Source organism: Bombina bombina, chromosome 4 (genome assembly GCF_027579735.1).
Source record: "Bombina bombina isolate aBomBom1 chromosome 4, aBomBom1.pri, whole genome shotgun sequence".
Lineage (NCBI taxonomy): Eukaryota > Metazoa > Chordata > Amphibia > Anura > Bombinatoridae > Bombina > Bombina bombina.
Genome location: NC_069502.1, coordinates 914259900 through 914331988, shown reverse-complemented (window position 1 = coordinate 914331988; position 72089 = coordinate 914259900). Strand labels below are relative to the sequence as shown.

The window sequence follows — 72089 nt, the reverse complement described above, 5'->3', positions numbered from 1 at the left end:
CAGTCACAGTGGTTACCTTATAAATGACAGTCGCAGTGGTTACTTTATAAATGACAGACACAGTGATTACTTTATAAGTGACAGTCACAGTGGTTACCATATAAATGACAGTCGCAATGGTTACCTTATAAATGACAGACACAGTGATTACCTTATAAGGACAGTCACAGTGGTTAACTTATAAATGACACTCACAGTGGTTACCTTATAAATGATACTCACAGTGTTTACCTTATAAATGACAGTCACAGTGATTACCTTATAAATGACAGTCACAGTGATTACCTTATAAATGACAGTCGCAGTGGTTACTTATAAATGACAGGCACAGTGATTACTTTATAAATGACAGTCACAGTGATTACTTTATAAGTGACAGTCACAGTGGTTACCTAATAAATGACAGACATAGTGATTACCTTATGTCACAGTGATTACCTTATAAATGACAGTCACAGTGGTTACCATATAAATGACAATCACAGTGGTTACCTTATAAATGACAGTCACAGTGATTACTTTAAAAGTGACAGTGACAGTGGTTACCTTATAAATGACAGAAACAGTGATTACCTTATAAATAACAGTCACAGTGGTTACCTTATAAATGACAGTCACAGTGATTACTTTATAAGTGACAGTCACAGTGGTTACCTTATAAATGACAGTCGCAGTGGTTACTTATAAATGACAGACACAGTGATTACTTTATAAGTGACAGTCACAGTGGTTACCTTATAAATGACAGTCGCAGTGGTTACCTTATAAATGACACAGTGATTACCTTATAAGTGACAGTCACAGTGATTACCTTATAAATGACAGTGACAGTGATTACCTTATAAATGACAGTCACCTTATCGGAACAGCCAATAGAATGCGAGCTCAATCTGATTGGCTGATTGGATCAGCCAATCGGATTGAACTTGATTCTGATTGGCTGATTCCATCAGCCAATCAGAAAATTCCTACCTTAATTCCGATTGGCTGATAGAATCCTATCAGCCAATCGGAATTCGAGGGACGCCATCTTGGATGACGTCCCTTAAAGGAACCGTCATTAGTCGGGAGACAACGGAAGAAGAGGATGGATCCGCGTCGTCTGCTTCAAGATGGACCCGCTCCTCACCGGATGGAAGAAGATCGAAGATGCCGCTTGGAGAAGATGTTTGCCGGTCCGGATGTCCTCTTCTTGCCGGATAGGAGGAAGACTTTGGAGCCTCTTCTGGACCTCTTCAGCACCGGATGATGGATCGCCAACCCCCGCTTGGGTTGGATGAAGATGTTGGAGCCAGGACGGATCGGTGATACTTGGATGGTGAAGACAAGGTAGGAAGATCTTCAGGGGCTTAGTGTTAGGTTTATTTAAGGGGGGTTTGGGTTAGATTAGGGGTATGTGGGTGGTGGGTTGTAATGTTGGGGGGGGGGTATTGTATTTATTCTTTTACAGGCAAAAGAGCTGAAATTCTTGGGGCATGCCCCGCAAAGGGCCCTGTTCAGGGCTGGTAAGGTAAAAGAGCTTGTAACTTTTTAAATTTAGAATAGGGTAGGGAATTTTTTATTTTGGGGGGCTTTGTTATTTTATTAGGGGGCTTAGAGTAGGTGTAATTAGTTTAAAATTGTTGTAATATTTTTCTTATGTTTGTAAATATTTTTTTATTTTTGTAACTTAGTTCTTTTTTATTTTTTGTACTTTAGCTAGTTTATTTAATTGTATTTATTTGTAGGAATTGTGTTTAATTAATTTATTGATAGTGTAGTGTTAGGTTAATTGTAGGTAATTGTAGGTAGTTTATTTAATTATTTTATTGATAACGTAGTGTTAGGTTTAATTATATCTTAGGTTAGGATTTATTTTACAGGTAAATTTGTTATTATTTTAACTAGGTAACTATTAAATAGTTCTTAACTATTTAATAGCTATTGTACCTGGTTAAAATAATTACAAAGTTGCCTGTAAAATAAATATTAATCCTAAAATAGCTATAATATAATTATAATTTATATTGTACCTATATTAGGATTTATTTTACAGGTAAGTATTTAGCTTTAAATAGGAATCATTTATTTAATAAGAGTTAATTTATTTCGTTAGATGTAAATTATATTTAAGTTAGGGGGGTGTTAGTGTTAGGGTTAGACTTAGCTTTAGGGGTTAATACATTTATTAGAATAGCGGTGAGCTCCGCTCGGCAGATTAGGGGTTAATAAGTGTAGGCAGGTGTCGGCGACATTGAGGGGGGCAGATTAGGGGTTAATAAATATAATATAGGGGTCGGCGATGTTAGGGCAGCAGATTAGGGGTACATAGGGATAACGTAGGTTGCGGCGGTTTACGGAGCGGCAGATTAGGGGTTAAAAAAAATATGCAGGGGTCAGCGATAGCGGGGGCGGCAGATTAGGGGTTAATAAGTGTAAGGTTAGGGGTGTTTAGACTCGGGGTACATGTTAGAGTGTTAGGTGCAGACGTAGGAAGTGTTTCCCCATAGGAAACAATGGGGCTGCGTTAGGAGCTGAACGCTGTTTTTTTTCAGCTCAAACAGTCCCATTGTTTCCTATGGGAGAATCGTGCACGAGCACGTTTTTGAGGCTGGCCGCGTCCGTAAGCAACTCTGGTATCGAAAGTTGCATTTGCGGTACAAATGCTCTACGCTCCTTTTTTGGAGCCTAACGCAGCATTTGTTTGAACTCTCGATACCAGAGTTAAATTTATGGTGCGGCCAGAAAAAAGCCTGCGGAGCGTTAACAGCCCTTTTACCGCCAAACTCCAAATCTAGGCCACAGTGATTACCTTATAAATGACAGTGACAGTGATTAATTTATAAATGACAGTCACAGTGGTTACCTTATAAGTGACAGTCACAGTGATTACCTTATAAATGACAGTCACAGTGGTTACCTTATAAGTGACAGTCACAGTGATTACCTTATAAATGACAGTCACAGTGATTACCTTATAAGTGACAGTCACAGTGATTACTTTATAAATGACAACCACAGTGATTACCTTATAAATGACAGTAACAGTGCTTACCTTATAAGTGACAGTCACAGTTGTTACCTTATAAATGACACTCACAGTGATTACCTTATAAATGACACTCACAGTGATTCATTTATAAGTGACAGTCACAGTGGTTATCTTATAAATGACAGTCACAGTGATTACCTTATAAATGACAGTCACAGTGGTTACCATATAAATGACAGTCGCAATGGTTACCTTATAAATGACAGACACAGTGATTACTTTATAAATGACAGTCACAGTGATTACCTTATAAATGACAGTCACAGTGGTTACCTTATAAGTGACAGTCACAGTGATTACCTTATAAATGACAGTCACAGTGATTACCTTATAAGTGACAGTCACAGTGATTACTTTATAAATGACAGTAACAGTGCTTACCTTATAAGTGACAGTCACAGTTGTTACCTTATAAATGACACTCACAGTGATTACCTTATAAATGACACTCACAGTGATTCATTTATAAGTGACAGTCACAGTGGTTATCTTATAAATGACAGTCACAGTGATTACTTTATAAATGACAGTCACAGTGATTACCTTATAAATGACAGTCACAGTGGTTACCATATAAATGACAGTCGCAGTGGTTACATTATAAATGACAGACACAGTGATTACTTTATAAATGACAGTCACAGTGGTTACCTTATAAATGACAGTCGCAGTGATTACCTTATAAATGACAGACACAGTGATTACTTTATAAATGACAGTCACAGTGATTACCTTATAAATGACAGTCACAGTGGTTACCTTATAAGTGACAGTCACAGTGATTACCTTATAAATGACATTCACAATGATTACCTTATAAATGACACTCACAGTGATTACTTTATAAATGACACTCACAGTGATTACCTTATAAATGACAGTCACAGTGGTTACCTTATAAATGACAGTCACAGTGATTACCTTATAAATGACAGTCACAGTGGTTACCTTATAAGTGACAGTCACAGTGGTTACCTTATAAATGACACTCACAATGATTACCTTATAAATGACACTCACAGTGACTACTTTATAAATGACACTCACAGTGTTTACCTTATAAATGACAGTCGCAGTGGTTACCTTATAAATGACAGTTACATTGGTTACCATATAAATGACAATCACAGTGGTTACCTTATAAATGACAGTCACAGTGATTACTTTATAAGTGACAGTCACAGTGGTTACCTTATAAATGACAGTCGCAGTGGTTACTTTATAAATGACAGACACAGTGATTACTTTATAAGGACAGTCACAGTGATTACCTTATAAATGACAGTCACAGTGGTTAACTTATAAATGACACTCACAGTGGTTACCTTATAAATGATACTCACAGTGTTTACCTTATAAATGACAGTCACAGTGATTACCTTATAAATGACAGTCACAGTGATTACCTTATAAATGACAGTCACAGTGGTTACCATATAAATGACAGTCGCAATGGTTACCTTATAAATGACAGACACAGTGATTACCTTATAAGGACAGTCACAGTGATTACCTTATAAATGACAGTCACAGTGGTTAACTTATAAATGACACTCACAGTGGTTACCTTATAAATGATACTCACAGTGTTTACCTTATAAATGACAATCACAGTGATTACCTTATAAATGACAGTCACAGTGATTACCTTATAAATGACAGTCGCAGTGGTTACTTATAAATGACAGGCACAGTGATTACTTTATAAATGACAGTCACAGTGATTACTTTATAAGTGACAGTCACAGTGGTTACCTAATAAATGACAGACATAGTGATTACCTTATGTCACAGTGATTACCTTATAAATGACAGTCACAGTGGTTACCATATAAATGACAATCACAGTGGTTACCTTATAAATGACAGTCACAGTGATTACTTTAAAAGTGACAGTGACAGTGGTTACCTTATAAATGACAGAAACAGTGATTACCTTATAAATAACAGTCACAGTGGTTACCTTATAAATGACAGTCACAGTGATTACTTTATAAGTGACAGTCACAGTGGTTACCTTATAAATGACAGTCGCAGTGGTTACTTATAAATGACAGACACAGTGATTACTTTATAAGTGACAGTCACAGTGGTTACCTTATAAATGACAGTCGCAGTGGTTACCTTATAAATGACACAGTGATTACCTTATAAGTGACAGTCACAGTGATTACCTTATAAATGACAGTGACAGTGATTACCTTATAAATGACAGTCACAGTGGTTACCTTATAAGTGACAGTCACAGTGATTACCTTATAAATGACAGTCACAGTGGTTACCTTATAAGTGACAGTCACAGTGATTACCTTATAAATGACAGTCACAGTGATTACCTTATAAGTGACAGTCACAGTGATTACTTTATAAATGACAACCACAGTGATTACCTTATAAATGACAGTAACAGTGCTTACCTTATAAGTGACAGTCACAGTTGTTACCTTATAAATGACACTCACAGTGATTACCTTATAAATGACACTCACAGTGATTCATTTATAAGTGACAGTCACAGTGGTTATCTTATAAATGACAGTCACAGTGATTACCTTATAAATGACAGTCACAGTGGTTACCATGTTACCATATAAATGACAGTCGCAATGGTTACCTTATAAATGACAGACACAGTGATTACTTTATAAATGACAGTCACAGTGGTTACCTTATAAATGACAGACACAGTGATTACTTTATAAATGACAGTCACAGTGATTACCTTATAAATGACAGTCACAGTGATTACCTTATAAGTGACAGTCACAGTGGTTACCTTATAAATGACATTCACAATGATTACCTTATAAATGACACTCACAGTGATTACTTTATAAATGACACTCACGGTGATTACCTTATAAATGACAGTCACAGTGGTTACCTTATAAATGACAGTCACAGTGATTACCTTATAAATGACAGTCACAGTGGTTACCTTATAAGTGACAGTCACAGTGGTTACCTTATAAATGACACTCACAATGATTACCTTATAAATGACACTCACAGTGACTACTTTATAAATGACAATCACAGTGTTTACCTTATAAATGACAGTCACAGTGATTACCTTATAAATGACAGTTACATTGGTTACCATATAAATGACAATCACAGTGGTTACCTTATAAATGACAGTCACAGTGGTTACCTTATAAATGACAGTCACAGTGATTACTTTATAAGTGACAGTCACAGTGGTTACCTTATAAATGACAGTCGCAGTGGTTACTTTATAAATGACAGATACAGTGATTACTTTATAAGTGACAGTCACAGTGGTTACCATATAAATGACAGTCGCAATGGTTACCTTATAAATGACAGACACAGTGATTACCTTATAAGGACAGTCACAGTGATTACCTTATAAATGACAGTCACAGTGGTTAACTTATAAATGACACTCACAGTGGTTACCTTATAAATGATACTCACAGTGTTTACCTTATAAATGACAGTCACAGTGATTACCTTATAAATGACAGTCACAGTGGTTACCTTATAAGTGACAGTCACAGTGATTACTTTATAAATGACACTCACAGTGATTACCTTATAAATGACAGTCACAGTGGTTACCTTATAAGTGACAGTCACAGTGGTTACCTTATAAATGACAGTCACAGTGATTACTTTATAAATGGCACAGTCACAGGGGTTACTTTATAAATGACAGTCACAGTGATTACCTTATAAATGACAGTCACAGTGGTTACTTTATAAATGACAGTCACAGAGGTTACCTTATAAATGACAATCAGCATAAACCACTGTGAATAAACATTAAGAACAAGAAAGCTGCAAAATGTTTCGTTTTCAGAATGATTGTCTATAGGTTGTTTGTTACATTAAAGTTGATTTAAAAAAAAAAAAAAGCTTTGAGTGGAGGTCACGTGTTTCCTGTCTAGAGTGGAACTCCTGTCTGCAGCTAGACTACTTTGACAAATTTTGGAGAACCTTGAGCATCCCACTAATATTTACACAGACCTCTGTGGCTGTATGAATGTTTGGAAGAATGTATGGTTTATTTTTTTTTAGGCAGACATTTACATAGAAGTGGTTATTTTATTTCTAGCAATTTAGATACTGGTATAATTTGCATATATATTTTTATGTATGCTATCTAGCGATTTAAAATTGTATTAAATAATTTTGGAATAACATTTATATAACCAGTCTTTGTCTTAAAGGGACACTGAACCCATTTTTTTCTTTTGTGATTCAGATAGAGCATGCAATTTTAAGCTACTTTCTAATTTATTCCTATTATCAATTTTTCTTCGTTCTCTAGCTTTCTTTATTTGAAAAGGAAGGCATCTAAGCTATTTTTTTGGTTCAGACCATGGAAAGCACTTGTTTATTGGTGGGTGAATTTATCCACCAATCAGCAAGAACAACCCAGGTTGTTCACCAAAAATGGGTCGGCATCTAAACTTACATTCTTGCATTTCAAATAAAGATACCAAGAGAATTAAGAAAATTTGATAATAGGAGTAAATTAGAAAGTTGCTTAAAATGTCATGATCTATCTGAATCACGAAAGAAAAAATTTGGGTTCAGTGTCCCTTTAAAGTCTTTTAATATTTAACATCCAAACCTGCATATTGTTTGCATACCTCCCAACATTTCAAAATTCTAAATGCTAAATATTTTTATCCTAATTGGACATTTAATAATAAATTCTTTAAAACTGCTCTCTGCATTCCCCATTAATATTCTAGATTCTGGCCTTTAAAGCCAGCAAAAATGCACAGTAGCACGCTACATAGCATACACTTACACATGCAGATACACACACTACATAGCATATAATTATACATGCAGATACACACACACACTACATAGCATACACTTATACATGCAGATACACACACACTACATAGCATACACTTATACATGCAGATACACACACACTACATAGCATACACTTAATACACGCAGATACACACACACTACATAGCATACACTTAATACACGCAGATACACACACACACACTACATAGCATACACTTACACATGCAGATACACACACACTACATAGCATACACTTATACAGGCAGATACACAGACACTACATAGTATACACTTATACATGCAGATACACACACATTACATAGCATACACTTATACATGCAGCATACACTTATACATGCAGATACACAGACACTACATAGTATACACTTATACATGCAGACAAACACACACTACATAGCATACACTTATACATGCAGATACACAGACACTACATAGTATACACTTATACATGCAGCATACACTTATACATGCAGACAAACACACACTACATAGCATACACTTATACATGCAGATACACACACACACTACATAGCTTACATTTATACATGCATACACACACACACTACATAGCATAAACTTATACATACAGATAGACACACACACTACATCATATATGGGTATCTGTAATTTATTGTATAGGGTCCTGGGGTTGGCAAGCACATTAGCTGGCAGTCTGTGGCTGCCACTGTTTGTTACCCTGGTATTAGCACTGCTCATTATATAAAACTGAAGGCATGCTAGTATTATCACCAGGGGTTAGACATCATCACTACCAGAGGTAGGTTAGAGAGGTCACCATTACCCGTGGTCAGAGTGTATACAGCCTTCTTACTCCTGCTTAACCCACACACCATTCCTTTTCCACATGGAATCTAACAGGTATCTAACCCTGTGAGAGCAAAGCCTGCTGCTTTTGAGTATGGGCTCAATAGAATTTAAAAAAAAAAAACAGTTGGGGGGTATGTGTTTGCGCAACCTTATATTGTTTTGAGCTATATTCTGTTTTACAAATGTATTTATAAGGTTAGCTGTGTTTGAAAAAAAATGTTTATCAGAAAGACACCACACCTGTTAATGCTTGGATAAACTACGATGTGGAAGACCCAAAAAAGACATTAAAACTGTAATTCTAGTTGTGCTTTCCTTACACCTCACTCAGAAAGTAAATTATGCCTACCAATCCCCCCTTTAAAGGACAATTTACTAAGGCAAGTAGCTGTAGGACAAAAAAGTTTAATTGGGTAGGGTTTTTTCCCTCTGTGTCTCCACCTCCACTCTGTGGTCATTTCTGCTTTTGAATATTGTTTACGCAGCTTTTCTTATATAATACTGCAATTGTCATGCTTTTTTTTTATATAGGTTGAGGTTTCAACAGGCAAACACTGCTATTTTAAACAACAAAATAAAGGTAAACAAGTTATTTGTAGACAATTTAAAACACTCCAGCTGGAACATAGATAACTGTGAGCACAATAAATGGTTAATGATTTTCAGTACAAAGTGCCATTAATCTAGCGTTTATCATCTTTAGGTTTAGAAATGAAGGTAAAATATGCTTTTGATGTAAAACAAGCAATGTTTTAATTCTAGCCCTTTAAAAAAAAAAAAAAAAAAGTCTATATGTCTATGAGCAATGAACTCTCTTATGTACTATTTTAGTTAAAGGGTCAGTGCCCCTACATGCTACAATAAGCTAATCCAAATAATAATATTAAAACTTAAAAGATAATAAAACAATAAAATAGTATGTTTATTTTCATACCCAAAAGTATCCCACTCCAGTGTGTTGGCCGTCCAATGCTTGGATACCCTCAGAAAAGACTGAGCATAGACACTCCCTCTCTCCAATTGGATTCACTATCCAAGTGGACACCTACATATATAAAGAGAGCACGTGCGCTATTGCAGAAAGCTTGTGCCGGTCCCACAAGTATGTGTACACAAGTGCATACTTCTTCCTGTGATCATGGTCAAGTGAGCATACATTATGAGCTTTATGTATTAAAAGCTTATATTAAAAATAAATATATACATTTCCATAAGTGTTTGTTTAGGATACTGGTTTTCAAACCTCCCCAACAGATTTTCAGGATTACCTAGGATAAGAGCAAGTAAAAAAACTATGTATACTAATCAGCTGATTATTTAACCTGTGCTCGAGTTCAGATATCCTCAAAATATGGCCTGTTAGGGAGGTCTGAGGACAGGTTTGAAAACCAGTGGCTTAGGCTGAGGAGTAGTTGCAATGGTGTGTGCTGATTACAATAAGGATAGGTAATTGCATGGCCCAGATGACACACACTGAAGGCACATGACTGATAAGCAACTCCTTATCTCCCTATCAAACTCACCCATCTGGCACTCTCCTTTCAGAGGAAAAGAAACCTGCAGGTCATGTGCTGCAGAATTGATTTTCAAGACAAAGCTGCCATGATTTACCTATGATATAATCTTGACCCCCCGCACACACACACGGAGCATGCCAAATGCTGAAACAAACACAGGGAACAAAAGGAGAATGTATACTTCTCACAATATGGGGGCTTTGCTGGATGGTTTAAAATGGATTCAAAATAATTAAAATAAAACATATATGTACTATGCAAGAATTATCCGGATAGAATATATTATTAATGGAGTGGAATGGATTAAAAATTAAATAATTTTAGTGTACACTGTCCCTTTAATTACTTAAGCTAAACAAATCTCGCTTAAGCGTATTTACAGAAAGTTTGTCCAGTCAACATTTGAAAATGCATTTTTTTTTCCGAACAAAATAACCATTCACAGAGGATGTAGGTGATTCTTTTTTCATTATTAACTTCCATTTACGTCGCTCCAATTTCGGTCGTGGTCTCCACTCCAGATCAATGCACTGAGAGACAAACAAACTAACTAACACAGCGTGTTAGAATGCTGAGACACTGTAGCGTCGTGCGTGCCTATTGGCAGAGCAAACCGTAAACCAAACAGCTGTTATACAGATAACATTGTGCCCACTCCCGTGTAGTTACTTTTGAGTCAGCACTGATTGGCTAACATATAAGTCTGTCAAAAGAACTGAAATAAGGGGGCAGTCTGCAAAGGCTTAGATACAAGGTGATCACAGAGGTAAAATTTATAATAATATAACTGTGTTGGTTATGCAAAACTGGGGAATGGGTAATAAAGGGATTATCTATCTTTTTATGCAATAAAAATTCTGGAGTAGACTGTCCCTTTAAATTTGTTCCTTGTCTGAAGAAGGTGTTCAACCTTGACTACTGGTACTGGTCAACACCCCTCTCTGGAACTAAAGCAGCAGGAATAGGTTTAGTAGATTTGCTTATATTTTGCAGTGACACTAGCAACCTACAACATTGCAATAACAATTGGTTTCCCTGCTGGTTATAATAATAATTTGCTTCTTGCTGCAATAATTATACATCAAGCCCCTTTGTCAAAATATATTTGTTTTGTGGTGGTAGAAGGTCAAATACAGTAACACAAAAACATTTGTGAGAGTTTTTCTGAATTGAGTCATACAAGTTTGTACAAATTGTATACATCTTTGCTACACCTCTGAGTATCAATCTTGCCACCTACCAGCATTTGTTCGATACTAAGCTAAATTTGCTATTCTTTGTTTAAATAAAATATAACCATTTGTTTGCACCAGCAAGATCACCAAGAATGCCTATTAGTGCTGAAAAGGGGAGAACACCAGAATGCTATGAAATCAGATTTTATTGAAAACATAAACTGAAACAAATCAATGAGTATACATTAGGCCAGTGATTCTCAACTCGTTACCTCAAGGACCGGTAAATTATAGCTAAATGTGTCCAGGGCCCGGTAGTTATGTATGAATAACATATATATACGTATACATACATACACATATTTATTAAAATGCATTGGTGTCAATGGGGGAAGAAAAAATATACTTTAATTGATGTCAGTGGGCTGGTATCACTTACCTGTGGTGTTCAGGTCCAGTCCTTAAAGGGACATAAAACAAGTTGGGATAGAGACAAAATATAATCATATGGCAGTGCCTCGCCATTAACCATTTCTTTTTAGTTTCTGAAAGCTCTAATCCCCCCCACACATTTCCTTCTATGGCTGTACCTATATCTATTGTTCTTTTGGTAGAATGCAAAAATGTATAGGGATTATCTGCTGGAGCATCCCTAGAAGCTGTGAACTCAGATGAAATACAATGCCTGTGCCTAAACACTGATAAAAGGGGTGGAGTTGGCTGCTCCAGGCAACTAAGCTATTTAATAGACATGCGCAATTCGTTTTGTTACGAATTCAAATTCGGACTAAATTTGTTTGATTCAGAGATTCAAACCTATTTGAAAAACGGAATCAAATCCCTGACAAAATCATACTAATCCCAATGAATTTGTGCCAAAAGATTCAAATTTTTCAGAGTTATTCGTTTTCATTTGCATGTGCTTGGCGCAGTTGTCTGACTTGGCTGTACATAATATTATTTAATCAAAAGAACCAGCAAATAGGTAGATAATGAGATATAATTTACAATTAATTAATATATGAGTGAGATAGAACAGTGAAAACGTTGTAAGTTGGGTGTTTGGTTGGTAGGTATATAACTTGGTGTACCATTTGACCCATCCGAATCAACGTAACATAACTAACGAATGACTACAAATTAATTTGAATACATTTGTTTTATTCTAATGAGCGTAGTTTGATATTCTTCTACGGACTTCTTGTCCAATCAGTTGATTCCTTTGGTTTTGTGGTTGGATTACTGTCACAGTGATAGTCTTCTAGTCCAAAAATCTGATTATTTTAATGTTGGGGGTTGAATTACTGGCACATGCTGTGCAATGTGCTTTTGAATTGCTTTGCTCAAGGGTGGTGCTGTGTTGTTGTTGTTAAGCAGAGGGGAGAGATTTTGTTCAGACTGGCAGCATCTGCTGGAGCATACCTAGAAGCTGTGAACTGAGATGAAATACAATGCCTGTGTCTAAACACTGATAAAAGGGGGTGGAGTTGGCTGCTCCAGGCAACTAAGCTATTTAATAGACATGTGCAATTCGTTTCGTTACGAATTCAAATTCGGACTAAATTTGTTTGATTCAGAGATTCAAACCTATTTGAATAACGGAATCAAATCCCTGACAAAATCATACTAATCCCAATGAATTTGTGCTGAAAGATTCAAATTTTTCAGAGTTATTCGTTTTCATTCGTATGTGCGTGGCGCAGTTGTCTGACTTGGCTGTACATAATATTATTTAATCAAAAGAACCAGCAAATAGGTAGATAATGAGATATAATTTACTATTAATTAATATATGAGTGAGATAGAACAGTGAAAAAGTTGTAAGTTGGGTGTTTGGTTGGTAGGTATGTAACTTGGTGTACCACTTGATAGACATGTGCGGTTCGTTTCGGATTAATTCGGAAATTCGGTAAATTCAGTAAATTCGGAGATTCGGATCGATTCGGATTTCCGAATTAAAATACTTCCGAATCTACCGAATGAATCCGAAATAGCTGCCGTATCTCCGAATAAATCCAAATTAGCTTGTTAAGATTCGGCATTTCCCCATAGGAAACAATGGGAGTTTCGGCTGAAAAAAAACTAACACCGCAGCCCCATTGTTTCCTATGGGGAAACACTAAGTCTGCACCTAACACCCTAACATGTACCCCGAGTCTCTAAACACCCCTAATCTAACACTTATTAACCTCTAATCTGCTGCCTCCGCTATCGCTGACACCTGCATTATTTTATTAACCCCTAATCTGCCGACCGAATATCGCCGCCACCTACATTATAACTATTAACCCCTAATCTGCTGTCCCTAACACCGCCGACCCCTACATTATAGTTATTAACCCCTAATCTGCCCCCCCCAACGTCGCCGCAATCTAACTACAAGTATTAACCCCTAATCTGCCGACCCGATATCGCCGCCGCCTACATTATAGCTATTAACCCCTAATCTGCTGTCCCTAACACCGCCGACCCCTACATTATAGTTATTAACCCCTAATCTGCCCCCCCAACGTCGCCACAATCTAACTACAAGTATTAACCCCTAATCTGCCGACCCGATATCGCCGCCGCCTACATTATAACTATTAACCCCTAATCTGCTGTCCCTAACACCGCCGACCCCTACATTATAGTTATTAACCCCTAATCTGCCTCCCCCCAACGTCGCCACAATCTAACTACAAGTATTAACCCCTAATCTGCCGACCGCAAATCGCCGCCACTATAATAAATGTATTAACCCCTAAACCGCCGCACTCCCGCCTCGCAAACACTATAATACATTTTATTAACCCCTAATCTGCCCTCCCTAACATCGCCGCCACCTACCTACAATTATTAACCCCTAATCTCCCGCCCCCATCGTCGCCGCTACTATAATAAGGTTATTAACCCCTAAACCTAAATCTAACCCTAACACTAACACCCCCTAACTTAAATATAATTTAAATAAAACGAAATAAGTTTACTATAGTTAAATAAATGAATCCTATTTAAAACTAAAGACTTACCTGTAAAATAAACCCTAAGATAGCTGCAATATAACTAATAGTTACATTGTAGCTATTTTAGCATTTATTTTTATTTTACAGGCAACTTTGTATTTATTTTAACTAGGTACAATAGTTATTAAATAGTTAATAACTATTTAATAACTACCTAGCTAAAATAAATACAAATTTACCTGTAAAATAAATCCTAACCTAAGTTACACTAACACCTAACACTACACTATCATTAAATTAACTAAATAAATGAATCATATTTAAAACAAAATACTTACCTGTAAAATAAACCCTAATATAGCTGCAATATAACTAATAGTTACATTGTAGCTATTTTAGCATTTATATTTATTTTACAGGCAACTTTGTATTTATTTTAACTAGGTACAAAAGCTATTAAATAGTTATTGACTAATTAATAGCTACCTAGTTAAAATAATTACAAAATTACCTGTAAAATAAATCCTAACCTAAGTTACAATTAAACCTAACACTACACTGTCATTAAATAAATTAACTACAAGTACCTACAATTATCTACAATTAAATAAAGTACAAAACCCCCCCACTAAATTACAAAAACAAACAAACACTAAATTACAAAAAATAAAAAAATATTACAAGAATTTTAAACTAATTACACCTAATCTAAGCCCCCTAATAAAATAACAAAGCCCCCCAAAATAAAAAAAAATGCCCTACCCTATACTAAATTACAAAAGTTAACAGCTCTATTACCTTACCAGCCCTGAACAGGGCCCTTTGCGGGGCATGCCCCAAAGAAAACAGCTCTTTTGCCTGTAAAAAAAAAACACAATCCCCCCCCCACATTACAACCCACCACCCACATACCCCTACTCTAACCCAAACCCCCCTTAAATAAACCTAACACTACCCCCCTGAGGATCTCCCTACCTTGAGTCGTGTTCACCCAGCCGGGCCGAAGTCTTCATCCGATGGGGCAGAAGAGGACATCCAGACCGGCAGAAGTCTTCATCCAAGCGGGGCAAGAAGAGGTCTTCCATCCATCATACAAGTACCAAAATACAAACAAACACTAAATTACCAAAAATAATAAAATATTACAATAATTTTAAACTAATTACACCTAATCTAAGCCCCCTACTAGCTATTAATATAGCTTCAATATAACTAATAGTTACATTGTAGCTATTTTAGGATTTATATGTATTTTACAGGCAACTTTGTATTTATTTTAACTAGGTACAATAGTTATTAAATAGTTAATAACTATTTAATAACTACCTAGCTAAAATAAATACAAATTTACCTGTAAAATAAATCATAACCTAAGTTACAATTACACCTAACACTACACTATCATTAAATTAACTAAATAAATGAATCCTATATAAAACTAAAGACTTACCTGTAAAATAAACCCTAATATAGCTGCAATATAACTAATAGTTACATTGTAGCTATTTTAGCATTTATATTTATTGTACAGGCAACTTTGTATTCATTTTAACTAGGTTCAATAGCTATTAAATAGATACTGACTATTTAATAGCTACCTAGTTAAAATAATTACAAAATTACCTGTAAAATAAATCCTAACCTAAGTTACAATTAAACCTAACACTACACTATCATTAAATAAATTAACTACAAGTACCTACAATTAAATACAATTAAAAAAACTAAACTAAAGTACAAACCCCCCCCACTAAATTACAAAAAATAAAAAAAATATTACAAGAATTTTAAACTAATTACACCTAATCTAAGCCCCCTAATAAAATAACAAAGCCCCCCAAAATAAAAAAAATGCCCTAACCTATACTAAATTACAAAAGTTAACAGCTCTATTACCTTACCAGCCCTGAACAGGGCCCTTTGCGGGGCATGCCCCAAAGAAAACAGCTCTTTTGCCTGTAAAAAAAAAACACAATCCCCCCCCCCACATTACAACCCACCACCCACATACCCCTACTCTAACCCAAACCCCCCTTAAATAAACCTAACACTACCCCCCTGAAGATCTCCCTACCTTGAGTCGTGTTCACCCAGCCGGGCCGAAGTCTTCATCCGATGGGGCAGAAGAGGACATCCAGACCGGCAGAAGTCTTCATCCAAGCGGGGCAAGAAGAGGTCTTCCATCCATCAGAAAAGTACAAAAAAACAAACAAACACTAAATTAGCAAAAATAATAAAATATTACAATAATTTTAAACTAATTACACCTAATCTAACCCCCCTACTAGCTATTAATATAGCTACAATATAACTAATAGTTACATTGTAGCTATTTTAGGATTTATATTTATTTTACAGGCAACTTTGTATTTATTTTAACTAGGTACAATAGCTATTAAATAGTTAATAACTACCTAGCTAAAATAAATACAAATTTACCTGTAAAATAAACCCTAACCTAAGTTACAATTACACCTAACACTACACTGTCATTAAATTAACTAAATAAATTAATCCTATATAAAACTAAATACTTACCTGTAAAATAAACCCTAATATAGCTACAATATAACTAATAGTTACATTGTAGCTATTTTAGCATTTATATTTATTTTACAGGCAACTTTGTATTTATTTTAACTAGGTACAATAGCTATTAAATAGTTATTGACTAATTAATAGCTACCTAGTTAAAATAATTACAAAATTACCTGTAAAATAAATCCTAACCTAAGTTACTATTAAACCTAACACTACACTATCATTAAATAAATTAACTACAAGTACCTACAATTAAATACAATGAAATAAACTAAACTAAAGTACAAAAAAAACAAACACTAAATTACAAAAAATAAAAAAAATTACAAGAATTTTAAACTAATTACACCTAATCTAAGCCCCCTAATAAAATAACAAAGCCCCCCAAAATAAAAAAATGCCCTACCCTATACTAAATTACAAAAGTAATCAGCTCTATTACCTTACCAGCCCTGAACAGGGCCTTTTGCGGGGCATGCCCCAAAGAAAACAGCTCTTTTGCCTGTAAAAAAAAAACACAATACCCCCCCACACATTACAACCCACCACCCACATACCCCTACTCTAACCCAAATCCCCCTTAAATAAACCTAACACTACCCCCCTGAAGATCTCTCTACCGTATCTTCACCCAGCGGGCCGAAGTCTTCATCCGATCGGGCAGAAGAGAACATCCACACCGGCAGAAGTCTTCATCCAAGCGGGGCAAGAAGAGGTCTTCCATCCATCAGAAGTCTTGATCCAGGCGGCATCTTCTCTGTTCATCCATCCGGAGCGGAGCGGCAGCATCCTGAAGACATCCCACGCAGAGCATCCTCTTCTTTCTTGATCCGACGACTAGGTGACTGTACCTTTAAGTGACGTCATCCAAGATGGCGTCCCTTGAATTCCGATTGGCTGATAGGATTCTATCAGCCAATCGGAATTAAGGTAGGAAAAATCTGATTGGCTGATTTAATCAGCCAATCAGATTCAAGTTCAATCCGATTGGCTGATGGAATCAGCCAATCAGATTGACCTCGCATTCTATTGGCTGTTCCGATCAGCCAATAGAATGCGAGCTCAATCTGATTGGCTGATTGGATCAGCCAATCGGATTGAACTTGAATCTGATTGGCTGATTGAATCAGCCAATCAGATTTTTCCTACCTTAATTCCGATTGGCTGATAGAATCCTATCAGCCAATCGGAATTCAAGGGACGCCATCTTGGATGACGTCACTTAAAGGTACAGTCACCTAGTCGTCGGATCAAGAAAGAAGAGGATGCTCTGCGTGGGATGTCTTCAGGATGCTGCCGCTCCGCTCCGGATGGATGAACAGAGAAGATGCCGCCTGGATCAAGACTTCTGATGGATGGAAGACCTCTTCTTGCCCCGCTTGGATGAAGACTTCTGCCGGTCTGGATGTCCTCTTCTGCCCGATCGGATGAAGACTTCGGCCCGCTGGGTGAAGACACGGTAGAGAGATCTTCAGGGGGGTAGTGTTAGGTTTATTTAAGGGGGGTTTGGGTTAGAGTAGGGGTATGTGGGTGGTGGGTTGTAATGTGGGGGGGGTATTGTGTTTTTTTTTTACAGGCAAAAGAGCTGTTTTCTTTGGGGCATGCCCCTGCAAAAGGCCCTTTTAAGGGCTGGTAAGGTAATAGAGCTGATTACTTTTGTAATTTAGTATAGGGTAGGGCATTTTTTTATTTTGGGGGGCTTTGTTATTTTATTAGGGGGCTTAGAATAGGTGTAATTAGTTTAAAATTCTTGTAATTTTTTTTATTTTTTGTAATTTAGTGTTTTTTTTTTTTGTACTTTAGTTTAGTTTATTTCATTGTATTTAATTGTAGGTACTTGTAGTTAATTTATTTAATGATAGTGTAGTGTTAGGTTTAATAGTAACTTAGGTTAGGATTTATTTTACAGGTAATTTTGTAATTATTTTAACTAGGTAGCTATTAAACAGTAAATATCTATTTAATAGCTATTGTACCTAGTTAAAATAAATACAAAGTTGCCTGTAAAATAAATATAAATGCTAAAATAGCTACAATGTAACTATTAGTTATATTGTAGCTATATTAGGGTTTATTTTACAGGTAAGTATTTAGTTTTATATAGGATTAATTTATTTAGTTAATTTAATGACAGTGTAGTGTTAGGTGTAATTGTAACTTAGGTTAGGGTTTATTTTACAGGTAAATTTGTATTTATTTTAGCTAGGTAGTTATTAACTATTTAATAGCTATTGTACCTAGTTAAAATAAATACAAAGTTGCCTGTAAAATAAATATAAATCCTAAAATAGCTACAATGTAACTATTAGTTATATTGAAGCTATATTAATAGCTAGTAGGGGGCTTAGATTAGGTGTAATTAGTTTAAAATTATTGTAATATTTTATTATTTTTGCTAATTTAGTGTTTGTTTGTTTTTTTGTACTTTTCTGATGGATGGAAGACCTCTTCTTGCCCCGCTTGGATGAAGACTTCTGCCGGTCTGGATGTCCTCTTCTGCCCCATCGGATGAAGACTTCGGCCCGGCTGGGTGAACACGACTCAAGGTAGGGAGATCTTCAGGGGGGTAGTGTTAGGTTTATTTAAGGGGGGTTTGGGTTAGAGTAGGGGTATGTGGGTGGTGGGTTGTAATGTGGGGGGGGGGGGTATTGTGTTTTTTTTTACAGGCAAAAGAGCTGTTTTCTTTGGGGCATGCCCCGCAAAAGGCCCTGTTCAGGGCTGGTAAGGTAATAGAGCTGTTAACTTTTGTAATTTAGTATAGGGTAGGGCATTTTTTTTTATTTTGGGGGGCTTTGTTATTTTATTAGGGGGCTTAGATTAGGTGTAATTAGTTTAAAATTCTTGTAATATTTTTTTATTTTTTGTAATTTAGTGGGGGGGTTTTTGTACTTTAGTTTAGTTTTTTAATTGTATTTAATTGTAGGTACTTGTAGTTAATTTATTTAATGATAGTGTAGTGTTAGGTTTAATTGTAACTTAGGTTAGGATTTATTTTACAGGTAATTTTGTAATTATTTTAACTAGGTAGCTATTAAACAGTAAATATCTATTTAATAGCTATTGTACCTAGTTAAAATAAATACAAAGTTGCCTGTACAATAAATATAAATGCTAAAATAGCTACAATGTAACTATTAGTTATATTGCAGCTATATTAGGGTTTATTTTACAGGTAAGTCTTTAGTTTTATATAGGATTCATTTATTTAGTTAATTTAATGATAGTGTAGTGTTAGGTGTAATTGTAACTTAGGTTATGATTTATTTTACAGGTAAATTTGTATTTATTTTAGCTAGGTAGTTATTAAATAGTTATTAAATATTTAATAGCTATTGTACCTAGTTAAAATAAATACAAAGTTGCCTGTAAAATAAATATAAATCCTAAAATAGCTACAATGTAACTATTAGTTATATTGAAGCTATATTAATAGCTAGTAGGGGGCTTAGATTAGGTGTAATTAGTTTAAAATTATTGTAATATTTTATTATTTTTTGTAATTTAGTGTTTGTTTGTATTTTGGTACTTGTATGATGGATGGAAGACCTCTTCTTGCCCCGCTTGGATGAAGACTTCTGCCGGTCTGGATGTCCTCTTCTGCCCCATCGGATGAAGACTTCGGCCCGGCTGGGTGAACACGACTCAAGGTAGGGAGATCTTCAGGGGGGTAGTGTTAGGTTTATTTAAGGGGGGTTTGGGTTAGAGTAGGGGTATGTGGGTGGTGGGTTGTAATGTGGGGGGGGGATTGTGTTTTTTTTTTACAGGCAAAAGAGCTGTTTTCTTTGGGGCATGCCCGCAAAGGGCCCTGTTCAGGGCTGGTAAGGTAATAGAGCTGTTAACTTTTGTAATTTAGTATAGGGTAGGGCATTTTTTTTATTTTGGGGGGCTTTGTTATTTTATTAGGGGGCTTAGATTAGGTGTAATTAGTTTAAAATTCTTGTAATATTTTTTTATTTTTTGTAATTTAGTGGGGTTTTTTTGTAATTTAGTGGGGGGGTTTTGTACTTTAGTTTATTTAAATTGTAGGTACTTGTAGTTAATTTATTTAATGACAGTGTAGTGTTAGGTTTAATTGTAACTTAGGTTAGGATTTATTTTACAGGTAATTTTGTAATTATTTTAACTAGGTAGCTATTAAATAGTCAATATCTATTTAATAGCTATTGTACCTAGTTAAAATAAATACAAAGTTGCCTGTAAAATAAATATAAATGCTAAAATAGCTACAATGTAACTATTAGTTATATTGCAGCTATATTAGGGTTTATTTTACAGGTAAGTATTTTGTTTTAAATATGATTCATTTATTTAGTTAATTTAATGATAGTGTAGTGTTAGGTGTAAGTGTAACTTAGGTTAGGATTTATTTTACAGGTAAATTTGTATTTATTTTAGCTAGGTAGTTATTAAATAGTTATTAACTATTTAATAACTATTGTACCTAGTTAAAATAAATACAAAGTTGCCTGTAAAATAAAAATAAATGCTAAAATAGCTACAATGTAACTATTAGTTATATTGCAGCTATCTTAGGGTTTATTTTACAGGTAAGTCTTTAGTTTTAAATAGGATTCATTTATTTAACTATAGTAAACTTATTTCGTTTTATTTAAATTATATTTAAGTTAGGGGGTGTTAGTGTTAGGGTTAGATTTAGGTTTAGGGGTTAATAACCTTATTATAGTAGCGGCGACGATGGGGGCGGGAGATTAGGGGTTAATAATTGTAGGTAGGTGGCGGCGATGTTAGGGAGGGCAGATTAGGGGTTAATAAAATGTATTATAGTGTTTGCGAGGCGGGAGTGCGGCGGTTTAGGGGTTAATACATTTATTATAGTGGCGGCGATTTGCGGTCGGCAGATTAGGGGTTAATACTTGTAGTTAGATTGCGGCGACGTTGGGGGGGCAGATTAGGGGTTAATAACTATAATGTAGGGGTCGGCGGTGTTAGGGACAGCAGATTAGGGGTTAATAGTTATAATGTAGGCGGCGGCGATATCGGGTCGGCAGATTAGGGGTTAATACTTGTAGTTAAGATTGCGGCGACGTTGGGGGAGGCAGATTAGGGGTTAATAACTATAATGTAGGGGTCGGCGGTGTTAGGGACAGCAGATTAGGGGTTAATAGCTATAATGTAGGCGGCGATATCGGGTCGGCAGATTAGGGGTTAATACTTGTAGTTAGATTGCGGCGACATTGGGGGGGGGCAGATTAGGGGTTAATAACTATAATGTAGGGGTCGGCGGTGTTAGGGACAGCAGATTAGGGGTTAATAGTTATAATGTAGGCGGCGGCGATATCGGGTCGGCAGATTAGGGGTTAATACTTGTAGTTAAGATTGCGGCGACGTTGGGGGAGGCAGATTAGGGGTTAATAACTATAATGTAGGGGTCGGCGGTGTTAGGGACAGCAGATTAGGGGTTAATAGCTATAATGTAGGCGGCGATATCGGGTCGGCAGATTAGGGGTTAATACTTGTAGTTAGATTGCGGCGACATTGGGGGGGGCAGATTAGGGGTTAATAACTATAATGTAGGGGTCGGCGGTGTTAGGGACAGCAGATTAGGGGTTAATAGCTATAATGTAGGCGGCGGCGATATCCGATCGGCAGATTAGGGGTTAAATAATGTTATTATAGGGTTTGCGATGTGGGGGGGCCTCGGTTTAGTGGTTCATAGGTAGTTTATGGGTGTTAGTGACTTAGTGTACTAAATGGGTGTTAGTGTACTAAAAACATACCGAATTTCGGAACGGAATAGAACCGAATTCAGCCGAATCCGAATAAATCCGAAACGAATTTATTCAAATTTTGCCGAATCAGATTCGATCCGAAACGAAATTCGAAAAGTCCGAATCGATCCGAACCGAAAACGAACCGAATTTTTTAGCGGTGCACATGTCTACCACTTGACCCATCCAAATCAACGTAACATAACTAACGAATGACTACAAATGAATTTGAATACATTTGTTTTATTCTAATGAGCGTAGTTTGATATTCTTCTACAGACTTCTTGTCCAATCAGCTGATTCCTTTTATTTTGTGGTTGGATTACTGTCACAGTAATAGTCTTCTAGTCCAATAATCTGATTATTTTAGTGTTGGGGGTTGAGTTACTGGCACATGCTGTGCAATGTGCTTTTTGAATTGCTTTGCTCAAGGGTGGTGCTGTGTTGTTGTTGTTAAGCAGAGGGGAGAGATTTTGTTCAGGTTGGCAGCAGCAGAAGACAAGCCCTAAAGTTGAACTAAAGAGAAGAAGACACAGTGTCCTAGAGATTTACTGGTCTGCGTGAAAAATTTAATTTAATAAGTATTTTTTTTATTATTATTGTTTGTGAAATTGTGACTCAAGGGAGAAAGTTTTACAACAGTCAGAAATATTTTTTTTTCTTATAGTTATTTCTTGCATTAATAATTTTATTTGAAGTTATCTAACTTTAGTTAGATAAGTTAGTTAAAGGCACATGTAACCCACATTTTTCTTTAATGATTTAAAAAGAACATGTTTTAAAAAACTTTCTAATTGGCTTCATTCTCTTGATAGCCTCTGCTGAAAAGCATATCTAGATAGGCTCAGTAGCTGCTGATTGGTGTCTGCACATAGATGCCTTGTGTGGCTGGCTCACCCATGTGTATTGATATTTCTTCAACAAAGGATAGCTAAAGAATTAAGCAAATTAGATAATAGAAGTAAATTGGAATCAAGAAATACAAATTTGGGTTTTAGTGTCCCTTTAAATAGTATTATAATTTTGTAGTTGCTAACAAATAAATCTTGGGACTTCTAGGAGCTCAATCAGCTTTTTTTGTTTGTTTTAAGAGAGTTACTTAAACTTAGATAGATTACTGGCACACGTGTTGTTGAGCAGAGGATTTTGAACACAGCAGCAGAAGAGTACCCTAGATATTATTATTATTTACTGTTCGGGGATAAATATAATTTTATTGCATTTTTTTTTATTATTATTGTGTGTATTCCAGGAAGAGAGACAATTATAGTAATTGAAATTCTTATTTTTTTGTGTATATTGATAATAATTATATAGTTGAACTAGCATTTAAATTTTCATTTTGTTTTTGGTAAAAATTCAATTGGTACAACTACATAATTATTTGTAAAGGATTTAAGTCCCCAACATCATGTTCTTTCAAAAACCAGCAGCAGTGACACAGTAACCACCACCTGTGTACCGCCGTTGTCTGTGTCACATACTTCCACATCCTCATTGCCAGGCACAGACATTTGTCATCCGGCCTCCACAAGTAAAACAACATTTAGGTCTCACAAGAGCCGTGATACAAAGGAGAGGCAAATGAAGCAGCAGGAACTGCTGCCCTGTCCTGTTTCTGTGCCTCAGGTAAAGGTAATGTTTTCAAGCAGAGCTAGCAGCAGCAGGAGTCAAAGCACTGGTACTAGTCAGCTGAGCCCACCCTCTAAATGGAAAAGGCCTGGAAGGCAAACTTTGATTTCTAAATCCTCTAGCAGGGTTGATAGGTCCTCTTCTGAGACCAGGAAGCAGTCTGCATTTCTTGCTCGTTGTCTTTTTCAAGATCTTCCCCCCCAAAACCATCTGTACAATTACTAGTTGTAATACAGTTGTGTCACCACCTCCGCTATGGCCAGTTCTAGTACCGTGGTGACAACTAGCATGTTTTACAGTAGAGGCTTGGCAGTACCAATGCAGGCTTTTTCCAGTGAACATTAATTTAAAGGGACAGTCTAGTCCAAAATAAACTTTCATGATTAAGATAGTGTCATTTTAAAAAAATTCCTATGTACTTTTATCACCAATTTTGCTTTGCTCTCTTGGTATTCTTAGTTGAAAGCTAAACCTAGGAGGTTCATATGCTAATTTCTAAGCCCTTGAAGACCGCCTCTTCTCTCAGGCATTTTGACAGTTTTTCACCACTAGAGGGTGTTAGCTCATGTGTGTCATATAGATAACACTGTACTCACGCACGTGGAGTTCCTATTAGCCAGCACGGATTGGCTAAAATGTAAGTCTGTCAAAAGAACTGAAATAAGGGGGCAGTTTGTAGAGGCTTAGATACATGATAATCACAGAGGTAAAAAGTTTATTGGTTAGGCAAAACTAGGGAATGGGTAATAAAGCGATTATGTATCTTTTAAAACAATAACAATTCTGGTATAGACTCTCCCTTTAAGCAGTCCAAACGTGAAGTATTGGAGTATGAGGATGACATTTCTTATGCTCATACTGCCGCCACCGCAACTGCCAGTGCCACCACCACTGATAGCTCATCTGCAATTTCTATAAGTGAAGAGGGCACTAGCGAGAAGAGGGCACCCAACATCTGCTGGTGATAAATCCATCTTTACAAACATAGATGTAGAATCAGTGTTGTCTTCTAATTTCGATCATGAACCAGATGATCATATTCACTATTCCCCTGCCCATAATTCTCCTGATTCTATAATGTTGTATTCCCCTGAGGCTCAAACATCTCCACCAGTGTCACCTGGCTCTCCACTAGTTTATGTTGAGTCTCACAGCCAAGATTGGAGTTAGCGCCGCTACCACTACTGGTAGGCAACTAACCTCCATTCCCACCCCTGCAATCTTTAGGCCACCTCCTGTTAAGTCACAGATAGAAGGCCATGATCTAACAAAAATTAAAGAAGTTGCTCCAGCATGTGTCAGAAGAATCGGTCATCAAAGATTTTTCACCCCAGAGTGGCAAACTTAGCCATCGCTTACAAGTGTGGGAGCATTTTGTGGCAGTTGGTGACAGCCACCAAGCAAAATGCAAATTGTGTGGCAGGGAAGTAAGCCAGCGGGAGAGTGTTGGGGCATCTCACCAATTCAGGGATGAACCAACACATCTGCACCCACCACAAGCCAGTGGTGTTAAGGGAAGAAAGTGATGTGTCTCCTCCAGCCAGCACTACTAGGGGAACTACTAGTACCATTGTTACACTCACCGCCAGAAGGCAGCACAAGGGGCAGGGGGATCATGCCTCTTCTGGTGAAGCTGCTCCTAGTGACATCTGACATCACATGCAATCCAACCAGCCTACAATAGAGCATTTTGGTGGATTTCATTCCAGTAGGACGTCAAGACAGCAGGTGTGAAAAATTACACAACTCATTGCTCAGCTCATAGCCGTTGGAGGGGCTCCTTTTAATTTGGTGGAAGGAAACCCCTTTAAACAACTGGTGGCTGTTGCACCCCATTATAAAGTACCATCTCGTACCACATTTAGTAGAACTATAGTGCCCTCACTGTACTGGTCATGCATTGGGGGGTTGAAGGAGGAGCTCGGAAAGGCTGCTGGCCAGTCAGTGCACTTCCCCACTGACTTGTGGAGTGCTCCTAGTGGCCAACATGCCTCCCTGTCCTTGACGCTACATTGGTGGCTACCCAACAAGATATATTACAAAAAAGTTCAGGTGCAAAAACAGCAGACACAGTGGCTGGTGCAGTAGCCAAGAGGCACCGCTCCTTTTTCCTGCATGCTGAGGTGATGGATCATCAGCACACCTCACAGAACATCCTACATGCACTGAATAATATGGTGGCTCACTGCCTGGGAGAGCAGGCAGGGACAAAGGCACAAATGGGGTTTGTGGTCACTGGTGGGGAAGCAAATATGATAAAGGTGCTTTGGGATGGTAGGTTTGTGGGTGTACGTTGTTCGGTGCATGTATTGCATCTGGTGGTTAATGCTACCCTCGATCAGGACACCAGAGATTTGTCAACACTTCTGGAGTTGTGCCGAAAAATAGCTGCCCACTTCCATCACAATGTAAAAGATAGCCATCTCCTTAGGCAGGAACAGAGAAAGGCAAGTCTTGCAGAGCACTGTCTCAAACAAGATGTGAGTATGAGATGGAACTTCTCTTTAGATATACTGGAGCATATATCAGAACAGCAAAAGGCAATTCATGCAATGGCATTGGACCATTTCATTGGCATACCACTGGGAAGGGAGGATTGGGCCATGATTGAACAGTTAGTGGCAGTCCTCATGCCTTTTCGGAGGTGACCGAAATTGTAAGCCAAGAGAATGCTAGCCTGGCACAAGTCATTCCCCTCTTCACCCATCTTGTTAACAAATTAGATGCTTTCCTTTGCAATAGGGAACTATTGCCTGGTGGTAATCTACTTGTTGATGTTGCTGCTCTTATAAGGAGGCTGAAGGAGCAACTGACTTGGCGCATAAAAGAGTGCATCGATACTTGCCCTCACTTCATGCTATCCACAATTTGCGATTCTAGAGTAAAGGGCACAATAGCACTCCGCACAAATACCTTGACCACATGGAGGAGCAAACTGATAGAGAGGGTGCATGATAGACAAAGAAAAATGTCATTACCTTTAGAGGAAAAAGAAGAGATGGAGGAGTCTGATACTCTGTTACAGCTCTAGCACTGCACGGCCCACAACAGAAGCTAATATTTGGGCTGAAACACTGGGGGGCTATGTTGGAGACATAAGAGAGCCCCCCAGGAAAGAAAGCAATGCTGCTGACATTGTTTTTTTTTTATAAATTTTATTTATATCCAACAATGTATGCAGACGTACAATACACTTGTCTTTATGCCACGCAGGGCCAAATATCATAAGGCATGTTCAAGAACATATACCATACACAGCTAGATCCTTATTAACATTGTGTAGAGAATTTGTATCTGCATCATTGGGCTTTTTTTTTTAAAACTAACATCTTCTCCTGACCACCTGCTTAATCCTACATTTATTATATAAAATGCCTATGTGCCGTCCCTCAAGTTACAAAAAAAATTCATAAAAAGGATTATAAAACTCCCATTCAGATATATTGCAGAGATCTTGACTAAGGACTAGATCGTGCAGGATGTGCCATCGTTACTTATCATCTCCTCATCCTGGTATGGAGGGTGTGCATGCCCTTATTCAATGTCAAGGGGGCCTCTCTAAATTAGTTTTATATCGAGAATCACAGTGCAGCCAATACCCTCACCATAACACATAAAGGTCAGTGAGTGCTTGAAGTATATTTTTAGGAGCTGTTAATATTTTTTGCTGGGGTAAGCAGTTTAATTATGAGGACAGCACAGCAACAGTAATTTATCACTTGAGGCACAACCCCTACTATACTTTCACTCCAGATAGGGGGCTTCAGGACTTTTTGGGTGTTGTACTCTAAGTAAACTTCCAGTATGTGTTTATAAGGGAAAGGCTAGACTAGGTGGATTAAAATTAGTCCCTCACTGGTACCATGGATCTAATCAGGACTAGGTGTGATGTAGGTCAACATAGTTTAAATAAGTATAGAAGCATTGGTCTAGCTCAGATTGCAGCCATAAAGAGACAGCAAAACATATGCAAAAACCAAGCGAACAGATGTTGGAGTATTGTAGTACATAGACAGCAACTGTGTTTAGAATTGAGTGGTTTCTTGACAAGGCTGAAAAACCAACACATCTCAAGTTTGACAGGTTAATGGACATTAATTGTGTAACTCTGGAGGCTTTCATTTAGCTTTGCATGTTTAAGCAATAGAAATATTAATAAAAAAAAAAATATGAGGGGAGTGTTGTAAAAGCGGTCTGTGAGCTGAGGCATACAAGAAAATGGTTCGCAAAGTACGGCATCTCTCATCACCTACTATAGGCCAATTCATATGGAAGGCCTGGGTCCCCTCAGATACTATACCCCAGGTAAATCTCCAGCACATGTGTATAGGGGAGATGTTAGTCTTAAAATATTAAAGAAAGTCCCCACTATTACCACTCCTATATTATAGACCTACCGAGGACTAGGTTTGATGGGAGTTTACTTAATTTGGATAAATAATGAAGCATTAGTCCCTTTCAAAGTGCAATTATGAAAAGGCAATACAATACCTGCCAAGTCTAAATGACTATGTAGATGGTTAATATGGTCAATACTAAGTGGGTACTTGGCTAAGAAAAAGGACCAGGACTCTCCAGTCTATATCCTTAAACTAATAAGAAAACAAACTAAAACAGTAAAACAAAACAATAATAGCAACAAAACAATTATATAAACACAATAAAATATGAACACTTAGGAGTCAACCATGCCAGCAACTGTCACTACTCACTACTAGCTGTGTTGCGAGAGATGGTGTAATTGAAGCAGGTGCAAACACACTTAGGAAACGCTGAATTTACAACAGAGGTATGTACAACTGCGTTCATGCAGATAACCTTGTGTGTTCCAACACAGTGGAACTAGCATCGTCTCCACAAGCCCATATATTAACCGATGCCTATAGGACAGTGGCGCTTTGGCAGTTTCTCCCTGATGGCTATCTGCCAGATCTCACGAGACAGATGTTCATGGAGAGAGTTTAGGATATTGTTCAGGGGGATCCGTATATGAGCAAGCCTGTCTGTTCCAGATGCAAGATTGTCAGTGTTGTGAACGGCTTCTTCTTTGGTGCTCGATCTAAGATTTAGGTCTGTTGCTGCGGCAGTTACCGAGTGGGCCAGCAGAGAGAGCTGCAAGCTATTTCCCGGTTCTGTAGTCAGCTCCATAACGGAGCTCGGCAGGTTCATGCTGGAGGAAACCGCTCTGAGCCCCATTATTATCACTGCTTCCTTTCTTTGTGAGCACTTTGAGGCCATGAGGTCTTCGTCCGTTAGTGGTGTGGAGCTGGGTATTGTACAGACCGAGGTAAGATTGAGGATAGGTTTCCCCTGCTGAAAAGACTGTTCCCGCGCCCTCAATATTGCGCATAGGTCAAAGCAGGAATATAAGAGTTGGTCCAGTCTAGGTAGGAGCGTGGCCTTTAATTCGGCCAGGATGTAGAAGTCAGCCTGACGATCTCTAGTAGTAAGTTTCTCCATTGTGTGAGAGAGGGAATTTACTTTCTGATATGTGGATCCAAGTTTTGAAGTTAGCAGGTTTTGCGGTGCGATCTACTCTACAATTATAATTCAAGGAGTCTCTTTCCATTACATCTGTAAGATGCCTTCCGTGGTAGAAGTGGTAACCAGTCTTCAATCTGCTATGATTCCCAGACAACACAAGTGTCAAGGGAGGTGCAGATGGCTTAGGATGGTAGCTGCAAAATAGTTATACAAGAAGATTTTTCACGGAGCCATGAAAACTTGCAGCCATCTTGGGGAGCCGCCCACCGGAAGTCCCCGCTGCCGACATTGTTAAGGTTTTACCTATCTCAACCTACCTTGCCACCCAGTACAGATCTCTTGAGATTCTGGGATGAAAAACTAAATTTATGCTTACCTGATAAATTTCTTTCCGTATATGGTGAGCCTATGGAGTCATAATTTACTGTTGGGAATATCACTCCTAGCCAGCAGGAGGAGGCAAAGAGCACCACAGCCAAACTGTTAAGTATCACTCCCCTTCCCACAATCCTCGGTCATTCGACCGAAGGAAAATGGAGAAAAAAGGAGTAACACAAGGTGTAGAGGTACCTGAAGTGTAGTCAAAAATAACTGTCTTAATAAAGGGCGGGGCCGTGGACTCACTATATCCGGAAATAAATAAGTTTATCAGGTAAGCATAAATTTTGTTTTTTTTCCTAAGATATGGTGAGTCCACGACATCATCATTTACTGTTGGGAACCAATACCCAAGCTAAAGGACACAGATGACTAGGGAGGGACAAGACAGGTAGACCTAAATGGAAGGCACCACCGCTTAAAGAACCTTTCTCCCAAAAGCAGCCTCAGCCAAGCCAAAAGTATCAAATTTGGAAAAGTTAGAAAAAGTATGCAAAGAAGACCAAGTTGCAGCCTTGCAAATATGTTCCACAGAAGCTTCATTTTTGAAAGCAAAAGAAGAGGAGACAGCTCTCGTGGAATGAGCCATAATTCTCTCAGGAGGCTGCTGTCCAGCAGTCTCATAAGCCAAACGAATAATACTTCTCAGAGAGAAAGAGAAGTAGCAGTAGCTTTCTGACCTTTACGTTTCCCAGAGAAAAAAACTAACAGAGCAGAAGACTGGCAAAAAACCTTAGTCGTCTGTAGATAGAATTTAAGAGCAAGCACAACATCAAGGTTGTGCAACAAAGGTTCCTTATGAGAAGGAGGATTAGGACATAGTAAAGGAATAACAATTTCCTAATGAATATTTCTATCCAAAACAACTTTAGGAAGAAAACCTAACTTAGTACGGAGTACAGCATGAAAAGATAAGGCAAATCACACTGCAAAGCTGAGAGTTCCGAGACTCTCCGAGCAGAAGAGATAGCAATAAGAAACAAAACTTTCCATGATAAAAACTTAATATCTATGGAATGCAATGGCTCAAACAGAGCCTGCTGCAAAACTTTACAAACAAGGTTAAGGCTCCAAGGAGGAGCAACAGACTTAAACACAGGCCTGATTCTGTTGATTGCTTCCCCTTGTTCCAAGACTGAATGGGTTTCCAAGACTTGGACTGTTCCTGCTTGGAAGAGGAAGACTTTCCTCTTAAGGCACGAATGGAACAAAAATTACTCTGATGTTGCCAAGAGAGCCCCCAGAACATGCACCAAGGCAAAGAGAATGACTAGGGGTTGTGGGAAGGGAAGTGACATGTAAAAGCTTGGCTGTGGTGCTCTTTGCCTCTTCCTGCTGGCCAGGAGTGATATTCCCAACAGTAAGCAGTCCTGTCCCTGGTAGCCAAGGAGCTCCTTTGCTTTCCCCCAACCACCGACCATAGTGAACGTGTATTTTCGATCACAGGAAGTATACTTTCTCCTCATCGTTCACAGTTGACCCCCCAGCTCATGGAGCATGACATTTCCTTTAAAATAAACCTTCCAAAGCTGGGTTACCCTGCTCTCAGCTTTGATGCAGAATAAACATATTTCCATAATCTACAGCTGACCCAGTTCCATTGTGTACCCAAGTGTCCTTCCGTGCCAAATCATCATGGCTCCCAACCCTCAATATCTCAGATTTTGAGGACATTAGTATGGTAGGTAGCTAGAGGACATGAATCAAGTAACTTACCCAAGTCAAATTTTAGCCCTCTTTGAGACATTATATTATTCCTACAACAGAGTTGCAAAAATGATTACATTTAAAAAAAAAAAATTACACTTAAAAGCTAAACAAAAAAAAGTATCACAAATTTAATTTTTATTTGTAAATTTGTCAGATATGTCAGAAATATCTTACTTAAATTTTAGGGAATCACAACTGTAGATCAATCTCCTTAAATGATGGAATGTATCACTTGAGTCTCTGTGCTGATATAAGTAATATGCCCAGAATGACTTGTAGTGAATTTTGTTTTAAATCAATATAATAGTTGTATTAACTTGAGTGTCCAGTTAACAACCCAGGAGTTACTGTGACTTCAGTTGTCAACAGTGTTATGTGTTTAAAGATAGAGTAAAGTTCTGAGTTCACAATATTTACAAAACAATAAGTTCAGCAAAGTTCACTGTATGATAGACTGGATTAAAGTCAGTGACGTTGTACAGGTATGCAAAAAGTATTCAGGCAAAGACTGCACAAATTGTAGCTGAGAGGTTAGATGCTGGAGCTTGCCTGCCTGTCTCTGTTTAGTCTGTGTGTTCTGAGTGACAGCGTCTCACTTTAGACCCACCCTGAAGGGGCGTGACTAGAGTCCGTTACCGGAGCCGCTCTGAATAGGTACAATACAGCAGTAATATACAAGCAGGGAAACTGTGGATGTTACATAAGCAAGTTACCTCAGAGCTCTGGGTGTATGAACTTGGAGTAGCTTACACGGAGCCCGGTGGGCGTGGCTAAGTTCCGTGAACAACCGGAGTCTTTTCCTTGAAGTAAGTCTTGATTCTGTTTCTCCAGAAGGTGGTTAGAAGTCCGGGGGGATAAATATGTAGAAATGCTGGAGTTGTTCCCTGAGTGAGTTGAGGGAATCCAGTTATGCCTTGCAGCGGTTCACTGCTGAATTTGATATCAGCTGCTTGTAGTTGTGGTCAGGGCTGTAGTAGTTTGTCACACAAATTCACTTGAGGTTTTGGTATTTGAAGCAGGATTTAAATACTCTTCAATCCTGTAAATGGAGTACAGCTTGCTTGTTCCTGAGTAATGTAAAACACAGGAAGAATGGCGTAGTATCTAGCTGGAAACAACAATAACTAAGCACCTGTTTAAGGTGCACAGAAGCCTTAAATAGGGGAGTGGTGTAGCTGAGCAGGTAAGTTTAGGTGAGAGAGAAATCATGGAGTGGATTCCTGACAAAATTCAAGGTAACATCATATGAACTTCAACCTTGAATATTTAAGAAGAAACATTTAACTTTTGTGCAATGATTTTTTCATTGAATGACCCCAAAAAAGTCCTTCCTACTTCCCTGCTATTTTACTGCCCAAGGGTGTGATGGGCTGCTGTTATTATAACTTGAACTTTTCAATTACTTTGTTAATTGTAATTATTTTTTTTATATATGTTGACTTCTCATAAATAAGCTTGCTCAAGCTGTTGTATTTAGTTATATTTATTTTTATTTTTAAACAGTGCACCTTAAAGTGAAGGTAAACTTTGATGAATGAAAGCCCGTTTTTAAAAAATACTATTAAAAACGAATTCAGCTTCCTCCAATCACGGCATGACCTCAGGCAATGACTACCCTGGGGGGAAAGCCGTGATTGAAAGAAGCTGGATTAGTCATTGATGACGTGTGAAGAGAGGATCTCCGGGTGGGGAAGCTGCTCTGGCTGTGAAAAAAACAATGGTAAGTTTTTAATCAAAACGGCTGCTTTATAAACTTTGATGAATGAAAGTGCCCGTTTTTAATAGTATTTTTTTAAAAAACAGGCTTTCATTCATCAAAGTTTACCTTCACTTTAAGCACAATTACCAATTGTATTTGGTCCTAGTTTAAAAAAAAATAAAAAAAAAAATATTGAAAAGTTATTCTTATTTTTTTGGTGTTATCCATTTACACACAGTAAGTACAGTTAAAGGGAAGACACAACAACTGTTTTGTTTGTGGGAGTATAGGAGACTGGGAGCCACAGGGCAGGGCTTAATTTTCTGTGTCATTATTATATTTATATAAATAAATAATAATTATTAGCACCAACACCAACTAGTAGTGCTGCAAATACAAAATTAGCAAGCAGCCTGCTGCTACCATCCACCAAAGCATACAGTTAATCTCTAGGACACAGTGTTGGCATTCTGGAACCCCGCTCCCCATAAGAAGGAATAAAAGAAAATTGAAATGCTTTGCCCAGAGGCACAAACAGGTGAGTGACTTGTCAATTGCCCACTTAATCCACCCTCCATAATTAATTTCAATTTTCCTCTCTCTCTTTCCCTATTTAGATAAGATTAATAAAGAACCACTGGACATTGATGCTGATGAAGGACGAGACAGACCATCTCATACATAAGGATAAAAGCACTTCACGGGTAAGTATTAAAACAGTACACATCATTTTTATAAGAAGGGTAATGTAGTACAGCTCATATGTGTCTAATGAAGGTTTAAATTTAAAGGGACACTAAACCCAAAAAATTTCTTTCATGATTCAAGTAGAGAATACAATTTTAAACAACATTCCAATTTACTTCTATTATCTAGTTTGCTTCATTATTTAGCTATCCTTTGTTGAAGAAATATCAATGCATATGGGTGAGCCAATCATACAAGGCATCTATGTACAGCAACCAATCAGCAGCTACTGAGCATATCTAGATATGCTTTTCAGCACAGTATATCAAGAGAATAAAGCAAATTAGATAATAGAAGTAAATTAGAAAGTTGTTTAAAATTGCATGCTCTTTCTAAATCATAAAATAAAAAAATTGTGTTTCATGTCCCTTTAAACCTCAGTAAAATAATCAGTAGCAGAGCTATTTCCCCATCAGTAGATAATTACAAATACATGAGAAACTGAAGATTCAAAAGGCAACAATACAGAAGGTACATCCCTGGGTATAAGGGTTAGCATTGAGTAGGTCAACTGTAGGAAGATTCAGAGTTTGAACTTTGCAGTAGGCAGCGTGGAGAGTCAGTAACTCTCTTTATTGGAACTGTTTCCAATAAAGGAGAAGATATATATGTAAGTCCATATGTAAACCTCACGTGGCAGAATGGTTTCAGGTACATTTATTGTACATGCTATTATAATACGCTATTATTGCCCTTCATCATAGGTTCCATAAAGAGCATGTAGTATGCAATGCATGCACCCATATGTTGTTATGGCCGGAGACTCCTGTACCCTATTTAAAGTGCACTGTATTTGAACTTAAAGGGACAATAAAGTCCTATTTAAACTTTCATGATTCAGAAAGAGCATGCAATTGTAAGCAACTTTCAAATTTACTACTATTATTAATTTACATACCTTCTCTTGCTAAAATCTTTCTTTTAATAGCAACTACTTCTACATTGGATGGTTTATCTACAGTCCTTCTAGAATATCTTTTAATATTGGAGTGGGGTTAGCCGTATGGAGTCGGGATTCTGCCCAGGTGACTGCAATGGTGAAGAACCCTTGTGATTGTTCACGCTCCGGTGTTGGCGTTTGTTGTGTTATTGGAGCATTTACCAGCAAAGTGGGGCCGGAACAGTGAAGCACAGCGTATACTTGAATCCAGCAGTAGGTACCCAGTGAGTCCCTATCTTTTTATTACTTTTTGATACATTATAATTTACACAACTTACAATAAGGTGACACGGATAATATGTCATGTATAATACGCATGTTTGATACTATGTAAAATATAGACAATTTACTAGGTTCTGTGTTCTAAGTGATAACGGCTACCAAGGACTGTAAGATGAGCAGCTATTAAAGATGACTAGTTGACTACAGACGCATTGACAAATTAGAAAATAATATAAAAACAAGATCAACAATTACTAAAAAGCTACAAAATAATATACACTGTTTATTGGAAAACTTTTTGAGAATTTATCCTGTTAAATATAGTAATGTCAACAGGTGTATGACAGTCTGAACATATAATATAATAATATTTTCATAGTGTATCAGAATCATGACATACAAAATTTTGTTTTAGTAATGGTATCCATTTCATGTTGATTACTTTAGAGACAGATTAATTAAAGTGAAAGTAAAGTAAGGGTATTCGTTATTAAGATTTGAAATATATATTAAAAATAAAGGTTACTTTAATCCATCATTTTCTTCTCATCGTTTTCTAAACCTTTTTTTCGCCAATAATGTATACCCAAGTCACTTGCCGATCCTCCACCCACAATAAAAAAAATGTTTCCTTTACGCTGACTAATCCAGCCGCATCAAACTGATTGGCTCCCCCATTGGCGTCTAAATCTGTTCAATATACGCCCCTAGCTTTAAATGCGCATGCGGCTAACTCAGAATTATGTCTGTCTCTCTAAGCGCGTTCATGCAAGCCGCATGCACATTACCAAAGGGAAGCCCATACTATCGTCACTGCACTTACACGGAGCGAGCGATCATAATATTGTGCATGAATTAATTCCTCAAGCATGAGCACGCTTCATTACGTATACGGCAGGTAGGACCGCTGTTCAGCGTAAAAAGGATGAAGCAGGAAAAAAACGAGGGGACGGAGGAACATACCGAAGAGTAAGATAACAATTAGATGGATATTTAAAAAAACAGTCATAATAAAAAGTTATATATATATATTATTATACTGTATATATTAATAGACAAATATTTAACTCCAATTTTTTTTTGAGTGCAGTGGCATCTTTCACAGCACTCCTCTCCAAACATGAGATACATCAAGGGGGGGGGGACATAAGAGCTATTAATATACAGGACCGAGGTATTCATGTACCAGGCGATGAAACGTTGTGTTGACGATAAATTGTTTACAATATTGATTGTCGCATATGCTCCATCACCTGGTGCTGCTCAAGGTTGACACGGACTAATACAGTGTCTATGTGGCTATGTAATTATTTTCTCATTAACTCAACAGCTTGTGTCAACCTCTTCATCACTGTTAGGTGTATAATTCCTAACAATCACAATCAAATTTTCTAACAGCAACTTCTCCGTCCTCCTATATGGCTGTAGTGGTGCCTGTTCTGGTGGCTGGTTTGGTGGTTGCTGTTGAGGTGGTGGCTGCTGAGGTGTTGGCTCCTGCTGCGCCTCCAAACTGGGGGCATAATCTGGGTCAGATGGTTTTACCACGCCCCCTGTCGATGGCGAGAAGGTTGTAGGAGACAGATTATCTTAATTTTCCCTTTTCGTTAAATGATATGAATGGGAATAAAGTTGGCTGGACTCCCCCGCAGACAGGCCTCATTGTCCTGAAATAGATGAGACAGGAAATGTTAGTATTTTGTTGAATACAAATAAATGGATTTGTTGACATGCTGTACAGACAGAGAAAGAGTCTCCCTAAAAGGTTTATTTCCTATCTAACTAAACACAGTCTATCTAGAAAAACAGAATTTATGCTTACCTGATAAATTACTTTCTCCAACGGTGTGTCCGGTCCACGGCGTCATCCATTACTTGTGGGAATATTCTCTTCCCCAACAGGAAATGGCAAAGAGCACAGCAAAAGCTGTCCATATAGCCCCTCCTCAGGCTCCGCCCCCCAGTCATTCGACCGACGGTTAGGAGAAAAAAAGGAGAAACTATAGGGTGCCGTGGTGACTGTAGTGTATAGAGAAAGAAATTTTTCAAACCTGATTAAAAAACCAGGGCGGGCCGTGGACCGGACACACCGTTGGAGAAAGTAATTTATCAGGTAAGCATAAATTCTGTTTTCTCCAACATTGGTGTGTCCGGTCCACGGCGTCATCCATTACTTGTGGGAACCAATACCAAAGCTTTAGGACACGGATGAAGGGAGGGAGCAAATCAGGTTACCTAAACGGAAGGCACCACTGCTTGCAAAACCTTTCTCCCAAAAATAGCCTCCGAAGAAGCATAAGTATCAAATTTGTCGAATTTGGCAAAAGTGTGCAGAGAAGACCAAGTCGCTGCCTTACATATCTGATCAACAGAAGCCTCGTTCTTGAAGGCCCATGTGGAAGCCACAGCCCTAGTAGAGTGAGCTGTGATTCGTTCAGGAGGCTGCCGTCCGGCAGTCTCATAAGCCAATCGGATAATGCTTTTCAGCCAGAAAGAAAGAGAGGTAGCAGTAGCTTTTTGTCCTCTCCTCTTACCAGAGTAAACGACAAACAAAGATGAGGTTTGTCTAAAATCCTTTGTTGCTTCTAAATAGAACTTTAAAGCACGAACTACATCTAAATTGTGTAACAAACGTTCCTTCTTTGAAACTGGATTCGGACACAGAGAAGGAACAGCTATTTCCTGGTTAATATTCTTGTTGGAAACAACTTTTGGAAGAAAACCAGGCTTAGTACGCAAAACAACCTTATCTGAATGGAACACCAGATAGGGTGGATCACACTGCAAAGCAGATAATTCAGAAACTCTTCTAGCAGAAGAAATAGCAACCAAAAACAGAACTTTCCAAGATAGTAACTTGATATCTATGGAATGAAAAGGTTCAAACGGAACCCCTTGAAGAACTGAAAGAACTAAATTTAGACTCCAAGGAGGAGTCATGGGTCTGTAGACAGGCTTGATTCTGACCAAAGCCTGAACAAAAGCTTGTACATCTGGCACAGCTGCCAGTCGTTTGTGTAACAAGACAGATAAAGCAGAAATCTGTCCTTTTAGAGAACTCGCTGACAACCCTTTATCCAAACCCTTTTGGAGAAAGGAAAGAATCTTAGGAATTTTAATTTTACTCCAGGAGAATCCCTTGGATTCACACCAACAGATATATTTTTTCCATATTTTATGTTAAATCTTTCTAGTCACAGGCTTTCTGGCTTGGAACAGAGTATCTATCTCTGAATTTGAAAATCCACGCTTGGATAAAATCAAGCGTTCAATTTCCAAGCAGTCAGCTGCAGAGAAACTAGATTTGGATGTTCAAATGGACCTTGTACTAGAAGATCCTGTCTCAAAGGTAGCTTCCATGGTGGAGCCGATGACATATTCACCAGGTCTGCATACCAAGTCCTGCGTGGCCACGCAGGAGCTATCAGAATCACCAAGGCCTTCTCCTGTTTGATCCTGGCTACGAGCCTGGGAAGGAGAGGAAACGGTGGAAACACATAAGCTAGGTTGAACGACCAAGGCGCCACTAATGCATCCACTAGAGTCGCCTTGGGATCCCTGGATCTGGACCCGTAGCAAGGAACCTTGAAGTTCTGACGGGACGCCATCAGATCCATGTCTGGAATGCCCCATAATTGGGTTAACTGGGCAAAGACCTCCGGATGGAGTTCCCACTCCCCCGGATCGAAAGTCTGACGACTCAAATAATCCGACACCCAGTTGTCTACTCCTGGGATGTGAATTGCAGATAGGTGGCAGGAGTGATCCTCCGCCCATTTGATGATCTTGGATACCTCTCTCATCGCCAAGGAACTCTTTGTTCCCCCCTGATGGTTGATGTAAGCTACAGTCGTCATGTTGTCTGACTGGAATCTTATGAATCCGGCCTTCGCTAGTTGAGGCCAAGCCCGGAGAGCATTGAATATCGCTCTCAGTTCCAGGATGTTTATCGGGAGAAGGGACTCTTCCCGAGACCATAGACCCTGAGCTTTCAGGGAGTCCCAGACCGCGCCCCAGCCTAATAGACTGGCGTCGGTCGTGACAATGACCCACTCTGGTCTGCGGAAACTCATTCCCTGAGACAGGTGATCCTGAGTCAACCACCAACGGAGTGAGTCTCTGGTTACCTGGTCTACTTGAATCTGGGGAGACAAGTCTGCATAGTCCCCATTCCACTGATTGAGAATGCACAGTTGTAATGGTCTTAGATGAATTCGAGCAAAAGGAACTATGTCCATTGCTGCAACCATCAATCCTACTACTTCCATGCACTGAGCTATGGAAGGCTGCAGAATAGAGTGAAGAACTTGACAAGCGTTTAGAAGCTTTGACTTTCTGACCTCTGTCAGAAAGATCTTCATTTCTAAAGAATCTATTATTGTTCCCAAAAAGGGAACTCTTGTTGACGGAGACAGGGAACTCTTTTCTACGTTCACCTTCCACCCGTGAGATCTGAGAAAGGCTAGAACAATGTCTGTATGCCTTGGAAAGAGACAACGCTTGAATTAGAATGTCGTCTAGATAAGGTGCCACTGCAATGCCCCTCGGTCTTAGAACCGCTAGAAGGGACCCTAGCACCTTTGTGAAAATTCTGGGAGCAGTGGCTAAACCGAACGGAAGAGCCACGAACTGGTAATGTTTGTCCAGAAAGGCGAACCTTAGGAACTGATGATGATCTTTGTGGATAGGAATATGTAGGTACGCATCCTTTAAATCCACGGTAGTCATATATTGACCCTCCTGGATTGTAGGTAAAATTGTTCGAATGGTTTCCATTTTGAACGATGGAACTCTGAGAAATTTGTTTAGAATTTTTAAATCCAGAATTGGTCTGGAAGTTCCCTCTTTTTTGGGAACTACAAACAGGTTTGAGTAAAACCCCTGACCTTGTTCCACAGTTGGAACTGAGTGTATCACTCCCATCTTTAACATGTCTTCTACACAATGTAAGAATGCCTGTCTCTTTATTTGGTCTGAAGACAAGCGAGACATGTGGAACCTTCCCCTTGGGGGCAGTTCCTTGAATTCTAGAAGATAACCCTGAGAGACTATTTCTAGTGCCCAGGGATCCGGAACATCTCTTGCCCAAGCCTGAGCAAAGAGAGAGAGTCTGCCCCCTACTAGATCCGGTCCCGGATCGGGGGCTACCCCTTCATGCTGTCTTGGTAGCAGCAGCAGGCTTCTTGGCCTGTTTACCCTTGTTCCAGCCTTGCATTGGTTTCCAAGCTGGTTTAGCCTGGGAAGCGTTACCCACTTGTCTAGAGGCTGCAGAGTTAGAAGCCGGTCCGTTCCTGAAATTGCGAAAGGAACGAAAATTGGACTTATTCTTAGCCTTAAAAGGCCTATCCTGTGGGAGGGCATGGCCCTTCCCCCCAGTGATGTCTGAAATAATTTCTTTCAATTCTGGCCCAAAAAGGGTCTTACCTTTGAAAGGGATATTAAGCAATTTTGTCTTGGAAGATACATCCGCCGACCAAGACTTTAGCCAGAGCGCTCTGCGCGCCACAATTGCAAACCCTGAATTTTTCGCTGCTAATCTCGCTAATTGCAAAGCGGCATCTAAAATAAAGGAATTAGCTAACTTAAGTGCGTGAATTCTGTCCATGACTTCCTCATATGGAGTCTCCATATTAAGCGACTTTTCTAGTTCATCGAACCAGAAACACGCCGCCGTAGTGACAGGAATAATGCACGAAATAGGTTGGAGGAGGTAACCTTGCTGAACAAAAATCTTTTTAAGCAAACCCTCCAATTTTTTATCCATAGGATCTTTGAAAGCACAATTGTCCTCAATGGGAATAGTCGTGCGTTTGGCTAGGGTAGAAACTGCCCCCTCAACCTTAGGGACTGTTTGCCATGTGTCCTTCCTTGGGCTGACCATGGGGAACAATTTCTTAAATATAGGAGGAGGGACAAAGGGTATGCCTGGTTTCTCCCACTCCTTATTCACTATGTCCACCACCCTTTTAGGGATCGGAAAGGCATCAGGGTGCACCGGGACCTCTAAGAATTTGTCCATCTTGCACAATTTTTCTGGAATGACCAAAGAGTCACAATCATCCAGAGTAGATAGCACCTCCTTAAGTAATGCGCAGAGATGCTCTAACTTAAATTTAAACGTCACAACATCAGGTTCTGCCTGTTGAGAAATTCTTCCTGAATCTGAAAGTTCTCCTTCCGACAAACCCTCCCTCACTGCCACTTCTGACTGGTGTGAGGGTATGACAGATAAACTATCGTCAGCGCCTTCTTGCTCCACTGTATTTAAAACTGAGCAATCACGCTTTCTCTGAAATGCTGGCATTTTGGATAAAATATTAGCTATGGAATTATCCATTACTGCCGTTAATTGTTGCATAGTAACAAGCATTGGCGCGCTAGATGTACTAGGGGTCGCCTGCGCGGGCATAACTGGTGTAGACACAGAAGGAGAGGATGATGAACTATCCCCACTACCTTCATTTGAGGAATCATCTTGGGCAACCTTATTAAATGTGACAGTACTGTCCTTACTTTGTCTGGACGCCATGGCACAATTATCACATACATTTGAAGGGGGGACCACCTTGGCCTCCATACATACAGAACATGTTCTATCTGAAGGTACAGACATGTTAGACAGGCTTAAACAGGCTAATAATGCAAAAAAAAACGTTTTAAAACAAAACCGTTACTGTCTCTTTAAATTTTAAACAGAGCACACTTTATTTCTGAATGTGTGAAAAACTATGAAGGAAATATCCAATCTTAACCAAATTTTCACCACAGAGTCTTAATGCTTTAAAAGTATTGCACCCCAATTTTCAAGCTTTTAACCCCTTAAATGAGGAAACCGGAGCCGTTTAATCAAATAACAATTTTGAACCCCACTACAGTCCCAGCCACAGCGTTTGCTGCGACTTCACCTGTCCTTAGGAGTTCTACGATACCAAATTAAGCCTTCCAGGAACGTTTTCAATGATCACCAGACCCTCTCACATGCAGCTGCATGCACTGCATCCAAAAGAAACTGCGCAGTTATGGCGCGAAAATGAGGCTCTGCCTACTATAGTGAAAGGCCCTTCCTGACTGGAAAGGTGTCTAAACAACTGCCTGGCGCCTAAAAACGTTCCCCCACAATAAAAGTTTTATAAATCACCTCAGAATACATAAAAAACTTAAATAAAGCAATCGATTTAGCCCACAAGAGTGTCAACCAGTGTATAGCCCATAATAAGCCTTCATTCTGTTAAGAGTCTAAGAAAATGGCTTACCGATCCCCAAGAGGGAAAATGACAGTCTTCTAGCATTACACAGTCTTGTTAGAAAATGGACTAGTCATACCTTGAGCAGAAAAGTCTGCTAACTGTTCCCCCCAACTGAAGTTCTCTGGGCTCAACAGTCCTGCGTGGGAACAGCAATTGATTTTAGTTACTGCTGCTAAAATCATACTCCTCTTTTAAACAGAACTCTTCATCCCTTTCTGTTTTAGAGTAGAGTAAATAGTACAACCGGCACTATTTTAAAATAACAAACTCTTGATAGCAGAATAAAAAACTACAACTAAACACCACATACTCTTCACCATCTCCGTGGAGATGCTACTTGTTCAGAGCAGCAAAGAGAATGACTGGGGGGCGGAGCCTGAGGAGGGGCTATATGGACAGCTTTTGCTGTGCTCTTTGCCATTTCCTGTTGGGGAAGAGAATATTCCCACAAGTAATGGATGACGCCGTGGACCGGACACACCAATGTTGGAGAAAAGTTATACATTAACCAAAATTATATTTGAATATCCTGTATGGCCATAGTTTTGGTTTGTCTGTCTATTCAAATTCTACTCTTTACCTCCTGGAAGCAGGTACCTAAAACTGTATAACACGATTGTAAATCATTTTCAGAGCAAAGTTTTATTAGATTTTCAAACATTTTAAAAAAATATCGCTTAAGAAATTTATTTTAGCTGATGTTGTTTTCTATGGTAAGGCCTATGTGCACTAAAATGTACAGTCAATGATTGGGTGTCCTGTTTGTTTAAATTTGCAGTGTGTCACAACTTACGTGTAGGAGTAGTGGTCAAATCTCTACTTCCAGAAGCTTCCACTTTTAGGATACGACTTTCTGTTAAAGATAGAAGAAAAACAGCACGAGGCAAGGTATAATTAATTATCAATCAGTTTCTGGGGTGACATCAATATTTAGTTTTAATGCAAAACCTATTGTGTAAAAAAAAAGTAAAAGCATATTGTCCTTCAAACAAACAGGTTGAGATTTCATCCAAATATATATTTTTTTCACCTGAGGTCTATTTCCAGGATTAATTTAGCACTCAAAAGAATATGTAGGAAATATCAACCTATGTGATTGAAGGAGTATATTCTTTTACACAATTGTTTTTGCATTTCCACTATATATTTATGTATACGTTTTTTAGTTTCGTGAACACTTTTAAAAATATATTGAGTTTAGTTTTACCTGTAATATGTTGTACAACAGTATTTTTATATTCCATAATTAAATAGTCTATTCACAAAATTGTGCACCAAGGTTAATGTGCAAAGGAGAAAAATGCAAAATCTAGACTAAAGTTGATGAAATAAAAAAATAAAAAAATAAAAAAAGTTTAAGATTTTTAAAGTGGACCTACTTTAGAATAGATGTTGCACATGCTGCGCAAGTATACTATAATACAGGACGTGTTATTTGATCATGTGCATTTGCATGTTAAATGTTAATTCCATCTGTGGCCCATATTTATCAAGCTCCGTACAGAGCTTGAAGGGCCGTGTTTCTGGCGAGTCTTCAGACTCGCCAGAAACACAAGTTATGTGTACGGAGCTTGAAGGGCCGTGTTTCTGGTGAGTCTTCAGACTCGCCAGAAACACAAGTTATGAAGCAGCGGTCTAAAGACCGCTGCTCCATAACCCTGTCCACCTGCTCTGAGGGGGCGGCGTTGCACCAGTAGCTCTTGTGAGCCGCTGGTGCAATGTTAAATGCGGAGAGCGTATTGCTCTCCGCATTCAGCAAGGTCTTGCGGACCTGATCCGCACTGTCGGATCAGGTCCGCAAGACCTTTAATAAATAGGGGCCTATGTCTTTACCTACTGATGTCACCTCCTAAGGCTTTTTATTCTAAAGTTAATTAGTCTATAATCTGTAGCATAATAACCATTTTTGGTAATAAAGCAATTTAAAAAATAAAAGTCCTTTAAATGTGTGATTTAATCAAAAGATGCATAGTGTGCCATACATTGGCCGAGAATGATCAGATGGTACTCTTAGCAAGTGAAAGGATGGCAGAATCATCATCAGGCCGCTGCAACTCAGTAGAATGAAATCTGGCTTAAAGGGATAATAAACAAAATATTTTCCTTTCACTATTCAGAAAGAGCATGAAATGTTAAGCAACTTTATAATTTAGTCCTAACATAAAATGTTGTTCGTTCTCTTGGTATCTTTTTTTTTTTTTTTAAAGCAGGAATGTCAGCAAGCGATATCCATGGTTTACATTCCTGCTTTTTCAAATAAATATTCTAGGAGAACAAAGACAAATTGATTAGGAGTAAATTACAAAGTAGCCTAAAATTGCTGCTCTATCAGTATCATAAAATAAATAATTGAAGCAAAAAATTGTGTTTAGTATCCCTTTAAGCACAAACCTGTATCATGGCAAGAACCAGGTAACAGGGCTAAACAGTTTGGACCATTACCAAGGAACTGGGACAGGGTACTAGTTGTCATACTATGGGAGTAAACCTTTACTGTTCAATAGATCATTATTATTTAAACTATGTTTGTATTTAGGTTCTTACCGTCACTTGGCCGAGGCGTGCTTGTGGCTGATCCCCCTGCAAAGTATTTTTTTGGATCTGGAAAACATCAAGGTGAAGAGACAGGTAAGTCTCACACGTGTATTAGTGAAGAATAGCTAGTAGTGATGAATGAATAGTGAGTTCAAACAACCATATCCAGGGTAGTGGAATATATATATATATATATCTCATTTGGCCGCCCCCAAAAACAGGCATTTCCACGCACCGGTCAAATTTACTTTTTAACCTGATTTAATCATTTATGCCTGCTGCAGGAAAACTGAGCTGAGTCTGGGAGGGGGACTCCCGGTATGTAGGTGTGCATACAGGGATTGTGAAGATGGTGGGGAAATCAAAAATCTCCTACAACCTACATCCTCTGTGTGGTGGTCCTTGACCCAGTGCATGTCAGCAGCCAATCAGTGAGGAGAGTGGGTATATGACTTAAGTTATATTCCAGCCTCCTAACAAAAGGAAATGACAGCCACAGCTTGTGAAGTTAAGGTATTGGTGAGGTAGGGAAAGGGAAAATAAAGGTCATAGGAAGAAGAAAGGTGGGAAAAAAAGAAAGGGCTTTGGGAGGGAGAGAGAAGAGAGGGGACGTGAGGAGAGAGGATATAACAAAAAAAGAAGGGGCATAGGGGAGTGAGGGGAACAGAAAATAAGGGCCATGGTGATGGAGAGAGAAGATATATAAATAGAAAGAGAGGGAGTTGTATTCTGTCATATATAACTATGCCAGAATGCATCTTCCATCATTTACATACAGAACTCACATAGACAAGGAATGTATGTGGGTGATGGGAGTTGAGTTCTGATATATGTGTATGTATTCTAGAATGCAACTCCCATGATTATCATACATGATCCTTCCCTTCCAGATATGGGTCTTTCTTTATTTTGATTAAAATTATTTTCAGGACTAGTAAATTGTAACAAAGATCAAAGAGATTGTCTTGTCTTCCACTTTATTCCCTTGTATTTATTTTTTTATTTCCACACCCATGCATATACTTAAAATAATAATATATTTCATTTTACTTACCAGCTCTCTGTTGCCTGCTTGATTCGTCTGTCCTACTCGTGCTCCGGACTCCTGTGACAACAGCCTCTGGAAGTAGTCTGTCCCTGACCTGTTCCTCCCACCAGTTAAATCAAACCGTCTTTGACTTGGAGCGCATTAGGGCCATTTTTCTTTTCACCAACACCCTGCAATCATAATACCTATAAATAAAAATACAGCATTTTTTGTTAAGCAAATTAGAAACTAAACAGATTCGAGCAACAATAATGACTTCCATTGAAAATAAGGATTTCTTCCAGTTATCATCTTAAAGGGACATGAAAGCCACATTTTTTCTTTCATGATTTAGAAAGAGAAATCAATTTTAAACCTCTTTCTAATTTACTTCTATTATCTAATTTGTTTTATTATCTTGATATTCTTTGCTGAAAAGCATATCTAGATATGTTCAGTAGCTGCTGATTGGTTTCTGCACATAGAAGCCTCGTGTGATTGGCTCACCCATGTGCATTGCTTTTTCTTCAACTAAGGATATCTAAAAAATGGAGCAAAATAAATAAGTAAATTGTAATGCTGTTTAAATTTGTATTCTCTATCTGAATCATGAAAGAAAGATTTTGGGTTTAGTGGCCCTTTAACGTCAAAAGAATGCCAGCGGAGTTTAACATATTATGTATATGTATATATATATATATATATACACACACACACACACATGCATACAGAGTATATATATATATATATACACACACATGCATACAGAGTATATATATATATATATATATATATATATCTACATGCATACAGTATATATATATATATATACACACACACACGCATACAGAGTATATATATATATATATATATATATATATATATATCTACATGCATACAGTATATATATATATATATATATATATATATATATATACACACACACACAGTATATATACATACAAGCTATAATATTTTCTATGAGTGTAAGATTTATGTATGTGACAAATAAATATTTCTTATTAACAAGATAGAACAGTGTGTGCTAATATGTTATACATTTAAATGGTCACTCAAGTCAAAATAAAGTTTTAGGATTCAAAAAGATCAGGTACTTAAGACACTTAATTTTCAAATTTACTTCCATTATCTAAATTTGCACAGTCTTTTTATATACACACTTTAAGGGGAACAAGATCATATTGAGCATGTGCAGAAGCTCACAGGGTATACATACGTATACTAGTCTGTGATTGGCTGATATCTGTCACATAATACAGGGGACGATAAAAAAAAATTGGTCTTAAAAAAAGCCTGTTTATTATAAATTTAAAGTAAGTGTTATAATTGCATTGTCTTTTTATTATGCACTTGTTAATTATGTGATTATACTGCATTGAGTGGTCCTTTAATAATCCTATATTATAAAAGGCCAGGTATGTGTGGCCGATGCAGTCATGCGCAGTAGAGACTGCAGCATGAGAAAAACATACCTGGCCTTAAAAACTTAAAGGGACAGTAAACCTTAAAAATAATGTTATATAATTCTGCACATAGTGCAGAATTATATAACATTATTTAAGTGCTATAGTTCTAAAAGCCTTTTTTACCTTTTAATATGTAAAAATTATGGCGTTTTTACAGACCCGCTCTCTACTCTCTGCTGAGCGGGTCTGTTATATTTAGTCAGCACATCGGGCCAGCTGTATAGTCACAGCCCGGCCCGACCGCGCCATAAGACTAAGTGCAGCTCGCTCCTGTGACAGGAGCGAGCTGCACTTAGTGCTATGGCGCGGTCGGGCCGGGCTGTGACTATACAGCTGGCCCGATGCGCTGACTAAATATAACAGACCCGCTCAGCACAGAGCGGGTCTGTAAAAGCGCCATAATTTTTACATATTAAAAGGTAAAAAAGGCTTTTAGAACTATAGCACTTAAATAATGTTATATAATTCTGCACTATGTGCAGAATTATATAACATTATTTTTAAGGTTTACTGTCCCTTTAACATCCAACACTAAATGCGCAATAGAGAGTAGAGGAGACTGCGCGAGACAAGCATGAGGACGGCGCTGCTCGTTAAGCCCTTAAAGGGACAATAAACCCAAATTTTTTCTTTCACAATTCAGATAGAGCTGCGATTTTAAGCAACTTTCTAATTTACTCCTATTATTAATTTTTCTTCATTCTCATGATATCTTTATTTGAAAAAGCAGGAATGTCAGGTTAGGAGCAGGCACATTTTTGGGTCAGCACCTGGGTAGAGCTTGATTATTGGTTTGCTACATTTACCCAAGAATTAGAAAGTGCTACCCAGGTGCTGAATCAAAAATGGCCCCGGCTCTTAAGCTTGCCTTACATTCCTGCTTTTTCAAATAAAGATGCCATGAGAATGAATAAAAATTGATAATAGGAGTAAATTTGAAAGTAGCATAAAAGTAGCATAAAATTGCATGGTCTATCTGAATCATTAAAGAAAAAATTTGGGTTTAGTTATATATCCCTTAAGGATGCTGTATGACTCTGCTGTCCTAGGCCCTCTCTATATAAAAGTAGCGAGATCGCAATATTTATGCAAAGTGCATACCCCATATCAGGGGAAGTTAGTTCATGTGAGCCATATAGATAACATTGTGCTGACGCCCGTGGATTCTAACAACACAGCACTAATTGGCTTAAATGCAAGTCAATAGATAGTCATGTGATCAGGGGGCAGTCAGAACTGAAGATGCTAAAAAACAAGGTAATTACAGAGGTAAAAAAGTGTATTAATAATATAACCATGTTTTCGGTGATAAACTAGGGAATGAGTAATAAAGGGATTATCTATATTTTACAACAATTATAAAACATTTTGAGTTGACTGTCCCTTTAAGGATGAGTGTGTGCTCGAGATAAAAGTGCAAAAGTGCACAATGCCTCCTAAGAGGTTTATTTCTTTCCTTACACATTTTGGCCTGTGTACACACAGGCTTTAACACTAGTTACTTTATGCTATAAATGAAAATAGTTTTTGAAACTTACCAGTGCCTGACACAGGCAGCTGTCCTGTGCACTGCTCCAACTGCGTACACAGCATCCCTCACTGTGTTCCATGAAGTTGTCTTACCAGGCAAATAAGATGTGCTTCACAACTGCCAGATTTTCTTTGTGTGTGAATATTGGACCTCTATGCCATGGTGTTGCTGGCTGCTGTTCCTCATCAGCACTCTTATCAGAGGATGTATGTGGCCTCCTCCTCTTATAGCCTTACTATAGCACTGGTGCACTTTTTTCCACCATGCCTCTCCCTACCTACCCTCTCCCTAGTACCTCCAAGGTCCCTCTCCCTACACACACTCTGCCTAGTACCTCCAAGGTCCCTCTCCCTACACACACTCTCCCTAGTACCTCCAAGGTCCCTCTCCCTACACACACTCTTCCTAGTACCTCCAAGGTCCCTCTCCCTACCCACACTCTCCCTAGTACCTCCAAGGTCCTTCTCCATACCCACACTCTCCCTAGTACCTCCTAGGTCCTTCTCCCTACCTACAAGGTGCCTATCCCTTCCTCTACGGTCCCTCTCCCTATTGCTTACACTCTCCCTAACTCCACCGTCTCTACGTCCACTCTCCCTAAATCCAATATCCCTACCTCAACTCTCCCTAGTACCTCCATGAACCCTCCCTACCACATCCACAATTTCTCTAACAGACATATCAAATTATCACTACAACCTGCTCTTCTACTCCCAAAACTAAGATATTAGTTACATGGGTGTGGCTATAGTGTGCAGGAGTGATGCAAGCATAATTGCCATGCTGTCTGATTGGCTACACAGTCTGCATAATAAAGTTAATAAGTGTTTAAATGAAATATTCAAGTTATTTATTATTATAGTCATTTTAACAGTGTAATAAAATTATTAATATTAGTTGTCATTTTTTTTGGTTGTCTAATAATTACGTGTAGTATATCTGGCTGTTGAGAAGGAATTGCAGGGCATCATAGTGAGCAATAACGACAATTTCATATTTCACGAACATATCGAATCAATTAGAAAAAAACGAATGCATCCGAAAATATAGAACTGAATAAGTTCCGAAATAACGATTTAACGGAATATAACTAATATCGGCGAAATAATGAATCAATACAAAATAACAAACAATTCGATTACGTTTGCGAATGAATTTGAATATCACACTTCGGCGCGTCACGAATGTAACCGAAACGAATGACTGATGCATAATGAATCAATCCAACTATAACGAAACAAAAAAAAACTAATCGAAACGAAATTTTCGATCGTGCACATGTCCGCTATTTACTTTATTTTGCTTATTTTTTTTAATTATTTTAAAATGCCAGCAATTTTTAAACAATTTTTTTATGCAAATTATTTTTAATTAATTAGCCCTTTTAGGATATGCACAGATCTCAACCTGTTTTATGTCACTTTAAGGTCAAAAAGCCGGAAAGAAGAGCAACATTTATCACTACCTATAGGGACCAATATCATCAGGTTTGTAATATAGTGAGGAAACATTTCTCGCTATTATCAGCCGATGATGATCTTATGGAACTAACAAGAAAAGGCTGCTGCTGTGCGTACAAAAGAGGCATGACCATAGGTAATAGAGTAGCTCCCACCAGACTAAAAGGGAGAGCTAAGGATTCCAACTAATGGCTAACAATGGAGTTTATAGATGCCACAATTTAACACGCAAAGTGAATTTGTAAGTATCGGTGAGGACTTTTCAAGCACAGCAACTGGTGAATTATTCAAACAGAAAATGTGGTATTATTGTCGAGCCACCTATGCCATTTACCTGTTGACCTGCAATGAATGTAATTTACAATACGTGGGCATGATCTCCCGTGAAATAAAAACTCGTATTAGGGAACATGTGTCTAACAATTAGTCCGGAACACTACATGGTTAATTTTATATTTTAAGAATCAAAATAACAAAAGGCCAAATAGCTTAAGTTGGACCAAAATAGACCATGTGACCGTAAGTGACCGAGGTGGGGATAGAACTTTATTGCTAGCCAAACAAGAGGCCTATTGGATTTTAAAATTGAGAACCAGGAGAACACAGGGTCTCAACAGTGAATTCAACCTGATAAACTTTTGGCAGTAATACTTTTGCTTGGTTCCAAATAGTCACTGGTTATAAATGTGATCACTATGTCTGGAAACACATTCATAGGGTCTATCCTGTAGTATGGTTATCCTACAAGTTTTGTTACGATTCCGCCAAAAAATTACTAAAAAAATGACTAAACACTTTAACTATACACTTTCATTTTGTAGCTTCACTTCAGCCTATTGCAACTATGTCCCTTGAGCTATATAGCCATAAATAGTATACGAGTAGAACAGGAAATAGACACACTAGGTTTTTTTGTACTCAGTGTTTGTACTCAGGGATAGCTATGGGAGTAGAGGGTTAAAGGGACACTGAACCCAATTTTTTTCTTTTGCAATTCAGATAGAGCATGCAATTTTAAGCAACTTTCTAATTTACTCCTATTATGATTTTTTCTTAGTTCTCTTGCTATCTTTATTTGAAAATGAAGGCATCTAAGCTTTTTTTGTTTCAGACCATTGGACAGCACTTTTTTATTGGTGGATGAATGTATCCACCAATCAGCAAGCACAATCCAGGTTGTTCACCAAAAATGGGCCAGCATCTAAACTTACATTCTTGCATTTCAAATAAAGATACCAAGAGAAAGAAGAAAATTTGATAATAGGAGTAAAATAGAAAGTTGCTTAAAATTTCATGCTCTATCTGAATTACGAAAGAAGAAAATTGGATTCAGTGTCCCTTTAAGTGAATCTTGTAAAGGTTGTCCATTTGTTTCTGTTTTTCTTGGCGAAGACTTCAGCATCTCTATTACCAGGCTAATTAAGATATGTGTAGTAACACTAACATACTTGCCAACTGCCCTGTTTTTGCCGGGACAGTCCCGGAATTTAGGACCCAATCCCGGCCATTTAAATGTCCCAGACTATACTGCCAAGCTGAAGTAGCAGGCTGCAGCTTAGCTAACGCGATCTCAGTGTGTCACTCCTCTTCCACTTTGAATCTGACATCTATCGGTCAGGCAGTGACCTCAGCACGCAACTTCACCATCACGTGACCACCCGGCATTGCCGCTCATACTGGAGCAGTGCACCAGCCTTCTCACACGTGGCGGCAGGACAGTGGACACACACCCTCTGCAGAGCCGATCTATTACTACAGTCAGAGTCAGCGGACGAGCAGAGCCAGAGGACGAGGTGAGACCTTTATAGAACCATCCCGTGGTAAATATATAACCATAACCCTGATATGCAGCTGGTTCCCAGGACATACACAGCCGCTCATCATGGACAGGCTTGTTCTGCAAAGCACTATTGAGATATATTCAAAGCAGAGAAAAAGGGCGCCTCCTGGTGTAGCCAATACTTCACAAGCAAAATATTTAGAATCCAAACATACTCACAATGTATGAAGGCAGAGATAATGCCTAGGAAAACGATCTGGGAACTTCACAGTGTCCCAGCAGACTGTGCACCGTGCCGAGGCTGCTGCTCCTAAAGTCAGAATGAAATTCTGCAATCTGGAAAAGTGAAGGAGAGAAGAGGGCGACCCCTAGTGCAGATCAATCAGAAAGAGAGTGGATATCAGCTTGTAACGACAAAGGGATACTCACACATTCGATTGCACACTATAGTGCAAATGGAGCGAACTAGGTATATTACAGTGACCTAGTGCACATAACAACCCAGGTAGTGTTCAGCTGCAACAGTAGATATGTTCCAAGCAAGGCAGTAAAAAACGAAAGGAGACTCCAGTATATAAAAAAACAGAATTTATGCTTACCTGATAAATTACTTTCTCCAACGGTGTGTCCGGTCCACGGCGTCATCCTTACTTGTGGGATATTCTCTTCCCCAACAGGAAATGGCAAAGAGCCCAGCAAAGCTGGTCACATGATCCCCCCTAGGCTCCGCCTTCCCCAGTCATTCGACCGACGTAAAGGAGGAATATGCATAGGAGAAATCATATGATACCGTGGTGACTGTAGTTAGAGAAAATAATTCATCAGACCTGATTAAAAAACCAGGGCGGGCCGTGGACCGGACACACCGTTGGAGAAAGTAATTTATCAGGTAAGCATAAATTCTGTTTTCTCCAACATAGGTGTGTCCGGTCCACAGCGTCATCCTTACTTGTGGGAACCAATACCAAAGCTTTAGGACACGGATGATGGGAGGGAACAAATCAGGTCGCCTAGATGGAAGGCACCACGGCTTGCAAAACCTTTCTCCCAAAAATAGCCTCAGATGAAGCAAAAGTATCAAATTTGTAGAATTTGGTAAAAGTGTGCAGTGAAGACCAAGTCGCTGCCTTACATATCTGATCAACAGAAGCCTCGTTCTTGAAGGCCCATGTGGAAGCCACAGCCCTAGTGGAGTGAGCTGTGATTCTTTCAGGAGGCTGCCGTCCGGCAGTCTCATAAGCCAATCGGATAATGCTTTTAAGCCAGAAAGAGAGAGAGGTAGAGGTTGCTTTTTGACCTCTCCTTTTACCAGAATAAACAACAAACAAAGAAGATGTTTGTCTGAAATCCTTAGTAGCTGCTAAGTAAAATTTGAGAGCACGAACTACATCCAAGTTGTGCAATAAACGTTCCTTCTTTGAAACTGGATTAGGACACAAAGAAGGCACAACTATCTCCTGGTTAATATTTTTGTTAGAAACAACTTTCGGAAGAAAACCAGGTTTAGTACGCAAAACCACCTTATCTGCATGGAACACCAGATATGGAGGAGAACACTGCAGAGCAGATAACTCTGAAACTCTTCTTGCAGAAGAAATTGCAACCAAAAACAAAACTTTCCAAGATAATAACTTTATATCAACGGAATGTAGGGGTTCAAACGGAATCCCCTGAAGAACTGAAAGAACTAGATTGAGACTCCAGGGAGGAGTCAAATTTTTGTAAACAGGCTTGATTCTGACCAGAGCCTGAACAAAAGATTGAACGTCTGGCACAGCCGCCAGCTTTTTATGAAGTAAAACAGATAAAGCAGAAATCTGTCCCTTCAAAGAACTTGCAGATAATCCTTTCTCCAAACCTTCTTGAAGAAAGGATAGAATCCTAGGGATTTTTATCTTGTTCCATGGGAATCCTTTAGATTCACACCAACAGATATATCTTTTCCATATTTTATGGTAGATTTTTCTAGTTACAGGCTTTCTAGCCTGAACAAGAGTATCAATGACAGAATCTGAGAACCCTCGCTTTGATAAAATCAAGCGTTCAATCTCCAAGCAGTCAGTTGGAGTGAGGCCAGATTCGGATGTTCGAACGGACCTTGAACAAGAAGGTCCTGTCTCAGAGGTAGCTTCCATGGTGGAGCTGATGACATATTCACCAGGTCTGCATACCAAGTCCTGCGTGGCCACGCAGGAGCTATCAAGATCACCGATACCCTCTCCTGTTTGATCCTGGCTACCAGCCTGGGAATGAGAGGAAACGGTGGGAACACATAAGCTAGGTTGAAGCTCCAAGGTGCTACTAGTGCATCCACTAGAGTCGCCTTGGGATCCCTGGATCTGGACCCGTAGTAAGGAACCTTGAAGTTCTGGCGAGAAGCCATCAGATCCATGTCTGGGATGCCCCATAATTGAATTATTTGGGCAAAGATTTCCGGATGGAGTTCCCACTCCCCCGGATGAAATGTCTGACGACTCAGAAAATCCGCTTCCCAATTTTCCACTCCTGGGATGTGGATTGCAGACAAGTGGCAGGAGTGAGTCTCCGCCCATTGAATTATCTTGGTCACTTCTTCCATCGCCAGGGAACTCCTTGTTCCCCCCTGATGGTTGATATACGCAACAGTCGTCATGTTGTCTGATTGAAACCTTATGAATTTGGCCTTTGCTAGCTGAGGCCAAGCCTTGAGAGCATTGAATATCGCTCTTAGTTCCAGAATGTTTATCGGTAGAAGAGATTCTTCCCGAGACCAAAGACCCTGAGTTTTCAGGGGTTCCCAGACCGCGCCCCAGCCCACCAGACTGGCGTCAGTCGTGACAATGACCCACTCTGGTCTGCGGAAGCTCATCCCTTGTGACAGGTTGTCCAGGGTCAGCCACCAACGGAGTGAATCTCTGGTCCTCTGATCTACTTGAATCGTTGGAGACAAGTCTGTATAATCCCCATTCCACTGTCTGAGCATGCACAGTTGTAATGGTCTTAGATGAATTCGCGCAAAAGGAACTATGTCCATTGCCGCAACCATCAAACCTATTACTTCCATGCACTGCGCTATGGAAGGAAGAAGAACAGAATGAAGTACTTGACAAGAGTTTAGAAGTTTTGATTTTCTGGCTTCTGTCAGAAAAATCCTCATTTCTAAGGAGTCTATTATTGTTCCCAAGAAGGGGACTCTTGTTGACGGAGATAGAGAACTTTTCTCTACGTTCACCTTCCACCCGTGAGATCTGAGAAAGGCTAGGACAATGTCCGTATGAGCCTTTGCTTGTGGCAGGGACGACGCTTGAATCAGAATGTCGTCCAAGTAAGGTACTACTGCAATGCCCCTCGGTCGTAGCACCGCTAGAAGGGACCCTAGTACCTTTGTGAAAATTCTTGGGGCAGTGGCTAATCCGAATGGAAGTGCCACAAACTGGTAATGTTTGTCCAGAAAGGCAAACCTTAGGAACTGATGATGTTCCTTGTGGATAGGAATATGTAGATACGCATCCTTTAAATCCACCGTGGTCATGAATTGACCTTCCTGGATGGTAGGAAGAATTGTTCGAATGGTTTCCATTTTGAACGATGGAACCCTGAGAAATTTGTTTAAGATCTTGAGATCCAAGATTGGTCTGAATGTTCCCTCTTTTTTGGGAACTATGAACAGATTGGAGTAGAACCCCATCCCTTGTTCCTTTAATGGAACAGGATGAATCACTCCCATTTTTAACAGGTCTTCTACACAATGTAAGAATGCCTGTTTTTTTATGAGGTCTGAAGACAATTGAGACCTGTGGAACCTTCCCCTTGGGGGTAGCTCCTTGAATTCCAGAAGATAACCTTGGGAGACTATTTCTAGGGCCCAAGGATCCAGAACATCTCTTGCCCACGCCTGAGCGAAGAGAGAAAGTCTGCCCCCCACCAGATCCGGTCCCGGATCGGGGGCCAACATCTCATGCTGTCTTTGTAGCAGTAGCAGGTTTCTTGGCCTGCTTACCTTTGTTCCAGCCTTGCATTGGCCTCCAGGCTGGCTTGGCCTGAGACGTATTACCCTCTTGCTTAGAGGGTGTAGAACTTGAAGCTGGTCCGTTTCTACGAAAGGGACGAAAATTAGGCTTATTTTTAGCCTTGAAAGACCTATCCTGAGGAAGGGCATGGCCCTTTCCCCCAGTGATATCTGAAATAATCTCTTTCAAGTCAGGGCCAAACAGCGTTTTCCCCTTGAAAGGAATATTAAGCAATTTGTTCTTGGATGACGCATCCGCTGACCAAGACTTTAGCCAAAGCGCTCTGCGCGCCACAATAGCAAACCCTGAATTTTTCGCCGCCAATCTAGCTAATTGCAGGGTAGCGTCTAGAGTAAAAGAATTAGCCAATTTAAGAGCACGAATTCTGTCCATAATCTCCTCATAAGAGGTATCCTTATCTAGCGACTTTTCTAGTTCATCAAACCAGAAACACGCTGCTGTAGTAACAGGAACAATGCATGAAATTGGCTGTAGAAGGTAACCTTGCTGAACAAACATCTTTTTAAGCAAACCTTCTAACTTTTTATCCATAGGATCTTTGAAAGCACAACTATCCTCTATAGGGATAGTAGTGCGTTTGTTTAAAGTAGAGACCGCCCCCTCGACCTTAGGGACTGTCTGCCATAAGTCCTTTCTGGGGTCGACTATAGGAAACAATTTCTTAAATATAGGGGGAGGAACAAAAGGTATGCCGGGCCTTTCCCATTCTTTGTTTACAATATCCGCCACCCGCTTGGGTATAGGAAAAGCTTCGGGGGGCACCGGGACCTCTAGGAACTTGTCCATCTTACATAATTTCTCTGGAATGACCAAATTGTCACAATCATCCAGGGTAGATAACACCTCCTTAAGCAGAGCGCGGAGATGTTCCAATTTAAATTTGAACGTAATAACATCAGGTTCAGCTTGTTGAGAAATTTTTCCTGAATCTGAAATTTCTCCCTCAGACAAAACCTCCCTAGCCCCTTCAGACTGGAGTAAGGGCATGTCAGAACCATTATCATCGGCGCCCTCATGCTCTTCAGTATCTAAAACAGAGCAGTCGCGCTTACGCTGATAAGTGGGCATTTTGGCTAAAATGTTTTTAATAGAATTATCCATTACAGCCGTTAATTGTTGCATAGTAAGAAGAATTGGCGCACTAGATGTACTAGGGGCCTCTTGTGTGGGCAAGACTGGTGTAGACACATAAGGGGATGATGCAGGACCATGCTTACTCCCCTCACTAGAGGAATCATCTTGGGCATCATTTTCACTATCACATGCATCACATCTATTTAAATGAGAAGGAACTTTGGCTTCCTGACATACAGAACATAGTCTATCTGATGGTACAGACATGATAAACAGGCATAAACTTGAAAACAAAGTACAAAAAACGTTTTAAAATAAAACCGTTACTGTCACTTTAAATTTTAAACTGAACACACTTTATTACTGAATATGCGAAAAAGTATGAAGGAATTGTCCAAAATTCACCAAAATTCACCACAGTGTCATAAAGCCTTAAAAGTATTGCACACCAAATTTGAAAGTCTTAACTCTTAAAATAACGGAACCAGAGCCGTTTTTACATTTAACCCCTATACAGTCCCTGGTATCTGCTTTGCTGAGACCCTACCAAGCCCAGAGGGGAATACGATACCAAATGACGCCTTCAGCACGCTTTTTCAGTGTATCAGAGCTCCTTACGCATGCATCTGCATGCTTTGCTTCCCAAAAAACAACTGCGCATTAGTGGCGCGAAACTGAGGCTCTGCCTATGACTAGAGAAGGCCCCCAGTGAAAAAGGTGTCCAATACAGTGCCTGCCGTCTTTTTTATCAAAATTCCCAAGATAAAATTAACTCCTCAAAGTAATAAACCATTAAACATGTTTATAAAACAAACGTTTTAGCCCAGAAAAATGTCTACCAGTCTTTAAAGCCCTTGTGAAGCCCTTTATAACTTGTTATTAAAATGGCTTACCGGATCCCATAGGGAAAATGACAGCTTCCAGCATTACCAAGTCTTGTTAGAAATGTGTCATACTTCAAGCAGCAAAAGTCTGCACACTGTTCCCCTCAACTGAAGTTACTTCATCTCAACAGTCCTGTGTGGAAACAGCCATCGATTTTAGTAACGGTTGCTAAAATCATTTTCCTCTTACAAACAGAAATCTTCATCTCTTTTCTGTTTCAGAGTAAATAGTACATACCAGCACTATTTTAAAATAACAAACTCTTGATTGAAGAATAAAAACTACATTTAAACACCAAAAAACTCTAAGCCATCTCCGTGGAGATGTTGCCTGTACAACGGCAAAGAGAATGACTGGGGAAGGCGGAGCCTAGGGGGGATCATGTGACCAGCTTTGCTGGGCTCTTTGCCATTTCCTGTTGGGGAAGAGAATATCCCACAAGTAAGGATGACGCCGTGGACCGGACACACCTATGTTGGAGAAACATAATTTATGTAAGAACTTACCTGATAAATTCATTTCTTTCATATTAGCAAGAGTCCATGAGCTAGTGACGTATGGGATATACATTCCTACCAGGAGGGGCAAAGTTTCCCAAACCTCAAAATGCCTATAAATACACCCCTCACCACACCCACAATTCAGTTTAACGAATAGCCAAGAAGTGGGGTGATAAAAAAGTGTGAAAGCATATAAAAATAAGGAATTTGAATAATTGTGCTTTATACAAAATCATAACCACCACAAAAAAAGGGCGGGCCTCATGGACTCTTGCTAATATGAAAGAAATGAATTTATCAGGTAAGTTCTTACATAAATTATGTTTTCTTTCATGTAATTAGCAAGAGTCCATGAGCTAGTGACGTATGGGATAATGACTACCCAAGATGTGGATCTTCCACACAAGAGTCACTAGAGAGGGAGGGATAAAATAAAGACAGCCAATTCCTGCTGAAAAAAATCCACACCCAAAACAAAATTTAATGAAAAACATAAGCAGAAGATTCAAACTGAAACCGCTGCCTGAAGTACTTTTCTACCAAAAACTGCTTCAGAAGAAGAAAATACATCAAAATGGTAGAATTTAGTAAAAGTATGCAAAGAGGACCAAGTCGCTGCTTTACAAATCTGATCAACCGAAGCATCATTCCTAAACGCCCAGGAAGTAGAAACTGACCTAGTAGAATGAGCTGTAATCCTCTGAGGCGGAGTTTTACCCGACTCAACATAGGCAAGATGAATTAAAGATTTCAACCAAGATGCCAAAGAAATGGCAGAAGCTTTCTGGCCTTTTCTAGAACCGGAAAAGATAACAAATAGACTAGAAGTCTTTCGGAAAGACTTAGTAGCTTCAACATAATATTTCAAAGCTCTAACAACATCCAAAGAATGCAACGATTTCTCCTTAGAATTCTTAGGATTAGGACATAATGAAGGAACCACAATTTCTCTACTAATGTTGTTGGAATTCACAACTTTAGGTAAAAATTCAAAAGAAGTTCGCAACACCGCCTTATCCTGATGAAAAATCAGAAAAGGAGACTCACAAGAAAGAGCAGATAATTCAGAAACTCTTCTGGCAGAAGAGATTGCCAAAAGGAACAAAACTTTCCAAGAAAGTAATTTAATGTCCAATGAATGCATAGGTTCAAACGGAGGAGCTTGAAGAGCTCCCAGAACCAAATTCAAACTCCAAGGAGGAGAAATTGACTTAATGACAGGTTTCATACGAACCAAAGCTTGTACAAAACAATGAATATCAGGAAGAATAGCAATCTTTCTGTGAAAAAGAACAGAAAGAGCAGAGATTTGTCCTTTCAAAGAACTTGCGGACAAACCCTTATCTAAACCATCCTGAAGAAACTGTAAAATTCTCGGTATTCTAAAAGAATGCCAAGAAAAATGATGAGAAAGACACCAAGAAATATAAGTCTTCCAGACTCTATAATATATCTCTCTAGATACAGATTTACGAGCCTGTAACATAGTATTAATCACAGAGTCAGAGAAACCTCTTTGACCAAGAATCAAGCGTTCAATCTCCATACCTTTAAATTTAAGGATTTTAGATCCTGATGGAAAAAAGGACCTTGCGACAGAAGGTCTGGTCTTAACGGAAGAGTCCACGGTTGGCAAGAGGCCATCCGGACAAGATCCGCATACCAAAACCTGTGAGGCCATGCCGGAGCTACCAGCAGAACAAACGAGCATTCCTTCAGAATCTTGGAGATTACTCTTGGAAGAAGAACTAGAGGCGGAAAGATATAGGCAGGATGATACTTCCAAGGAAGTGATAATGCATCCACTGCCTCCGCCTGAGGATCCCGGGATCTGGATAGATACCTGGGAAGTTTCTTGTTTAGATGAGACGCCATCAGATCTATTTCTGGAAGTTCCCACATTTGAACAATCTGAAGAAATACCTCTGGGTGAAGAGACCATTCGCCCGGATGCAACGTTTGGCGACTGAGATAATCCGCTTCCCAATTGTCTATACCTGGGATATGAACCGCAGAGATTAGACAGGAGCTGGATTCCGCCCAAACCAAAATTCGAGATACTTCTTTCATAGCCAGAGGACTGTGAGTCCCTCCTTGATGATTTATGTATGCCACAGTTGTGACATTGTCTGTCTGAAAGCAAATGAACGATTCTCTCTTCAGAAGAGGCCAAAACCGAAGAGCTCTGAAAATTGCACGGAGTTCCAAAATATTGATCGGCAATCTCACCTCCTGAGATTCCCAAACTCCTTGTGCCGTCAGAGATCCCCACACAGCTCCCCAACCTGTGAGACTTGCATCTGTTGAAATTACAGTCCAGGTCGGAAGCACAAAAGAAGCCCCCTGAATTAAACGATGGTGATCTGTCCACCATGTTAGAGAGTGTTGAACAATCGGTTTTAAAGATATTAATTGAGATATCTTTGTGTAATCCTTGCACCATTGATTCAGCATACAAAGCTGAAGAGGTCGCATGTGAAAACGAGCAAAGGGGATCGCGTCCGATGCAGCAGTCATAAGACCTAGAATTTCCATGCATAAAGCTACCGAAGGGAATGATTGTGACTGAAGGTTTCGACAAGCTGAAATCAGTTTTAGACGTCTCTTGTCTGTTAAAGACAGAGTCATGGACACTGAATCTATCTGGAAACCCAGAAAGGTTACCCTTGTCTGAGGAATCAATGAACTTTTTGGTAAATTGATCCTCCAACCATGATCTTGAAGAAACAACACAAGTTGATTCGTATGAGATTCTGCTAAATGTAAAGATTGAGCAAGTACCAAGATATCGTCCAAATAAGGAAATACCACAATACCCTGTTCTCTGATTACAGACAGAAGGGCACCGAGAACCTTTGTAAAAATTCTTGGAGCTGTAGCTAGGCCAAACGGCAGAGCCACAAACTGGTAATGCTTGTCCAGAAAAGAGAATCTCAGGAACTGATAATGATCTGGATGAATCGGAATATGCAGATATGCATCCTGTAAATCTATTGTGGACATATAATTCCCTTGCTGAACAAAAGGCAAGATAGTCCTTACAGTTACCATCTTGAATGTTGGTATCCTTACATAACGATTCAATATTTTTAGATCCAGAACTGGTCTGAAGGAATTCTCCTTCTTTGGTACAATGAAGAGATTTGAATAAAACCCCATCCCCTGTTCCGGAACTGGAACTGGCATAATTACTCCAGCTAACTCTAGATCTGAAACACAATTCAGAAATGCTTGAGCTTTCACTGGATTTACTGGGACACGGGAAAGAAAAAATCTCTTTGCAGGAGGTCTCAACTTGAAACCAATTCTGTACCCTTCTGAAACAATGTTCTGAATCCAAAGATTGTGAACAGAATTGATCCAAATTTCTTTGAAAAAACGTAACCTGCCCCCTACCAGCTGAGCTGGAATGAGGGCCGCACCTTCATGTGGACTTAGAAGCAGGCTTTGGCTTTCTAGCAGGCTTGGATTTATTCCAGACTGGAGATGGTTTCCAAACTGAAACTGCTCCTGAGGATGAAGGATTAGGCTTTTGTTCTTTGTTGAAACGAAAGGAACGAAAACGATTATTAGCCCTGTTTTTACCCTTAGATTTTTTATCCTGTGGTAAAAAAGTTCCTTTCCCACCAGTAACAGTTGAGATAATAGAATCCAACTGAGAACCAAATAATTTGTTACCCTGGAAAGAAATGGAAAGTAGAGTTGATTTAGAAGCCCTATCAGCATTCCAAGTTTTAAGCCATAAAGCCCTTCTAGCTAAAATAGCTAGAGACATAAACCTGACATCAACTCTGATAATATCAAAAATGGCATCACAGATAAAATTATTAGCATGCTGAAGAAGAATAATAATATCATGAGAATCATGATCTGTTACTTGTTGCGCTAAAGTTTCCAACCAAAAAGTTGAAGCTGCAGCAACATCAGCCAATGATATAGCAGGTCTAAGAAGATTACCTGAACACAGATAAGCTTTTCTTAGAAAGGATTCAATTTTCCTATCTAAAGGATCCTTAAACGAAGTACCATCTGACGTAGGAATAGTAGTACGTTTAGCAAGGGTAGCAATAGCCCCATCAACTTTAGGGATCTTGTCCCAAAATTCTAATCTGTCAGACGGCACAGGATATAATTGCTTAAAACGTTTAGAAGGAGTAAAAGAATTACCCAATTTATCCCATTCTTTGGAAATTACTTCAGAAATAGCATTAGGAACAGGAAAAACTTCTGGAATAACCACAGGAGATTTAAATACCTTATCTAAACGTTTAGAATTAGTATCAAGAGGACCAGAATCCTCTATTTCTAAAGCAATTAGTACTTCTTTAAGTAAAGAACGAATAAATTCCATTTTAAATAAATATGAAGATTTATCAGCATCAATCTCTGAGACAGAATCCTCTGAACCAGAAGAGTCATCAGAATCAGAATGATGATGTACATTTAAAAATTCATCTGTAGGGAGAGAAGTTTTAAAAGATTTTTTACGTTTACTAGAAGGAGAAATAACAGACATAGCCTTCTTGATGGATTCAGAAACAAAATCTCTTATGTTATCAGGAACATTCTGCACCTTAGATGTTGAGGGAACTGCAACAGACAATGGTACTTTACTAAAGGAAAAATTATCTGCATTAACAAGTTTGTCATGACAATTAATACAAACAACAGCCGGAGGAATAGCTACCAAAAGTTTACAGCAGATACAGTTAGCTTTGGTAGATCCAGCACTAGACAGCGATTTTCCTGTAGTATCTTCTGACTCAGATGCAACGTGAGACATCTTGCAATATGTAAGAGAAAAAACAACATATAAAGCAAAATTGATCAAATTCCTTAAATGACAGTTTCAGGAATGGGAAAAAAATGCCAAAGAACAAGCTTCTAGCAACCAGAAGCAATGAAAAATGAGACTTAAATAATGTGGAGACAAAAATTACGCCCATATTTTTTGGCGCCAAATAAGACGCCCACATTATTTGGCGCCTAAATGCTTTTGGCGCCAAAAATGACGCCACATCCGGAACGCCGACATCTTTGGCGCAAAATAACGTAAAAAAATGACGCAACTTCCGGCGACACGTATGACGCCGGAAACGGAAAAGATTTTTTGCGCCAAAAAAGTCTGCGCCAAGAATGACGCAATAAAATGAAGCATTTTCAGCCCCCGCGAGCCTAACAGCCCACAGGGAAAAAGTCAAATTTTAAGGTAAGAAAAAATGATTAATTTAAATGCATTATCCCAAATATGAAACGGACTGTCTGAAAAATAAGGAATGTTGAACATTCTGAGTCATGGCAAATAAATGTTTAAATACATATATTTAGAACTTTATAAACAAAGTGCCCAACCATAGCTTAGAGTGTCACAGAAAATAAGATTTACTTACCCCAGGACACTCATCTACATGTTTGTAGAAAGCCAAACCAGTACTGAAACGAGAATCAGCAGAGGTAATGGTATATATATAAGAGTATATCGTCGATCTGAAAAGGGAGGTAAGAGATGAATCTCTAAGACCGATAACAGAGAACCTATGAAATAGACCCCGTAGAAGGAGATCACTGCATTCAAATAGGCAATACTCTCCTCACATCCCTCTGACATTCACTGCACGCTGAGAGGAAAACCGGGCTCCAACTTGCTGCGGAGCGCATATCAACGTAGAATCTAGCACAAACTTACTTCACCACCTCCATAGGAGGCAAAGTTTGTAAAACTGAATTGTGGGTGTGGTGAGGGGTGTATTTATAGGCATTTTGAGGTTTGGGAAACTTTGCCCCTCCTGGTAGGAATGTATATCCCATACGTCACTAGCTCATGGACTCTTGCTAATTACATGAAAGAAACTATATTGTATTTAATATAAAATTTGTTAAAAAACAATGCACAGATATAATGAACCTGTGATCAATATAAAAATGCTACGCGTTTCTAAGCGCTAACCACGCTTTTTCCTCAGGCAAATGATACTGACTAGACTGGAGACTCCTATATAAATACCCATAAGCCCTGGGTTTTAGTAAGCTGTATCTAGTTACACAGGTGCTGCACTAATCAATTGTGTGATTCACTTTAAATGTATCTAACAAGGCATTTGTATTCCATTTCTAATAGACACTTAAAATTGAAAACATAATAATTATAAATTCTACTATAATAATGCAAACATGTATCTAATATAATAAAATACAGATCCCAATGCACCATAATAAAAACAAATGATGATGATTGTAAATATTGTGAACTATCTGACTTATGTCCATATGCAATCCACTTTTGCTGATGAAAAATATTGTTTAAATCCTAAGCTATACATATAGTATATCCTTGTATCATAAACTGACATACTTTTAAGATTGCCATACTTTATGTATAGACTAATCAAATCTAAGAACCGCCACTGCTTTGTAGCTAAACCAATACAAACTGGATTAGTAAGGGTGTGTACCAGTAGACCAATGGCAATGCTCTAGTTCAACCTTTAAGATCAATTAAAAAATACGGAACTTGTGGTCTCTATATTAACAGATGAGAAAGCTCGCCCAACTAGAAGCAACCTACAAAAAATTTTTTGGTAATCAAAATATACACAGAATGAACACTTAAGCCGTCGCAGTATGTCAGCACTTGCGAGCGATCAACAGCTAAACTAAAAGAGTTAATCAATTCCGAACCTCATCTCTATTTATGATTTGATGATATCCACGATTCTTATAGTATCATAACAAAATTAAAAAACTATACCTTTAGATGCAGTACTTAACGTCTGTACCGATCCCAATAAAAAAAACCTGTATTTGAAAGGTCTCAATGTGTAATCACTTCGTATGTCTGCTAGAGGGTGTGTGCATAATGACGTAAGAACAATGTGCGGCTACTCCTTATTTCAACTGGGGGATGTATATAAGCAACAGCAAAAACTGTTATTTCATATCGAACATCATGTTCAAAAATTTGGCCATAGTGAAACGAAATAACATCTTATAAATATATTATTTACTATTAGAAATTACTGATTTAGATGTGTATCTTAAAATGTTATGTGTAGACCAAAGTGGCAAACTTGTGTGCGATGTACTAATGGGAAACTGAGTAAAAATTACGTATATGTGTTAACATCTGAACTGTATGTAGTACTAGCTATACTACAGCATAGAGACTTGTATGGAAGTCAGTATGTGAGGATGTAAGGATGTGACTTGTGATAAAATGTGACTTGTGATAAAATGTGACTTGTGATAAAATGTGACTTGCGATAAAATTGCTATTTATTAAAGTGATATATAAAAAGAAACATAAAATATATATATGTAATATGATCTAAATCGAACTAAGAGACCTAGTGTTAATGAACTATAGAGGGTGTCCTAATAATCCTATTCATATGAATAAATGCAAGTGGTGTGTTAAACCTATTCTAATATATAGATACAAATGTTGTGTTGGGTGAATACCAGTGATTATAATGAAAATGAGGTGATGGAGCATACTAGATAATGTCTTTGGGGTATAAAATAATAATAAACTAATATTCCATACTATAATGGTAAATAAAATGTTCTAATGTAGTGTCCTAATATGTTGTGCAGTGTGTCCTTACTAATAATCTGTGTAATATACTGAATCTATGTGAAATGTAATCAACATAATAAAATAAAAATAATGAACAATAAACATGAAATATAAAATGAGTGTGTGAAATAAGAGAATATATAAATGTGAGGGAGATGTTTTTTTAACAAATTTTATATAAAATACAATATAGTTTTTATATACTGGAGTCTCCTTTCGTTTTTCGTCTTTTACTGCCTTGCTTGGAACACATCTACTGTTGCAGCTGAACACTACCTGGGTTGATATGTGCACTAGGTCACTGTAATATACCTAGTTCGCTCCATTTGCACTATAGTGTGCAATCGAATGTGTGAGTATCCCTTTGTCGTTACAAGCTGATATCCACTCTCTTTCTGATTGTGATATATTCGACTCATGGCGACGAATGAAAGTAAAACTTAAGACTCCGGACGGAACACTTTAAATAATAAAAATAGATGTGGTCAGACAAAACAGTACCATGCTAATCCTTTTCTGACTGGCAAAACATAGAGAGGTCAGCTAGTAACATCCACACATTATAACTCAAACAAGAAATGCTGATCTTTCCCAGGATAAATAGAAATTCAAATCATTCAGGAATGATAATGAAATAAAAGTGTATCCCCCTACCGGAAATAAACATATGGTACAGTCTTAAATTAATTCTCCTCTTTCTGCATTGCTATGCTGGCTGTTGCTCTAATAGGTAGATATGTCATTCATTACTATTGTTTATTGATAAAAAAACAAAACACAACAACAATAAACTATAAGCTGGATGCATTCTAGATAAGCATTCCCAAAGGAAAATGAATCTCAGATGTAGAGCTGTAAAGTCACACTGTAAGATAGTGTGGCACACTATGTGAAATCTGTTCTCTGAGTAAAATCACAGTGTAAAATGAAAAATAATCTGATTTATGTGCATTTTACTTACCCGTATCATCTCATTTTTAAATTTGATAGCTGGAAAGTGTCCCTGGAATTTTTTTTCAAATGTTGGCAACTATGCACTAAGCACTAGTAACTATAATAATAATAAATAATATGAAGTAGATGTACTGACAATAATCATGTTGTTACGGTGGGGTTTGTTTTTGGATGCTGGACTGCTACAATTGTGGATGGTTGTTTGGCAGAAATATCATTTTTTTGGTATTGCAGATGTGTCTGTCTGTGGGAATATAAAGTGACTTTATTGCTTTAAATAACACAACCTTCTAATGATGTCATTATTGTTTTTAACCAATTGAAAGATTGTTGGGTGTTTAAAATGAACCAGCGTGCCTTTACCAGATCAAGTAAAGACTATGGCATGAAGCTGAAACGCGTCAGCTGATCTGGCAGACACGCTGGAATGTTGTTGCTGTGTTACGTTTTTATTGAGCTTCAAATAAAGAATTGATGTTTTTATTATCTTTGAATCTGAACCTTCTTCTGTTATATTGAGGCCGTTTTTCAGTTCAGTACAGACCAATGAGGGTTTGAGAAAGAAGGGGGTGTGACGGTGTTGAAACACCACGGAGGATGCTGAGGGTGAGAAGGTGAGCGGCTTGAACGAGGATATATGCTTAAAATGGCATGTTCTATCTGAATCATTAAAAAAAAAATAAAAAAAATGGGTTTAGTGCCCCTTTAAGCCACTGCTAAGCAAAGCCTCAGTATATACAGAGGGGAAATTACACATGTTACAAATTTTGCAACATTATTGAGCTGTCTGGCTTCCTCACCCCTTGTCTCCTACCCTAACCACATATCATGGCTTTCTCTTACCTGACCTCAGACTGCTAAACTTTAATGTAACAGAAAACTGCACAAAAAACCCATACTGTAAGCAATGAGACTATTGCCACAGTGCCCTCTGTGGTGGGAGTACTGCACTGCACACAATATTCATAAACTATATGCAGACTAAATTGAACAAAGGGCACGCTTAAAAGCTTGGGTCTGGAAGCAAAAATCCGGGACTGTCCCAGGAAAAAACAGGACAGTTGGCAACTATGCATATGAAGGCAGATGCCTTCTGCCCCCAGGTTGCGGATGTCGCTGTCAAATCTCAAAAAGGCGCAAGAGGTTAAAGGGCCATTATACACTCATTTTTTCTTTGCATAAATGTTTTGTAGATGATCAATTTATAAAGCCCATAAAGTTTTTTTTTTTTTTTTAAATGTATAATTTTGCTTATTTTTAAAGAACATTGCTCTGATTTTCAGACTCCTAACCAAGCCCCAAAGTTTTATTTGAATACTGTCAGCTACCTTCTCCAGCTTGCTCCTGTTTGTGTAAAGGGTCTTTTCATATGCAAAAGAAGGGGGAGGGTCTTATTTCCCCTTCCAACTACCTTTTCAACAGAGCTAAACTGAAAGCTTCTAAGTACGTTTTTAAACCATTTTATACTGGATTTTTATATCAGTATCTGTGCATCTTATTCTTTATAGTAGTGTCTATTACATGCAGTTATATGAAAATGAGTGTATACTGTCCCTTTAAGGCTGTCCCTTCTACAGTTTACTCTAGATTTAGTTTAATAAGATTGTGTGCAGTGCAGTACTCCCACCACAGATGTCACTGTGCTTTTTTTTTAATTTTACCCTATTGTCAACAGCAGTCTTATTGTCTACTGTATGCTAGTGTGTGATGAAGCAAGGCATCTCAGTAGTGTTGCACAATTTAGAACATGTTTTATAGCCCCCAATTATATACTTAGGCTTTGCTTAGCAGGGGCTTAAAGGAATTTGAAATCCAGCATGTTCTTTTAGTGATTCGGAAAAGCATACAATTTTAAAATAGTTTTCCAATTTAATTATTTCATCAAATTTTACTTTGCTCCCATGGTATTCTTTGTTGAAGAGATACCTAGGTAGGTGTCTGGAGCACTACATGGCAGAAAATAGTGCTGTCATATACTGCTCTTATTAATGTACAACATTCTTGCAAAACTGCTGCCATATAGTGCTCCAGACACGTGCACACTCCTGAACTTATGCTCCTGCTTTCCAACAAAAGATACCAAGAGAACAAAGAAAATGTGACAATAGAAGTAAATTAGAAAGATGTTCAAAATTACATGCTCTATCTGAATCATAGAATACAAATTTGGGGTTTTATGTCATTTTAAAACATCAAGCTCTTCACATGCTGTGACTGGAAATCAGAGAACATGCAGAAATCCAGATTTACTGGGTCTATTAACCCCTTATTAACCAACGACGTACGGGGTACGTCCTGCAAAAAAATGCAGTTAACGACTGAAGACGTACCCCATACGTCGTTGGTCTTTGAAAGCGGTGGGTGCGCGCGGGCGGGAACCCTACACTATGGGACAATAAGGCACGAGTAAGGTGGGAGAGAGGACTGGGGAGGGTGGGAATTTAAAATTAAGGGATCTGGGAGAGGGTGGGGGGTTGGATGTTGAGGGGGGCAGCTACACTATAGTAAACATTCAATATTTTTTTAAGAAAACATAAAAAATAAAACATATTTTATTTCAAACTGGGGACTGGGGAGGGTGGGAATTTAAAATTAAGGGATCTGGGAGAGGGTGGGGGGTTGGATGTTGAGGGGGCAGCTACACTATAGTAAACATTCAATATTTTTTTAATAAAACATAAAAAATAAAACATATTTTATTTCAAACTGGGTACTGGCAGACAGCTGCCAGTACCCAAGATGGCGCACAATAAGGCAGAGGGGGAGGGTTAGAGAGCTGTTTGGGGAGGGATCAGGGAGGTTGGGGGCTAGGGGGGATCCTACACAGCAAAAAACAAACTTATTTTAGTACTGGCAAAAATTTTAAGTTTTTTTTATTTGATCGCATTTGGTGGTGAAATGGTGGCATGAAATATACCAAAATGGACCTAGATCAATACTTTGGGTTGTCTACTACACTACATTAAAGCTAAAGTTAACCCTACAAGCTCCCTACATGCTCCTTAATTAACACCTTCATTGCTGGGCATAATACACGTGTGGTGCGCAGTGGCATTTAGCGGCCTTCTAATTACCAAAAAGCAACGCCAAAGCCATATAAGTCTGAACAAAGGGGATCCCAGAGAAGCATTTACAACCATTTGTGCCATAATTGCACAAGCTGTTTGTAAATAATTTCAGTGAGAAACCTAAAGTTTGTGAAAAAATGAACAATTTTTTTTATTTGATCGCATTTGGCGGTGAAATGGTGGCATGAAATATACCAAAATGGGCCTAGATCAATACTTTGGGTTATCTTCTAAAAAAAAAATATATACATGTCAAGGGATATTCAGGAATTCCTAATAGATATCAGTGTTCCAATGTAACTATCGCTAATTTTGAAAAAAAGTGGTTTGGAAATAGAAAAGTGCTACTTGTATTTATTGCCCTATAACTTGCAAAAAAAGCAAAGAACATGTAAACATTGGGTATTTCTAAACTCAGGACAAAATTTAGAAACTATTTAGCATGGTTGTTTTTTGGTGGTTGTAGATGTGTAACAGATTTTGGGAGTCGAAGTTAGAAAATATTTTTCCTCATATTTTATAATTTTTTTTATAGTAAATTATAAGATATGATGAAAATAATGGTATCTTTAGAAAGTCTATTTAATGGTGAGAAAAACGGTATATAATATGTGTGAGTACAATAAATGAGTAAGAGGAAAAATTACAGCTAAACACAAACACCGCAAAAATGTAAAAATAGCCTTGGTCCCAAACGGTCAGAAAATGGAAAAGTGCTGTGGTCCTTAAGTGGTTAAACTACTGCCAGGAATCAGCATACCAATTTAACTCTATCACTGCAGTAGCAAAGATAAAAATTAAACTTTAGCTCATAAAATGCCACCTAATTGTAAAACTTTCAACAGTGTTTCAGCAAAAGTAAATCACAAAAAACAAATCCTCAACATAGCTACATACTGTATATTATTATCCATTCCAGCAGCCCAAGACAGTAGTTACCAGAGTTAAAGTGAATGTAAAGTTTTTGGTTTTTGCAGCCTGTATTCTATTCCTCATCTAATATATAGTATGATCGCAACTTTTTTTTTATATATATTATAGTTATAAATACACTTTATATTTACATTCCCGGGCGTTCCTAGCTCCGCCCTCCATGTATTTCCGGATAATGCCTTTATTACTTCAAATGCGCGTTCCCGATTGCCGGACCAATTGCGCATGCGCACCATTCCCCATACAATCGATTTGCGCCTGCGTGACACAAAAAATGTTATGCCTAAAGCGCAGGCGTCAATCGTTGCATTCAATGACTAGCTATCAATGATAGTATTCAATGCCGGCGACGCTGAAATTTGCGCTGGTTTGGTATCCTATATACGAGCGTAACCTAGAAGTTACGCTCGTATATTTCTGCCATCGCCCGTAGTTTTTTGGGCCATAGGCAGGTATACCAAACCAGCGCAGTTTGGTATCCAATATACAGCGTAAGGACTTACGTGGCGAAAATGGAGAAATCTTACTCCATTTTCACCTCGCCACAAAAAGCAGCCGTAGTAAGCCTTACGCTGTCTATTGGAGCCTCGTAACTCCCTAAACTAGCTACAAAATAAACCTAACAC

At 38.5% G+C, this 72089-nt stretch overlaps 3 long non-coding RNA genes across 5 annotated transcripts; 2 read left to right on the top strand and 1 right to left on the bottom strand.

Moving 5' to 3' along the window:
* The first annotated feature begins 32327 nt into the window (after positions 1 to 32327).
* Positions 32328 to 35382, top strand: LOC128657488 (uncharacterized). Its single transcript, XR_008402111.1, has 3 exons — positions 32328 to 32597; positions 34108 to 34194; positions 35166 to 35382. It is a non-coding gene; the product is annotated as an uncharacterized LOC128657488 (long non-coding RNA).
* A 280-nt stretch (positions 35383 to 35662) lies between these two features.
* Positions 35663 to 68092, bottom strand: LOC128657486 (uncharacterized). Of its 3 annotated transcripts, none has more exons than XR_008402108.1 (5): positions 67599 to 68092; positions 46233 to 46411; positions 45188 to 45244; positions 43437 to 43496; positions 35663 to 37063 (listed from the first exon to the last, which is right to left on the bottom strand). It is a non-coding gene; the product is annotated as an uncharacterized LOC128657486 (long non-coding RNA). The 3 variants fall into 3 exon arrangements; XR_008402109.1 differs by having other exon boundaries at positions 46233 to 46396; XR_008402107.1 differs by lacking the exon at positions 67599 to 68092 and adding an exon at positions 49231 to 51699.
* On the top strand, positions 43087 to 46347 carry LOC128657487 (uncharacterized). The gene is made up of 3 exons (XR_008402110.1): positions 43087 to 43531; positions 45180 to 45271; positions 46236 to 46347. It is a non-coding gene; the product is annotated as an uncharacterized LOC128657487 (long non-coding RNA).
* Positions 68093 to 72089: the final 3997 nt, after the last annotated feature.